Raw genomic sequence first — 60,948 nt, 5'->3', positions numbered from 1 at the left:
CCAGCTTCCAGTTGCTGGAGAATGAGAAATGGCACTTTACCCACTAAATCTTCAATCCCAGGATTGGAGGCTAGGCAGATAAAGAGCCATATGGAGAGATGACCATCCCATGAAACTTGAATTGGGGTAAGGGTGGGGGTGGGGAGGCATTGCTGAGTGAAGCAAAAGATTCTCTCCTACTTTATCAGGCAGCTCCCACCCGTCCTGTGGATCAACTGTATTGGCACCAGATTTCAACAGATGGGTAAACCCAAAGACCTTGCCATCTGTCAAAACTCACTTTCTCCACTAGCCAGAGGCCCAGCCCACTTTAGGGACAGGGATTGATGGTTGTTTTTCCCACTGGGAAGTAATGCTAGACAGGAAGAGAAATGAAGCCAGAGGAATCCACCAATCTTTTTCCTTAACTTGTCCCACATCAAACCTGTAAGGACCACACCATTTCCCAGCCTCTTTACTGAGTCAGAATAGGAGTCAGCAGTTGGGGCAGAAATTTTTCTGCAGGTTGATGGATAGGCCTGCAGCTCAAGCTAATACAAAATAAATCAACCACATGATGTTCATAGCAGGAAGAATAATAATATTTTAACATCCTTCACAGCTTGGGCCCGGGATAGCTAAGGAAGGAACATCTAAGACTTTGCACTGGGTTGCATCCCATTTACATTTTATAGTTAAACACATTGTGACTTGTGAGACAATAACCACACAATTCATTTTCTAAAGCTAAAATATGGAGTTGTGGATGATTGCATAGTCCTAGTAGACAAGCTAGGGAGGGAAAGATATGGTAGGAAATGTGGGACTAGCTATTACAAGGGAAGAGAAACTGGTAATTTGGTACTACTGTCTTCTTCTGGCCCCTTTGTTTCATTCCTGGGTCCAGAAGGCTAGACTGTTGCTGACTTTGACTTCAGATTGGTGCTGGTCAATGCCAGCTTCATCTGCAATGAAATAGGAGGCATCCGTGAGCTTGTGGTAGATGAGCAGCAGACCTTGCATACATTATCAAGACCTGGTTGAATGAGGGTGGGAGCATGACCTCTCAGAGAACTACCCTGCTGGGTTTCTGGTCCTGCATCAATCTCAGCATCAGGGAAAGGGAGGGGAGATGGCAACAATCTCCTGCAACAATCTATTTGTGACAGGAGCCCCACTCTGGAACTGATGGGTGATGAATCTCAATACATTAGGTTGGGCTATAGGGACAGGAAGGGGAACCTGTTCATGTCCTGTCCATATTGCCCTGCAGATCTCTTCTTAAAGTGCTGGACTTGGTTGTGGGACTGGTGCTGGATATTTGCTAGTTATTATTCCTAGGGAACTTCCATTTCCATGTATTGCAAATTTTGGCAGATCTTAGGATTTCATGGCCTCCATGGCAACCATGGGTTTATCTGAAGTAATCTTGGGCCTGATCTACATAGGTGCACAGACACCAGACCTTGTTTTTGTTTCAGAGTGGTTGTTCAGTGATCTGATAATTGAGTTCATGACTGTGAGTCCTTTGTCACAGTCAAATCACTTCCTGGTCTGGACAAAGGTTGTTGTTACCCAGGTCTTTTGTAGGGTGGTAGTGGTGATTGGGAGGGTCTACCCCAGGCATCTGGAACACTTGGGGATTTTCTATGCAATCTGGCAGCCAGTTCTACTTGGCACCTAGTCAAATGCTGGGGGCAAGACAGTGGGTGAAAGATTGCTTCTGAGCAGCCTCTTTCTGTCAGCAAATTCTGAGGTGCTCCCTCATTTACTGAGCTGTTCCAGGAGTTGGACCACCAGTGAAGAAAGACTAAAAGCAAACTTGACCAGTGTGAGGGAGTGAAGTTGGAGTTGCTGCCTATGTTTTGGAAAGATAAGCTGCAGCCAGGCAGAAACACTTCTCACCCCATTTCCGTTTCCCTGACTACTCACAAGCATCCAGGCCAGCTTTCCAGCTGCCTGTGATAATGGGCCACACCCTGGCATTTTCAAGGGCATGCCGACAGAAGCAGACTCAACCCCACCCAGGCTCGTAGCTTAGGAAAGCAAGCATTAAAACAGGGTGGTGGAGGAGGAGGAGGTGTGTGTAAGAGGAAACGTGACAAGCAAACAGCCTACAGATGGGGAAGCAGAGGCGACGACCATTACTCTAGCTATTACAAAGAGGCAAGAGGACTCTTGTTCAACCACCAAGACCACAGGTTGCTCTGAGCAGCTTGTCTTGGAGGGAGTCCTACCTGATGCTTGGAGCTTTGCTGGGAGCTCAGTAACAACTAAGAGAGGAACAAGCACACTGAAGCAACACCTTATCCCAACTAGTGCAGGAACATTTGGAAAAGGCAAAGGTTGTGTGCCACTTTACGGACTTTATATATCTATATAGACTTTATACATTTTATAGAGTTTTGCTTGAACTAAGTATTAAAGGACTGTGTATCACCTTGCAAGTCCTAGATGGGTGAAAAGCAGTAGCCTGTGGCTGGGGGAAGTGGGCTGCAATAAAGCATTTTGTACAGCTTTGCTACGCTGTGGGGTGTCCACTCCCTGGGATACGAAGAACCTCCACACCAAGTACAGACAAAAGCTCGCATTCCAGCCAATACCAGAACAATAAGAGCAGTAAAGCATTTTCACTTCTTCACCCTTTCCAGGTTATTGTCCAGCAGCCCCATTTAAGGTCACCTTTTTCCCTGTTAAAGAGGGGCAAACAGTATCATCTACTGCTAGATCACCATGACATATCTGGACAACATTTTGCTGATAAAGTCACTCAAATGCACCAGAATCTTGACTCTTCATGAGCAGGAACTGAAGTGACGATTGGAGCAAAGTTTTGGGATTCATTCCAGCTGATGGACTCCAATGAAGTGGACAGAATGCTCTGCGGCATTTGCTCTGCTACTTATTTATACTCTGGATCCATGCCTCTTCTGGATCCTTCAGGCAGCCAGGGATGTGTGATAGGTGGGTCTGAAAACTTTTCAGTAGCTCTTTGCTGGAGGTGATGATCCCAGCTGCTTTTAAAGAGTCACTGATGCCTCCCCTTCTGGAGAGTCCTTCCTTAGCTCTAGCTATATTGGATAACAATTTTTAGGCCTCCACCCTTCCCTTTTTAGGAACAATTGTTGAGAAGGTGATGTGATTTCAACTGCAGAGTATTCTAGAGGAAAGGGATTCTCTGGACTCTTTTTAGTTTAGATTCAGGCTCAGGCATAGGACTGGGTTGGCATTGGTTGCTCTGATCTTTGTTGGGGCCTAGATTGGGGAAGTGCACCCCTTTTGGGCCTACTTGACCTCTCAATGGCCTTTAATATTGATAGCTATGGTATTCTTCTGAAGTATCTTTGAATCTGTTTTGCAATGGTTCCAGTCCTTCCTTAATGGGCAATTCAGTCAACTGTAGAGAGGAAGGAGAGGTCAGCTTCTTGGGTACTTCTTTGTGAGGCACCACATGGATCTGTTCTCTCAGCTCTGCTGTTTAAAATCTACAAGAAGCCCCTGAGTTAAGTCATCCATCAATTCAGGGTGAGGTATCACCAATATGCTGCTTAAACCTAGTTATATATCGTCACCTTGTGCCAAACTGGAGATGCTGTCAAGGCTATGAAAATCTGGATGGGAAGAAGCAAGCTGAGATTGAACCCAAACAAGACAGAATTAATGTTTGTCCAGAGATCATCTGGTTTTCTGCCTGCATCAGTGGTCTATGTGAGGTGACACTCCCCCTGAAATGAAAGAGTGAAAGAGTAGGTCCATGATTTGAGTGTCCTCCGTTACTGTGAAATGGGCTGGTGGAATCTATGGTCAGGAGAGGTTTCTCCCAGCTTTGGCTGGTGAGCCACTTGCAGCTGTACCTGGAACAGAATTTGGTGACAGTAATTCATGCCCACCTGTATATATTAACGCACTTTACACGAGGCTACCTTTGAAGACAACTTGGAAACTACAACTGTTGCAGAATGCAGCAGCCCACATGCTGATGGCTGAGAGTTGTCACAGCCAAACGACACCTATACTGCAGGTACTCCATTGGCTGCCAGTAGGCTTCTGAGTAGTTTTTGATACTTCAAGCCATTTATGATTTGTCTACTAGATACTTAGTGGATCACCTTCCGCAAGTAGAACTGACTTGTCCGGTACATTCATCCTAAATGAAAATGCTATGAATTCCCATTCTATAGGAAGTGATGTTGATAGAAACCAGGGAAGGAATTTTTCAGTGATGCCCCCGATTATGAAACCACTCCCTTCCAGAGATCAGCTACTCTGGCTGACTTTCAAAAGGCAATTAAAGTACATCTATTCCAAGGGGCCTCTGGAAGCTGCATTTCCCTTTGTTGATTGGCACTGTGTGATGATTGTAATAATGCTGACATTATTTTGACTTTTATAGTGTTTTGTTTGTTTTTATCTTTATCATTGTAAGGACTCTCTGGATTCAGGGTGTGTGTGTGTGTGTATGATAAATAAATCAATATTTTATATTAAAAGTGATAAAAATGAAATAATAAAATTATATATCCTATATACTTGTTTGAAGCCTGCAGATTTGATAGCTTATGTGGCAAAGTTGCCAAGCACCTTTAGTGTTACTGAAATTAGAAACAAAATAACTAGAAAATAATGAATGAGAACACCTTCCTCCCACATTACAACAGTGAAAGACAATAGGACTTGTGTATCGGTGTGTGAAGGCAGCTTTCATAGGGGATTATTAGGACAAATAGAGGTGGGAAATTGAACATACAAAATCAGCTTCAAACTAAAAGGTCACTGACCCCACCCTCCTTTCAGCCTCTCCCGTCCACATAAATTGCCTCCACCCTCTGAATCAACCCAACCTGTCAGATGTTTGGTTTTTATACACTGGCAGGGACCAGAATGATTTGATTTCCATATGGGTTTTGACTTTTGGCTCCGCTTTAGGACTTTGTTTTTCCCCGAAGGTTTTTAGCTTCTGAGACTTACTTGTTCTTTTATTATTTTAGAATTGTTTGTGCCAGTCTTCAAAATCAAGTTTATAACATAGGCCATCTATTTCTTTTCCTTCTACTTTCATCCTCTCCACTGTTTTGTTACAGGCATTCATCCTTAAGCGTCCAGTTTATTTCAGTCACAGCACTCTGAATCTTAAATTGATTTTATTTGTCATACTTCCTTTAAGAAGTAAGCAAAACCTGTGTGGGCAGGTTTCAGCCAATCAGTCCTATATGAGAATACTCCTTCTCACCCTTATTTTTATGAAGAAGTTAATCTCTGACATTTAATTATTCTCTGGGATTCACAATGTTTCACTTAACCTGATTGTCATCAAACTACACTTTGATTCTTCACACAACCAGTGAAGAAACAAAGACAGATCTTTTTTTTTATCTGCTTGATTTGCAATAAAGGATGGTTTCTAGCTTCTGCATAGCACTTCCTGCAAGTGCTATTTTTCTTAGACACCAATATTACAGTACATTTATTTGTTTGTTATCAAATTTGTATGCCGCCAAATCTTCTAGACTCATGGCAGCTTACAACAGCATACTTAAACACAATACCAAATGACACAATAAATCAAAGGAATACAATGCAGACCACCACAAGAACTTTATAGCTAATAAATAACATAAGAGAAAAGATGGCAAATAGTCATTCCCTGCAGGCCCTTCATGAGAGTTCAATCTTTAAACATTTCTGGAAGGCCACCATAGAGGGACTGGTCGAAACTCTAAGAGGGAGGTTATTCCATAACATAGATACCATGGTGGAGAAACACAGCCTTCTGGTCTTAGCTTCTCTGCTCACTTCATAAAAGTAAAGCAGCTTCTCTAAGAGTCATGCTTTTATGGTTGCCCAAAAATGTAGTAAGGAGAATTTCATCTGGATACATGGGGGTAAGCTGTTCCAAAGGAGAGGACCCATCACCAGGAAGCCGGGAACCCACGGTCCCTGAAGATGGCATTCCCTCGGTGATGGGACCTCCAGCAAGCCCATCGTCCCTATCACTAGTTAGTAACTTTGGCCTGAATCCTGGTGATAGCTAGCAGAACCCATCAAAACTCTTGATTGGATGGGGAAAATACCCAGCGGTTTATGAGTTTAAACAAGAAAGAGAAAGAACGCTTGCTGATGATACATTTAATCCATTGCAAAGAATTCCAGGCAGCAGCCAAGAGGAGCAGTGTGACTGCCACCGCATCTCCAGACATGCTGTGCTGAAAGAGTCTAGAGGTAAGCAATAGGATGGCCACGTTTTATTTTTACAGAAGACAGTCCTCAGTTTAAAGGGTTGCCAGAGGACAGACATCTGTCTGAAGTAATCCAATCCATATCCAACTGAAATTAATGAATCATGAAAGGGGGAAGTAGAAGTCCTGAAGATGCTCATCAATAGGTAGCAGAGAAAGAGGCTCCTGCATCAAAATGAACACGTACACTCTGAGAGGTGGCTTCAGAGCCATTTCCTCCTGCTTCCCTTTCCTTAGTAAGATGGAAGCAGGCCTGTAGCCCCATGGCCAAGTCATAGGCAGTTTCACCGTGGGACTGCCAGCTACAACTTCTCTGCCTGAATTTTGCCATCAATTAATTGCTCAGTGCTACACAAGACACAGCTGAACTATGGATGACCCGCTTTGAAAAAGTGCTGCATTTAAGGTGCCAAATCATGCTCTGTGCTTTGTGATCGTTTGTGCCATCACCATGCCATGAACATATACTGCAAACCAACCTTAAAACTGAAAAGGTGCAATCCAGTTTAAAGGGACTTTTTTTTTTTAAAGTCCTCCTCCTGTTTTTGAAGTCCCTGGCAGGTCCAAAGGATCTGCTTGCAATTTGGAGGTCTAGGAGCGCCATATCTGTTCGACAAGTTTTCACTTATTAAATAAGTCCATTTTTAGCAATATATTTTCTTACTTTGCCAAATATACCCATATGCCTACTTAGAGATACAGCGTACATTGCAGCTAAGCAGATTTTCATCCTGTGAGTTGCCATTCAAAAGGAGTGTATGTAAAATAGTAGGTTAAGTGCCAATTTTTTTTTATTTTTTGGTGCATTACAATCTAGAGATGCCACTTTGGGGGCAACTTGATTTGCTGGAAATTTAACATAAACAATTAGCTGAATTAGACCTAGTGCTGTTAATGGGCTAGAATAGATGGAGTATGAAGATTAATTAGGAGCTTCTCTGCAGTGCAGGTTTCAAGCGTTTTTTCAAGGAGAGGAAATCTTTTGAGAGAAAGCAAACTGTATTATAACATATCTGTAAGGCACTGCTAGTCAACTAGATTGAAGGAGTATAAAGTTGTGGAGACATAAGTCATAAAAAATAACAGATGAGGTCAGCGGGATTAGGTTAGCTTTGCAAAGGACTTATTTTACTAGACCCTCTTTCTGTCCCGGCTCAGAACTAGAAGTGGATTTTATTATTTTTGGGAGGGGAAGACCCGAACATGCTTTGGGGAGAAGAAAGAATGTTTTTTTTTTCGGTGCAAAACTTTCCCCAGAAGCCCGCTGCGAAATCAGGCAATTTGCAGAAGACGAGGGTCCCCCCTCGTCTTCAGCCTTGCTCCTTTTCCTCTCTCTCCCCCCTCTAGGGCAGGGGGAGTCCCCGGGCTGCTCGGCGCTCTGGCTCCTCGCGGGGTCGGGCCAACGGCTCGCAAGAGTTTTGAAGCAACTGGAGGCGGTCAGCGTCTCTTTCCCCAGCTCCGCCAGCGCGCGCGCCCCTAGTCCGGGGGGGCCGCCTGCGCCCCTTGCTTGGGTTTCCCGCTCTCCCTCCTTCCTTCCTCTCGCGTCTCCTAGCTTCCTTCGGCGCCGTCCTTGTCTTCCCTGGCAGCAATTCACTGCTCCCTCCCCGAGGAAGGCGAGGGATAAAAACCCCAGCGTTGGAGCAGCAGCAGCAGCAGCCGCCGCCGCCTGGCAGCAGCGCGGACTTCTCCGCCACCTTCTCTCCCCGCTGTTCCAGCGGTCCAGAAAGACCTCCCCCATTTCCTCGCTTTTGGTCGCCGCCGCTTCTCTCACTCCGATTTGGTCGGACGGAGCACCTGCCAAGCAGAAGGTCTGAGAAGGTCAAAAGTAGCCTCTATTGTGGGCAGGGGGGAAGACCCGGAGCGGGTAAATGGGTAGGAGTCTGGATCGGCGGCGAGAAATTTTCCGAGGCACCTTTCTCCAAACCCTTGCGGGGGGGGGGGGAGATGGAGCAATTGGGCGGGGAGGATAAGCCCCGAGGGCCACGGTGTTTTAGTGCGGGGCTCCTGGTTCCCATTTGGAAATCTCGGGGCTGTGCTTCCTCTGAACTGGAAGACTGAGATTGCACGGGTGTGGCGGGGTCCTGCCCGCGTGCTAATCTGACGTTAATGGAGTTGCGAGCGAGCGCGGGTGCAGCCGATTCAGGATTCGTATCAGGTGCAACTTGAGATGCAAGCACCCCTTGCCTTCCCCGTGGGGCTCCCCAGAAGTGCACCTTGGTGGCAAGGAGGGAGGGAGGGAGGGAGGAAGGGCCAAAGGCACGGGCGACGCTGCCTAAATTCTCTTTCGGGAGCGCCGACGGGGGTAAGGAGCACGTCTGCGGGAACCCTGGGAAAGCGCGGCCTGGAGAAAGGGTGCCCCAATAGCGATAGGCTTCCGCAGCTTCAGACGCAGAGGGCCAATTTGGAAACTTCTCAGCACTTGAACGCGGCCCCACTGTCACGAGTTGGAGGAGTGTCGGGGAAGTTGTCTGCGTGGCCCTCGAGGTTTCTCTCATCCCTCGGAGTTACCCAACGGAGGACCGAAACGGAAAGGGAGGGAAGCGGGTCGTACCGAACTGTCCTTATGATTGGTTGTTATAAGGAAACCGCCTCCTGCTTTCAGCTTAGTAGAGAGGAATAGAGTTCCTAGTCCCTGTGGTTTTCCCAAGTGGTGCTTGATTCCTGCCCTACTTACCCTAAAAACATTCTTATATTTGTCTTTACTGTGTTGTTTCCTGAGCAGACCAGAGTCATAAGGATTGGGCCAGGCTACAAATGTTGTTAATAAATACATAAATAATCTTGCCATGTGATGCAACAAGTGGCTGGCAGGCTGGTGGTGGTGGTGGAGAAATTGGGCTAGAAGCTCCTGTGCAGCCTTAAAGTCTGGAGAGGTAGTATGGTGGGTGCTGATCATTAACTTTAGCACCCTGAGAAATGCAGCAGTACCCCACACTCCAGGGGGGAGATGATTTTACAAAGTGGTTGGTGCAAGGCTGCTTCCAAAGAAAAGCAGATCAGTTGCATCCTTTAATGGCTCAGATTGGGGTCTTCTAGGTGGCCAAGGCGTCAAAGAGAACAATCAGGATTTGAGCCATAAAAAAACTCTTCTACAGGGTAGCATCTCAGCAGGAGATGGCAGAGAAGTCACCATTTTAGGCTCTTACCCCCTAAGTTTTTGTGGAAGAACTTCCACATGAGATGCATGGGACAGAGTTTTGGGGAAAGTGTATTATAATTGCACACAGCTAATGATGGGGTGGTACTGGCTCCAATTTAACAATTTGATGCTAGTTCGATCATCCGGCTCCTGTATCCTTTGCCCATGGACCATTATTCAAAGCGATCATTTAAAAATGATTCCATGGGTACCACAAATTACACTAGATTTAACTTTATATAGTAGGATTTGGGCTTCCACGGGACTAGGGAATTACCTCTTGACATGTGTTTGTTACAGCGCACAGGATATACTTTTATCCCAGATTTGTACATTTCTGAAGATACATTGAAAAATAGTTCAGGCTATAAGTCTTCCAAGAGATGTAAAAATGAAAATCTTCAGTATGTGGACAGTTTAGAAGAGTGTACCGTATTTCAGAAATAATTACGTTTGTATAAAACAGATTTGGGGCCATCGCCAATTAGCTGATTTTTTTGAATAATAATTTGAAGTTCATGTTGTGTTGGAATAAAAAGTTTGCCAGAGTATTCATTAACACAATAGGAGGATGATAGGGATATGATTGCAGAGATATCCTATATACATTTACTGGAAATTAAGCTGCATTATGTTCACTGGAGCTTACTTCTAGGAAAATGTGCCCAGGTTGCATATTTAAAAACTCAGAATTAAGCACAGAGGGATATTTCTCCCACAGTAATTGAAAAGTGTGTAATCTGGTGTGAGTTATGGTTATGCTCTATATTTGCAGTTCATTGTGTGGTTCATTATGGTCGCAAACTTAGGCATGTTTCTCCCCGCTGTCCATTGAATCCTGTGCAATTTAGGTCCAAATACCTATGCAAGTTTCAGCATGCGGCAGCAGCCAGCTTGGAAGCTAAGCAAGATTGAATCTGGTTAGGTATTTGAATGGGAAATCACCAGAGAATCCATGGGCTAAACTGGGAGATCTGAGGTCACCAGGGATCAACCTTGATTTGAGGGCATCTTTACCTTAAATAAATACATTTGTCTGTGTACTCCCTTTGGCCAAGAAGTTTAAGATATCAGTTGCTTTGTTAGATCTTAGCTGAGAACAGGATGTGTTATCTGAAGCCAGGAAATAATTGCTATTTCTTATCTGTAGTCTGACAGATTGGTTAAAAAAAAGTTGGGTTTTTTTCTACAAGATTCTTTCAGATACGGCAATAAAAATATTGGCGAGGGGGAGGTGAGACCAGATGGCAATACACACTAGGCAACACTTTGACATGCTCAAAATAGTCTGTGTTCACACAAGGCCAGGTGATCCTGCTTCTTTTGTCCCCATCCTGAGTGGGGAAATGGTCTAATGCAGTGTTGTCCAAACTTGGCCACTTTAAGATGAGTGGACTTCAACTCCATGGCTGGCTAGGGAATTCTGGGAGTTGAAGTCCACTCATCTTAAAGTGGCCAAGTTTGGACAACACTGGTCTAATGGAAAGGTTTATGATGCTGAACAACTCTCCTGCGCTGCCGGGCTGTCCTTTTGGTTAAAGTTGCAGCTTCCTGCAACAGTTTTACATGAAGGACAAAAGTGTTGGAAGCCAACAGTGCCTGCCAAGTAATGTCCAGTGTAGCCCAAAGGACAGAGAGAATGTGTGTGATGATGGAAATACCTTGAGTAAGGCTGGCCAGCTGGCAGAATATCTGCTAGCTCTTCCCAGTTCCCACAGGTTGCCCTATTCTTATTACTTTCTTTTATATAGAGATGTTTATAGTCCTGAGTTGGGTCTTCTGAGCTGCTGCAGACTAGTAACACTTACAGTAACTAATTCTTCACATCTGCATACAATTGGATTTCTTCACCTCTGTACGTAGTAACATTTCAAATTTAGTAAAACTCTGAATGTTCGGCTTCTGCAGTCCAAAATGTAACCTTTAATAGGCATACAAATATATATTTGCTAAGCTGATTCCTGGGACTGCTGCAGAAGGACATTTCCTGTACAAGATTCAGAACGCTAAGCATGCTTGAACATGGTCAGGATTTGGATGGGAAACACCAAGAGATTGTTTGGAGTGGTCCAGAGTCAGCTGTTCCCATGTTCTGTTTGCAGAAGTGCTCTGATCAGTACGAATCAGTGGTACTGTACAGTAACTTCAGTGCCATGCCTGTTTCCAAAGCTATTTTCCATTTGTTCTAAAACTGATCCCAGTTTTTTTAAAAAGATGCAGTAATTCAAGATATGCACATTCAGATGGTTGGTTTCATGTTAACAGTATTCAAAATATACTGAACCTAGATTATAGCATTGAGCTGACCTTTGCTGATCTTAAAAAGCTGACTAGGTGAGATCTGATTAATACCATAAGAAAATCCCAGGATTGTAGGCTGGAGAACAGAGTCAAAAAGCAATCTGGAAAAAGACAATAGCAATTCACTTCCAAATTGCTGTTCCCCCAAATCTCCTGTGTGGATGTGTCCATGAAATCACCAGAAACTGAGCATGAGTCAGAGACTTTACAAGAGACTTTACATTATTCCAAACTTTTATTCGCCTACTTCCTTTCTGAAAGGAATACAATCCAGGGTGATCTCTAACACAATGAACCCTAAAAAAGACTTATTAAAAAATCAGCTTACAACAGTTTTGAAAGTAAGAGTGCTTGGCCTTGAAATTGCATCTTATCCGAAAGATTTTACTCAAACCTTCAGTGCTTGAACAAATTATTTACTCTGCATTATTAGATATAGTGAGCTGTTAAGTTGCAGCCTTGAAGGTCTGGGGTCTTCTAACTTCATTTTATTGAAACTTTATCTGTACCACATTAAAAATGATCTCATCAAAAATATACTGTATGTATCTCTATAGAAGACTTAAAGGCCTTTCAAGAAAAGATGTCTTGGAAAGTGAAGGGAAGGTTTTAGTAAGTGAAGAAAAGAGGAACAGAAAAGACAAGTGGAAAGGATGGAAGAAAGATTAGCAGGATGCAAGCTTTAATGGCAATGAATAGCAAGGTAGTCAAATGACAGCCAATACAGGTAGTTTTTGTTTAGCGACTGCCTCATTTAGTGACCATCCACAGTTACAACAGTGTTGAAAAAGTAACTTTATGACCAATCCTTGCATTTATGACCTTCACAGGTCTGTAAAGTGGAAGAAAGCTGAAGTAAGTTCACAGGCACAGTTGCAGTTTTACTTAGTGACCGCTTTGCTTAATGACCGAGTTGTCCCAATTGTGGTTGCTAAACAAGGACTACCCGTAGTCACTTTCACTTTTCTTTCCTTCAGATTGCTATAGAAATTATGCGCAATCATTGATTTAAATGGCTAACTTATAGGCAGATCTCTTTATGCCTAGCATGGTACAGTAACCACCATATACATCTGTACAGGAAAGCAATGGCTGCTTGGTGATGGCTGGTGAGTGACTACAAATGGCCTGGAAAGATGGTTGAGAACTATCTGCCAGGTTCTTGGCTGACTTTTCTTGGCTCCCTTTGCTTCTGTTATAGCAGCGCAGCTTCAGAAGAATCTCAGCCAAACATCCCTTTTGGATATCTCTCATGGAAGTTCCAACACAATTGGATCAGTCTGGGATAACCCCTCTCATAAGAGCAGTGAATTGATTGTTTTTTGCTTTTTTATTTATTTTATTTACATATTTAGAAAAATTATATAGCTGTCCATCTTACATACCTTATTCAGGGCAGCAAACAATCCATACAAAACTATTAAAAACAACAACAACCCATATCCAAGGCAAGAAAAAAATAACCAAGGCACTACATAACAGTACCATTTAAAAACAATGACAAGTATATTGGGCTCCCCTGGCCGTAATGCTTGGGGAAAAGCCAGGTTTTAGCAGCCAAAAGGGTCTTGCTTTCCTTCCCAGTGATTGCATTCATCATACTTCACTCTCAAGAGTTCTAATTTGCCAAATGAAAGAGAGCTTATTTGGACATCCATTTGCCTCCTTGTCTTGGGAAGTGGGGCACTGCAGTAGAAGAAGTTGTATTTGCCATGTTAAGAGACTTCTTCTGGCACTTGGGTTCCCCTCCTTCAGAGAAATATGAGAGATGTCATGAAGTCTATCGCAGGCCACATGCCCATTTGATCTGTAACAGATTCCATATTTTGCTGTTTCCCTTCATTTGTAATGATATGCATTCACACTCTTTTGCAAGTGTACCCATATTTTTCTGGGGAGTTCTTCGTGCCCTCTGAACTTTGTTGTTTGCTTGCAGATGTTTCATTACCCAACTAGGTAATATCAGTGCAAGTCGTATTGATGATGTTACCTAGTTGGGTAATGAAACGTCCACAAGCAAACAACCTCAGAGAGTAGCAAGAACTCCACTGTTCAACCCTGAGTTACTGATATTCTCTTCTATTGGAACATATTTTTCTTCTCTATCAGATATACGCATCTGCAAATGCTAGGGAAGTAAGAGTTGGAGCCATCTAAACCAGCATGCTGGCTGAGGAATTTGGTGACTTGAAATCCACACATTTTAAAGTTGCCAAGTTTTAAAAACAGTGATCTAAACCTATATTCGCTATTTGGGAAGTTGGAACCAGTGAAGCTCATTATGTGAAATAGTTTAAAGCCTGTATTATTGTCATAATCTACAGCAGTGTTTCTCAACTTGACAGCTTGAAGATGTGTGGACTTTCCCAAAGTTCCCCAGCCAGCCATGCTGGCTAGGGAAATCTGGGAGTTGAAGTCTACACATCTTCAAGTTGACAAGGTTGAGAAACACTGATCTACAGAAAGAACAGGATGAGTTGGAAAAGTCCCAAAGAAGTAGAAGGGATTGTTGAAGATGGAGATGCCATTTTTTTCCCCATGAAAAAAGGGGGACATCAGGGCCACCCTAATCCCCCTATCTCCATTTTCTCATCCAAACCAGTACCACCCATTCCATCTTTTAGGATTTTATAATCTCATATGTGGTGTGTATGTTACGCACATATACACTTTTTTTTAAACATACAATATTGTATTGAGTCTTAAAGGTACTGCAGTTAAATTCCTGAAAAAAATAACATCACATATGAATGATGTAACAATAAGTATATATGAAGAGTATAACAATTGTATACTAACCTGCGTAGGAAAAAAAACTATGCTAAAAAAGAAAGAAAGAAATGTAAGCTCACTAAAATAAAAAAGGGACTAATACGAATGCGCATACAGATTCTGGGAAATGTGTGAATGGCTCAAATAGTACAGATAAAAGGACTCAACAATTCTGCCCCTTGACCCCAAAGGGGGTCCTTGTTGCCAACCCACTCAAGCTGTTCTTCAACACATCATCGGAAGTACATTGGGTTCAGCAAAAGCTCTTGCCAGCTTGACCAAGCCTTGCTTCCTTATGAAGTGTTTGAGCACCTCCAGAATCAACTCTTGCTGGGAAGTATTTTTCTCTATCAGAGTTTGTGGCAGTTGTAGGACTTGAGTAGAGAACCTTTCAACAGGAAGGACCCTCCTCTTTGTGACTTTAGATGTTGTAGAGGCAGAGCTAATATTTTCACCATCTTGCAGGATCATTAAGAAATTGGTATTGTTCTAAAAAAGCTTCCCCCCCACAGTGCCTATATTTTCTTTCTTTCTCATTGGAATTCACAAAACAGCACATGGTTTGGGCTAATTTTAGCAATTTCTTTGTAGGTGGGAATACTTCACTGCCGCATCATGGCTTAAATTATGCACAAACTGACACAGAGTTGCTGACTACCATCGCAGCAACAAGGTTGGTGATGAAGAAATCATTGATTGCCCCAACGCCTCCATTATGTCTAAAATTTTGTTCTGTTTTTAGATAAAGGGGCTTGTATAACCCTAGTTTAAATCAGAACAGCTAAAGAAACTTCTTTCTTTAGGAAGAGTCATGCCAAAAAAAAAGAACTAAACCATAGGATTGTAAAACTGTTCATGACCAAGAAGATCCATGTTGTGACTCCAATTACTTTGGATATAATTCCTTTTCTCTTTTCCTTACAGACAAATTTTATCCTGAAATTGCTAAGGCAGTGTTCTCTGTACACAGGTATTGTCTTATGGTCAATTGTCCTTGAACAAAATGACATCCTTAAGTAAAACAACAGGCAGTTTTGGGGGGTTTTTGAAGGCTGACAAATTCATGATGCCATAGACTTCTTTTTTTCTATAGTAATTTTATTAAAGATTATAATTATAATAATAAAAACTAAACAAATTAAAAAAAATAAAAATAGAAAGAAGGTGCAGAAAAGAAAAGGAAAAAATAGGAAGAGATGCAGAAAAAAAGAGTAAGAATATCGTAAAGAAAAAGAAAAATATATAAAGAAGTGAGTTCCAACCTTCATCACAAGTATAAACAATTTTAGTAACTTATCACCTCCTCTTAAAATACTACAAATGATCTCTCTTTCCCATATCCCATCTCTTGTCTATAAGTAAATCCATAAAGCATCATCATTTCAGTCCTGGTGTCAGCAAAGGTCCATTAAGGGTTACCAGAGATAACATATCTATGGTAACGATCAAATAAACCAACCTTATATTCCTTCCTTTTACTTCTAACTCTTAATCTTTTGTCCATTCAAATAATGTCCTAGAACTTGATTTCTTTTCATTTTTTCTTTGTCCCTTCTCACAAGATTCTTCAAAACTTTAACAAGCCTCTTTTGTAAATCCAATATAGGAAAATTATCCAGGTCACTTTCTTGGTTTATTGTTTGTATATCCCTTTTAAGTATTAAAACATCAATCAGTTTCTTTTGTGTGTCCAGTGTAACATCTTTTTCCACATCATTCTTGCAGCCGTCATTTGTAAGTCCACTTTCAACTCAGTCTCAGTCTTGTCAGGTAAAACTTGTTCCTCTTCCATAACACTTTTTAGACACAGTCTCTCTGTAGAGGCAGATGTCTGTATTGACACTATTAATATTAACTTCTGAGTCCATTTTTCAAAAATATCCTTCAATATGTCCAAAGTTACAATATTTTGCTCCATTCTGTAATTGTAAGTCAACTTTATGTGTTCTTTTCCTTTAATTGTAATCTTTAGTTCCTTCTAGTTCCCTCTAGTGTCCAGCCTTCAAAGTCCCATCCTATCATTTTTCTTTAAGAATTCAAAACAAAAGCATTGTCCCATGGGAAGGATTCTTATAATTAATTCCAAAATCTTAATTCACATTTATCTGGACCCTTAATTTGTTTGTAACTTTCTAAAATTAAAGTTTTAATCACCCTTTTGCTGTTTATTAAAAAAAATTTTTTTTTTAAGTTCTTAAACTTGTAGGTAAAACTTTTTTTCACTAATGATTCAAGGGAAACTCACCCGGTGCTATGAAACTTGTTGATACAAAGGTTTCTAACAGCTGAAAAGCAGTTAATAAGCAAGTTCCGAAAATGATTAGGAAAGGAAGTATGTGAACTTTGTGTCATTTCAGAGGTGCCGACCACGGTTTGAGCAAGATGGCTATTCCCTTGTCTCCCAGAGTTCTAAACCCATCAGAGACTGCTATCTTGTGATCTCCTCTCAAGGAGCAGCTGTCTGGAGCACTTGTGGGTGATCTCAAGTCCTCTCCTTGTCTGGAGAGGAATTACAAAGAGCTGGTCTACTCGCCAGCTCTTTGTTCTTCACTGTGATTGTCACCACCACTTTTTGTGGAGTCATCTTCAGTCCACCATTTCTTCCTCCAGAAGCCATGATGCCATAGACTTCTATGGACCACAGCTAACTTCATTAGATGTATGGAGTACTATCCTGAGTGAGAAACTTAATCTATACCATGACTGGTGGGCAAGAACAAGTCCAGAAGGTGCTGAAATGCAGAAGGTACAGAAGAGATGTTTACAAAATTGACTGTGGTCATTCACAAAACAATTGTTGGTTGTCCCACACGTGTAGCTTTTGTCTCTGTTTAGTCTTTTAATAATAACATTACATTTCTTGATTAATTCTAGCTCAGCTATTTTTGGTTTATAATTCTTTATAATTCAGTGTCAGAGGAGTTTAGAAAAGAGAAGTGTTCCATTCATAGGGGTTTGGATATTGCCATTTCTAATACATATTTATTATTTGAACAGGGACTGGCCCATGTGAGTAACATACAGAACTCTGGTCACTGCTGACCAACAGTGGCCTACATCACATTGGAAGAAGAGTGGTCATATAAATCCAGATCTTGGGGGTGACATTCTTATAGTGTTGCTAGAATGAATATCGAGGCAGAATTGGTATTTGGCCAGGGAAAGCTCATGATGCAGTTCTGTTTGTGGTTTGAGACTCTGTTTCAAATACTGCAGTAGATAACTGCATCATAGTCCTCTGTGCACGGGTGCAAGAGCTCATCCAGCCTCTATTCTAGGCCAGACAGTGGAGGAAGAGATGAGTTGCCCAATTCTTTCCCATATAGGAGACTGGGGCAACTAGCACATCTCTTTCGGCACTTCAGCATTAATCTGCTACACAAAATAGTGCCGTACTGTCACTGAATGCTTGGTGAGCATGAATCTACTAATCCAAACCAGCTATCATCTCTCTCTCATGAAGAAGATGTTCTGAAGACTTTATTCTTCATTTCTGAGCACTGATAAACCCGTATCTGCAAAACAAATGTCAACCAGAGCTATTCCCCATCTTTGCAGGAATAGTCCCTGGAGCTATCAGCTGAAATGACAAAGTGGTGATTTTTCTAACTCTGTGCAGGAGCTCTGTGTGCAGCAAATGTTCCAGCTGCTATGGTACTTAACGGTGAGGATGGATAGCATCTGGTAGCTTGGCTTGGAATACTTATGACAAATGGCCCTTTTGCCAAACAGCAGACCCAGCCCAGGAAATCTGCCAGGATCAGCGGGTGTTTCTTTAACAGAGGTGGCTTATGAACAAAGCCAGCGTTCCCAGAAATACTGCAACAGTTAAACAGTGTCATAAGGGATGGACACAAACCACTCTGTTAGCATGCTGCCTTCTAGAGTGGTGATCTCTGTAAGCAGTAATCATAGTTCTGCCTTTCTCCACACATCTACCCCTACTTGCTTTAGTGTAATTTATCCTTTTGAAAGAGAGTCATTCTTTGATAGCCCTGCTGTTCTCCACTTTCTCTTCTCCTTCAGATAAAACTGATGCAGGAGCAGAGCTGCATCACAAACCAGCCAACCACATCTTAACCTAGCAGGTGGTGCAAACCCAGTCGGGTTACCAAATTGTGGTTCAGTGGACAAATTGAGTAAATGGTGGTTCAGTTGTACAAACCCAGCCAAATAGTTCCAGGAGTATCTCAAAAAGTCCAGTTTCCCTTTACTCTGTTTTACACTTAATATTCATTTAACGAAAAGGGAACTTGGATACCACTAGAAAATCACTTCTCATAATATAATCAATAATATATTGATTCCAGAAGATGGAGAAGCTATCTTTGAACCATTTCTTCTACCACATGTATAAAAAGAGGTTAATTCAGTAATCCTGTATGAATTGAACAGAAGAGAAGTGAGTGGGTTTTCACTCCACTCCAGATAAGAAGAATTGCCATCTAAATGCAGCCTTCTTCGTCAGAGACAGTGATGTGCCAAAGTTCTTGCTTATATTTAAAACTGAAGAGTTTAAAAGGTCACACCTTTGAAAGGTCAGAATTTAGAGATGTAATACAATCTTTGCTTGCAAAACATCCAAGTCCCAGGCGCTTGCAGGTAGGGGTACAAAAGGCTGAATAGTTGCTGCTGCTAATTGGAGTAGAAAATCATCCTACGTTATCTTAAACAATAATCTGACACAGCTCACGATGAGTCCTTTTGTATCAATAGGGAGGTGTTGTTTTTAAGTTTCAATGGCTTCCTGGACAAAGATAATCAAAATACAGAGGTACACCTCTTTGGGGTACGGGTTACACGCGTCCCATGGGTGGTATGCTGGGAGCTTATTCCGAAAAGTAGGTAAGGCAGGAATGAAGTTATATTTCATCTGGGTTAAAATTAATTTTTAATTCAATTTAATCAAGCAAATATGATTGAAACACAATTAGATGGCAGCATCTAGCTCACCATGGTTTAAAATTTAAAGTGTCAGAACCAGTTTAAAATTCCCAGTATTTTTAGAGGTGTTTTCTTTCCTTCTGTGATGGTTATTTAGCTTTCAGTCTCTGTTCTTGAAGAGAGAATAGAGGAAAAATATTTTAGCATGGCATACAATAACAACAACAAAGGTGGAGGGAAAGAAAAGGAAAAAAAAACATCACCCAAAAATAAACTCTTATAATTGGGATATATTTTTGTTATATTGGTATTTTGGCTATAATTAAATTTTAAAGAATGAAAGCAAAAGGCATTTCTTAAAGAAATCCTTCCAGGACAAGAAAGAGTATTATACTCCCTTACCATACCGGAAGTCTCATTTGAATTAATGCGGGCTGACTTCTGCAGTGGCAGTAAATGCAGTGTGGCAGTTCTGATGGGCAAAGAAATATTTAACAACAGAATGGGCAGTAAACATTAAAAAATGTTTACTTTTTTTAAACATTAAAAAAATAGGGAAGAGAGCAAATTCAGCTACAGGTGACATGAGGAACAGTTGATCCTAAAGCATTGAAACGGAAGAATGTATTGCACAGCAAAAGAAAAAAATGCAGGAAAATTACGGAAAGGAGCATGAGACTCTATAGATAATAATAATTTCATCTGTCAATAAACTGGCTTTAGGATGAGAGCTAATTTCAAAAGGCCCTTCTTAGACAAGTTGTATTCCTCTCCTCTTTTCTTCCCCTTAACGCTAGCTCTTTGCTTTTAGCCTTTAGATTTCTCCCCATCTCTGATACACCCTTACTGCAAAATCCTACGTAGGAATCCTCTGATGGACATCACCTTGACTGAAACAGGATTTACTCCCAGAAGGGTGTTTATGGGGTTGCAACCTACAGGCTTCTGTTTCAAGCTAATGTGTGGGTGATGGATCTTTGGACTGTGACCATTTAGACTGAAGGAAAAAACTGTCCTGACCGTATGAAATACAATCTCAAATAAGGGTCAGCGGACATGTTCCATCATTGGTAGCTGAAGGACTGCAAATGATAGCTTGATTCCCCCAAGAAGATACGTTCAATCCATCTGAGTTCATTTGCAAGGCACTGGAAGGCTTGTTCCAATTGAAGTTGATGTGGGTTCTGGGTATACAAACACTATAACTAATCCCATTTCGTTTGTAGAGGAAATGACATTCCTTTAGAGAATGATTGCTCTGGCAACAATTATTTCTTTTTTTATTTGCAAATCCTCCTTCCCGGAGCTCTTCTATGCAGTTTCTGGGTGCCTCCTCCCTTGTCTGCTTCTCCCCAGCTGCCCCTATGTAATATTGATGTCCTCAGCTTATGGCTGGCAGCATCTACGGAGCAACATCATAGACAGTGCCAGTCATAAGCTGTGGACATCAATATTACATAGGGGCAGCTGGGGAGAGGTGCGAATAGTATGGAGCTTTTAAGAAGGAGCCTGCAAAGAAGAAGCTGATGCCAGTTGTCAGGATAGGCAACTAAAATGAGGAGGTTTTTCACCAAGAAATTAGGGAAAGGGATTGATTTATTTCACAGCAACTACTGGATGTACCCTGTGAGACTCTAGGGAGGAGCTAGTCTCATCCTCTTCATCTTCCCATGGTCCCATTGCGGGCTGAGAAAGCGCTTGCTCTAGAATGTCCCCCCTCCCTCACGATAACCTTGATCCTCCATGCCAGTAACCTCCTCACACATGCCTTCCATTACATTGACTGAACTTGCAAAAGGTGATGACCTGAGAATAGGCATCCATAGGGAGCTTGGGGTGATACTCATGTAACATTTGAAACATCACTGGGAGCATGTTAAATTTAATCTGAAAAGCACCTGGTCATCAGGGTGATAATATGTGCCTTTAGGCACCACTCACCACATTTTGGGCCAGCTGCAGTTTTTGTATCATCTTCAGGGACTGCCACATAAAGAAGAACACATGGCAATAAGTTAACCTTGGTGTGTGAGTGAAACCAGGTCTTTCTCCTGATGATTTATCAGCTGAAGCTATTAAAACCCCCCTTTTATCCTAAAACAGATGCACATCCAGGAAGGTAGGAGCCAAGTCATTCCAAAGTGGACTTCCCAATCCCTGTCTTTTCCCCCAAGTGCTCCAACAAGTAACCATGGTCAATGGTATCTGTCACTCAGACATTAAAACTCTAGTTCATAGCCACCCCACCTTGCTGTTAAACCTAGACTACAGTCTACCCCCCACAGATATAGAGGGCTCTCTATAGTTGGACTCTCATGCACACCTTGTTCCTCTTATCAAGAGGAGTGATTCCAGGTAGAAAATAAACATGATGTTCTTGTTTTCTTCTGAAGGGTGTTTTTAAAATTCAACTCACAGAGTCAGCCTGTTGTCAGCATCAGGACAAAGCAGCCCATTATTTTCAAAAGCAGTCTTCCCAACCTGCTACTTTCCACATGTAGTAGATGTAATTTCCCAGAATGCTGAGAGAGCATTTCTTATTGTTTATTATTATCTCAGCACTTGACTGAGTTTGTCTGAACTTGAAAACTAAGAAAAGCTAGCCAGTACTTGGATGGGAGACGATTCGCAAATTCCAGAATTGTGGGCTAGACAGGGAAGTTGAAAAAGAAGGCAGCAGCAAGCCAGATCAACAAGACTTCCAAGAAAACTGTACAACTGAATTCATGTTGCCCGTAGGAGGGTGTCTATCTTTTTAATGGACACACACAGTAAGGTGTTAATAGTTAATAGTCAAGGTGTTAATACGGTTCTGTTTTGTAACTTGTTTTGATGCAATCCTTTGGCTCCTGGAAGGATATCCAAAGAGTGCAGAACATTCTGAAGGAGACCAATAGAGATCCACAACCAAAGAAGATTGTCTTCTTTGGTGATGTTGTTGTAGCAGGGGTTTAATCCTATCTCCCATTAGTGTTCAGACAATAGTGGGAGGAAGATGGATATCCAGGAGTAAATAAAATGATTTTGGACACTCAAGACTCAAAGTTGTCCCATTTCCCAGCTATTGTCTTGATGGAAAGAAAATATGAGCACCCGGGAGTTATCTTTTCTGCTCACTCAGCCAACATAAGCCCAGCAAGATTTTGGAAACGTCAGTTGTTTTTCTACCACTCATTCCAACCCCACCTCCAAAGACAGCTGTATGGTAAGATTTAAAATGAACATTTAAAAAAGAAAATAACTACTGAAAATCCACTCTAAAACATCTGAAGTCACCTCCTATGCAAAATAACAAGCACATCTTTTGTGATGCAGTGGAGTTTGAACTGAACAGCCTTGGCATTAGGCAAGATATTCTGTGCTTTATTTAGCACATTGTACAGTACGTGTGTATCATGTCCTCAGTGTGCCAGGACTCAGAACTGAATTTAATGGAAGCTGCTTGGAGTAAAATCCACAAATCATTGAAAGCTAATTTACTGGCATTTAACCAACTGATGGCTCAGTCCTCTGGATAAAGTATTCTTTGGTTTTCCTCCAGTACACTTTAGCAAGGATGAAGAACCAGGACTAATCATGTGGGAGGCTGAAGCTGTAGTGCATCAACATCTAAAGGGTTGCCATTTCTGATGTATTAGATAGTTTTGAGATTACCAATAGAAGAGAATAGATTTATTTCAGGGTTGAACTGTGGAGTCCTTGGTGCTCTCTGAGCTTGGTTGTTTGATTGCAGATGTTTCATTACCCGGCTAGGTAACATCATCAGTGCTACTACACTAATGATGTTACCTAGCCAGGTAATGAAACATCTGCAACCAAACCACCAAGCTCAGAGAGCACCAAGGACTCCACCTCTCAAGATTGCCTAAACATGAGCATAGATGGCCTTGCCTTGCAGCATGCATAGGAATTAACGGTTTAATTATGAAACCAAAGTTTTCACTGCAAACAGATCCAATAATGTTAAATATCTGTATTTAACACATTGGCTTTGAAATTGTTTCTGATAAATGCCCTCAAGAATAAGTCCTGTTCAATTTTGCTGGATTGGCGTTGGGAGGACAGGAGTTGATGTGGGATTCTAAGCATCCTCTGCTTACAATCAATAGCAAACCATCACCCAGTCAGCGGCTGCAGTTACAATTGGCTTATTTGCAAGTGCTGATGGTGAGACTGCCCTTTTGATCAGAGTCAGCTTTACCAGGCTGGTACACTGGGATGTTAAGTAAACATGTTTAAGACTCTCCAGTGAGTGCTGAAAGGTCAGGAAGTAGCATGACAGTGAATGGTGTGTATGGTCCATAGCCTTCCGGTCTGGTATACTATTTCATGACCGTGCAGCCCTACAAAGTGGCGTATTAATACTTTAAGGAAATAAACCTTGTTGGAAAAAATATACTGCTATGATTTATGTGGGCATTTTGGTAACTGAGGACTCTCGGAACTCTGCCCCCCTAGAACAGTGTTGCCCAAACTTGGCCACTTTAAGATGAGTGGACTTCAACTCCCAGAATTCCCCAGCCAGCATTCTGGGAGTTGAAGTCCACTCATCTTAAAGTGGCCAAGTTTGGACAACACTGCCCTAGAAGATGAAGGATTGATTTGGTGCCATCATAATTCATCAGTTTCATACATGAGAGTGTTTGGCAGCATTCAATGACACCTCCTCTGTGTTCTCAAAATAAATCACATCTCTAGTTAGGCGTGACCCCATGTTTTATCAGTTGGCAGATACTTCTTTGTTCTGTACAGTTATTGTTCCGTCCTGTTTACATAACAGCATATCAGGGTATCAACCTTTTGAAAGCTAGAAAGGTGGCTAAACAAGGCCTAGAAGTGCTCCAATTCCTGTTCTCCTTTCCAGTCACACTGGAAACAGTCCAGAATTGCTGTAGCTACTGGGCTAATCAAATAACATTTCCCTGTGGATCTGCTGGCACTAAGGGTCATGGTCTTTGGGTTACATTCCAGAAAGATATCACAAACTGCATTGTTATAGCCTGTTGTAGCATTAAGTTGATGTTATAACCATTTGATACATCCATTCATTCTTAAGGAGACTGTGTTTCTAATGACTGTATTGACACTTCACTTCAGGTGTCAACTTTAATTTGAGTTGTGAATGAGTGATGAAATTAAGTTTTTGACCTACTTTGTCATCTGTGCATATGGAATTAATTTTGACTTGTGGAACAGCTCTTGGCTATTGTAAAGTGTCAAGAAACCTTCATTGCCTCTCTGAGTATGTGTGTGGTGGTGTTGTTTTTTAATTTGGTGTTTTAATTTATTTCCTTTTGATTTTCAATAGTATTATATTTTCCATTGTTTACATTCTACAACTGTCTTCTCAAGGTTTATATCCCTTTATATAAAAATGACCTAGTTTGAGTTAATCCCTGCCCTATCTGCTATTGCAAAGGTTAATTTATGCCTGAAATTGTAGTTTATTCTGACCAGGAGTAGACTGCACTTGAACAACCGCCACCCCACCTCCCACCCCTACTGTTTTGTGGCTTTTGGAACCATGCAGGTTTGATGAAAATTGGCAGATTTTCCCCCAGTGTTTTAGTGTGATTCTGTTGTGCTTGTTCTCGACATCTGTACACGTTTAACACTTTGGAAGCGATCAGTTTCAAATTATTTGGGGCTCAAGGGATTATTATCTAGACACTCCCCACTCCCATTTTTATTGACTTCATTCACTTTTTAGCCATGGCCTCATCACCTTTTCAGTGTAGCCCCCATCATGCCACAGAACAGCACTTAGCTGGAAAAAAAGTTATCCACCCCCATCTAGAGTGGGGATCTTCAAATATCCTTTTTCCAGGGAAATCTTTCCATATTGATTGAAGTATGTTGAAACAATGCCTAGGTTGGTGGGACAAGTCCCAGATTCAGGTGGGACATTCAGCAGCTCTCCCAGCAGTGGTGGCCAGAGTGTATGCCATTGGCCTCCCAGGTGAGGCTCCCTTGATCTACTCCCAAAGATTCCACTGTTCCTAGGAATACAGTTAAAAATGACTTAGCAGGGATGCCCCATCAGTCAAGCATACTTTTCAAATATTTCTGTGTCGCATCTGGCTTAACTGACCTGCTGTTGATGTAATGGCACAATAGGAATGATTCCTCTCAATGTCAGCCTGTTGTTTTTCATACACGGCTGCTGCTAGCCTTCTCTCAGATGCACTAGACTCAAAGTGGGTTGCCACCAGCAGACCAGAAACAACTGGATGAGCCAAAAGGAAGGGTTAGGATGGAGAGATAAAGGCGCATTCCAAGTAACATTCAGCTGACAGCAAGTTGCCACGCTTATTGGTGATTTATCACATTGTACAACTCTTTATCACTCCCAAGTTATACTCCCAGCTTTGGGGGTTTATGTCTTGAGAGATATTTTGTCCATATGAAGGTATGTGGTTTTAAAAACCTTGAGCCCTGACTAGGACTTTTTGATTTGATATGAGTTCTGTATTATATCTGCCCTCATTTTAATATTTATTTATTTAATTAATTGTATTTCTATCCTGGAGCAATCAAGTCAAACATTTTTGATGGGAAACACTTCTGGCCCTTTGTGGTCTAAACTGTAGAAAATACATAATAATTAAGTAAAACTGCAATATCACATCCAATTATTTGTTCTGTAGCAGTACATGGCCAGTTCCTCTTTGGGATATTTAAATCTGTTGGCAGAAGGAAAAGGAAACATTTCACAGATTGCACGTTGCACGTGGCTGAGCGGCCACTCTCACTGTGCTGGTCCCTGAATTGAACCAGTGCCAAAAGAGACTTAATTGACTGGAAGTTAAATAACAGGCCTAGGACTCAGTGTGTTCTCAAGGACTCGAGGAATGTCTTCCACGTCCAAGTCTGAAGGACTATGACCATGGCGTGCAATGTGGATTTTCAGCTTCTTATGTGCCAACTCTATCTGGGCTAAAAAGATCCAAATTACCACTAGATGACAGGAAAGAAGTATGAAAAAAACCCCTACATCTTTGCTTCCATCTTGTGATTGTAGCCCTAGCTTATTAGAGCATGATGTATCTGCTCAATGTGTGTACAAGAGAGAAGGTGAGTACATGCGGTTTTGTTCCACAGAGAAGAAGCGTTTGTAGTTACTGATGACAGATGTCTTTGTCCGTGCAGGAATTCTCTGGTGCCCCATCCTACCCTGATGCTTTGGGGAATGAGCACCTGTGGCAGGAAGGCGCTGACTTTGCTCAGCAGTGTGTTTGCCGTGAGCGGACTGGGGCTTCTGGGGATTGCGGTGAGCACTGACTACTGGCTGTATCTGGAGGAAGGGATCATCCTGCCCCAAAACCAAAGTACTGAAATCAAGATGTCTCTGCATTCTGGCCTCTGGAGGGTTTGCTTTTTGGCAGGTATAGTGCTTTGGGCAAAAGTAAATCCGTCTTTCCTCATGCCTCTTCTCCTCACGCCTTATTGAAAGTATTAGGAAATCCCGTTAATGTTCCCTTATGATTTAATTTATATGAATGGTTATGAAATAGTTATGTTGTTTAATGCATGTGCACATTACCTCACTGTTTTTATTTTCAGTGCTTTTAGGGGGGAAAAAGCTTATTTTAAAGATGGGGAACCCTTTCCATTAAAAGGTTTGGAATGAATTAAATCTGACACCCAATGTATGTATACATAGATGGAGATAGAATCATGGCATGAACACCCATCTATCTACTAGAAAGCCCATCCAGAAAGGTCTAGTTATGAGAAAGAATGTACTTAAGAGGAGGGAACAGCTCCTAATAAGAACACCAGGACCAGAACTCTGGAAAGTGTAATAAGCCCTGAATCTTCTCTAGACCTTTGCTATCTTAAGAATTCCGGTTCTACAATGAATGGTAGGAATAGTCCAGACTAAATGAGTTACCCAGGTAGGTGACTGACATTCCAGATCCTTTCAATAGCTAATTTCCCACAGTCAAACCAGAAACCCAAGAACAATGAAGTGATACCGTGTCCTTACCTTACATTTATTATATGTAATTAGAAAGATCAAACAACAATAATGTCACAGTCACAGAACTTACATGAATCTGAACCGTGTCTGTACAAATCTTGTTCTTCTGCTTATGATGCTTTACGAGGCCTGTGTTTAAGTGGCAGGTTTTTGGAGACCCAATCTGTGCAGTTAGCATTTGTGTGAATGTGTGAATTACTTTTTAAAAGTAAGTAGCAGATGTAGGGGACTTATTTGGATTAGAACTCTTATGGAGAGGAGAGAGTTTAATTATTTTGCTTCCTCCGGGGTGTGGACAGGAAGCTCACGCCTGCAATTTGCTCTCTAAGCAAAGCTCTTGTTGAGACCAATGGAGGATTTTCTTTCAGTGCAAGTTTACATATGTATGTGTTCGTGGGAAATAAATCATAGTTTAGGACCATGATGGGACAGAGAAACAATTCAAGGCCTCCTATCCTTGCACTCAATGCATACTAGATCCTCTGTATTGGCTATTTACTCATGCCATTTTTACAATTGTTCACATGGACTGGCCTTAAATCTTTGGAAGTTTAGGAACTCAGTTGATCAATACTGGGAAGGAGAACAATTGATTTAAAACCTTTAAAGCTATTGGTTTTGAATAAAGTTTCTGGGTGTGAAATGAAAGCAATTCATGTCTCTAAGATTTCTCCTCTTGCAGGTGAAGAACATGGGAGGTGTTTCACAATAGAGTATGTCATGCCCATGAATGTCCAGCTGACCTCTGAATCAACTATCAATGTTTTAAGTAGGTGCTTCCTGTTGTGTGGGGCTGGGAAGAATTATGTTTATGTGTCCTTATCTAGGGAAGAGATAAGAACCTTAATTTGGGCTATCAGATCTGGGCTGCAGAATACACATAGCCACTAGATGGTGCCAAAGAGATGAAGGAAACCCTAACATTTTGGTGCCATCAAGTCATTGTCCAGATTTTTGCAACCCAGCCTGGTAGTGCTACTTGAACAAACAGCTGCGTCAGTAGCTGTGGGGAGAATGGAGGAACGCCTGGCTGTTGCTTTGTTTTCAATTGATTGTTTTCTTTGAAGGTAGCTCTGGGGTATGTAAGTGCTTGTTGAGAGAGAAAAGGAGAGAGCTGTTCCAGCTATCTCATTCCACTGGGCCACTGCTTATACCAATGTAATGCTGCTGTAATCTGATATTGCTCAAGCAGTAAACCAATAGCAAAAGGTTACTATTTCAAATAAGAGATAACACAGTAAGATTCTCTTAGTGTCCATGGCAACCTTGCCATCATTCATCAAGTATGGTAGTGATCACCAGTGACAGCCTGGGAGGAGGACCCAGGCAATGGATGACGTGGACAGAACATACAATGTTACCTTAGTCAACTTTCATGCAAGTAACAAGAAGGGAGTAGGCAACCTCATGACTTGTAGATGTTTTGGACTGCAAACCCCACCATCCCTGACCACTGGAGGAGTTGACATCCAAAACACCTGGAGGAGATCAGGTTGCCTCTACAGAAATGATACCATAGACAACCCAGAGCCCTGATAGCTGCTTCTTGCAGACAGTTTTTCAAATCCTTCTCTACCCCACAAAAGAAAAATAAAGGCAAAGTAGAAAGGAAGGAAACTTCCCTATCACAAATGTGGTTAGGTAAATTTGGGAGGAAATCTGTGAATGGAACCAAAATGTATTGTGGGAGAAGGGCCCACCTACATGGATGGAAAGGTCAATAAAGCTGTCATTGAGGCTTAATATAAGTAGTAATCCATGAAGGTATCATTTGCCCCATTCAATATGGCATTACCCCATCACAAATTGAAGTCCTGTTCTCCTTGGAGTAAGGTCCTAAGGCCTCTCTTTCTGAGAGTTAGGACAGTATGGTTCTAAATCCTGCACCTTCACCGCTACTCTCAAGCATTGCCTCTTTTTCAGCTCCCAGCAGCTGCAATGGAGGTGAGCCTGGATTGACAAGCCTTCTGGTAGTAGACCTTGTTCTCTACTGATGCACATTGTCGAAAGAGTAGTTCAGTGGTCCAAAAGGTTACACATACATCACCTCCACAGGGCTAATCCTGCGGCTCTTGAGATCTCCTTGCTATTCCCAGGGCCAGAGCATTGCAGCCTTAGCTTTTCAAGTGGACTTACATTAAAAGAACCATAAACCAAAAAAAAACTTGTAAAAGAAATGGTGTAAAATTCATTGAAAGCAGAGATATTCTTTCTACAAAGAGGCGTTCTGTGCATGTCTCTGTATATTTTTGTAGCGATGTGGGGGACCCCTTCCCCTGACATTTGTCTCACCCATTTCACTTGTTTCAAAAAGACCAGATAAGAATATACTTACATATTTGAGGTGATCCTGAAGTTTTAAGGGTTGCTACAAACTGCATAGAATAGACAACGCTAAAATAATACTGGAAAATTAATGAATTATAAGTGCAAAGAATATTCTTTCTACTTGTGATTTTATTTTGATCCAAGGAGGCTGAGATTCTTTCTCACTTATGACTTTTATAGAAATGATTCGTTCTGCCACACCATTTCCGCTGGTCAGTCTCTTTTTCATGTTCATTGGGTTCATCTTGAGCAACATTGGGCATATCCGGCCACACAGAACCATCTTGGCCTTCGTGTCTGGAATCTTCTTTATTTTGTCTGGTGAGTTTTAAGACAGCAGTGTATTTTTTTTCAAAACATTTGTCAGAAGGCACATTTGAACTCAAGCCCCTTGGGCATGCATCTGAGAAGCAAGATAAAATGGGCAATAATTTGGAATATCAACATGTGTGGAATTTAGCTTTTCCTTGTTCTGTGACAGTCTGCCTCTCTTCACTGGAACAGGATGCCATAGTTGTGCAATAGCTTAGTTACCAGTATTTAAGCAACAGAGGGCCAGTGAGATATAATGGCAGAGGGGCAAGACTACGATTGAGGAGACCCAAGTTTAAATCCACCATATTGTTAAGAAACTCACACTGCCTTTGCCTGAGAGATTCAACCAGAAGTTAGCCAAATACTTTTTAGCCTTGCAGGCTGCACAAACTCAGGCCATTAGGATTGAGGATAATACAGCTCAGCTGACCTGGAATAAACATGTCATGAGAACATAGCCACTGGTTGGGATACAAGGGCCTGCTTGATAACTTCCAATCTGGTGACTTACCCAGACAATTTTATTGTATGTACAATTACTTTTATCAGAACAGTAGGATTTTCTTTGTTTGAATATGGTTAGCTTTTGTTATACTATCTGTAAAACTAGACATGCCCTGGTCGCCTCAATGACCTAGCTACAGTTTTATGTTGCCTTATTTTATTTGAATTAGAAACTGTTTAATTACTGTAATTCATTGTTTTCTTCTAGAATTCTGGCCAGTGACTGTAGTATATTTTTTAAAAAAATGGCATTGGGTGATTTTGAGTTAGAGGCTATTTCTCACCTTAGGCTGCCACAGAAGGTTGAAACAGAGACAGAAAGGATTATTCTCATCACTCTGAGTTGCTTGGAGGAAAAGCAGAAAAGAAACAGAATCAATCAATCAATTCCATTCAACCCCAAATTAAAAAAAAAAAAAACTACAGGGATTTATGGTTAATTATAAGAATGCCCAAGAAACATAAGAGGATGGGTATATGCTCATTATATGAGGCAGCTAATGCCCAAACACTCCGTGATAGCAACATGATGAAAACTCGCCTATTTATTTAAGCTTGCTTCTCTGAAAGTGCTTTAAATTTTGCATGTAAACCAACCAGATAATTTTTGTCCTGAGTGATATATCAATCATATAGTCAGTAAATGAAACTCTTTTTCATAGTGTCAAAGCCCATTACAAAGATACATCACAGTGGATATCAAGTAGAATTTCAAAATATAATATGCCCATAAATATAGTAAATAAAACCAAAACCAGATGAAAGAAACTGTGTAGCTAAAATTTTCATTAAACTGGATGTTACCATGACAGTTTAGAGCTACTCTGTCACACTTTTGTTTTATTCTTGCAACAGCCAATACATAATGAGACATTCTGTACGTCATTACAATGGCTGTTTTTTAAAAAAATAATAAATAACATATTATTTCTGATAAAATCATTTCTGAGTGTAATTCAATTGAAATATTTGGAATAAAGATCTACTGTAAATACATGAGGCAAAATAAAATACAATATGGAAGCTCCTTTAGCTTAGCAAGATTAGGGAGATAGGATATTTTAATATTATAAATAAATATAATGAGACATTTTATTTATGAACTTATAGGGCAGGATATAAAAGGACGTTCTTAAAGCAAAATCTGCAATGAAAGCCCATATTTTGCTCACAATTGCAATCTTGGTTAAATTTCAATTCCATGTAGCTCTAGACAAACTTTCTTTAATCTGTGACACAATGGTGAATGGAATTAATGTAGGGGGCTTGAACTAAAAAGATTGCTGGAAGCATGTCTCCATTTGAGAGGAAAAGCCCATATTTTATTGATAGCATCAAGAGAGTATGAAACAAGTAATTGTGGCTGGAGAGCTTAAAAGCTTTTATTGACGTTGGATTACTTGTAGTTCAGAAGATCAGTATCTAAGAATTTAAATCTGTCACTTAATTCAGCACTAGGTCCTCATCTCAGTGAGTAATCACAGATGCAACTTTGGCATAATGGCTCTCCCCTATCCAGACTTCTGTTGCAAAGCCTCTTACAACAAACTGGGAAATCTATGGTCTTCTAGATGTTCTTGGACTTTAATTCCCTTTCACCTCCAGGAGTAGAGATGAGGACAGTTGCAGTCCTTTAACACCTTTCTCCAATTCTGTGCCCATCAGAAGTGTGGACTTTACATCTCTCAACCCCCAGTCCCAGGATGGTCATCTGGGAGGTAATCTCCAATAATTCTACAGTGTTTCCCAATCTTGGCAATTTCTAGATATGTGGACTTCAGATCCCAGAGTTCCACAGCCAGCATGGCCCTTGAGAATTCTGGGACTTGAAGTCGACACACCTGGACATTGTTGTGGTGGGGAAATGCTATTCTAGAAGGAACCAGAGTGGGGAAGTTTCTCCTACAGCAATTGGAGAGGTCATGGGTTTCCTGTGCTTCTCCTAGAGCAAGTTGAATTGTTGCTTTGATTCTCTGCAATAGGCTGTTTTTCCTTCTTGTATATTTTGACCAAAAGCTTTTGCTTCCCAGGTTTATCTCTGGTGGTGGGCCTCGTATTGTACATCTCCAGCATCAATGATGAAATGCTCAATAGAACCAAGGATTCGGAGACATACTTCACTTACAAATATGGCTGGTCATTTGCTTTTTCTGCCATTTCTTTCCTTCTAACTGAGGTAAGACTGCTAGGATGAACTCATTGGACACACTATGGGAAATGCATACTGTTGTCATCTGATCATAAACTTGACAACATAAGTCTGCTATCTTTTCAGTATATTGATTTGGAGGCAAAGAGGGCAAGTAGCCAGTGGCCGAGAGGACTGGCAGTGCCCCTGTATTCCATAACAATCACATTGTGCCACTCTTTGATGGCTCTTTATTTAAACCAATAACAAAATAATTCCATTACAGCAGTCTTCCCCCATCTGAGCACCTTCTTGATGTCCATGTTGGATCAACAACTCCCATAATTTTCAGCAACAGCCATGCTAGCTGGGGAATTCGAGGAGTTGGAGGTTACATGTGAGAGGTCTGCCATTTGTAATAGATAAAATAGTTAAATCCTGATTCTAACATTTAGTATATCTTGGGTCAGTTTAGACCCTGGACTTAATAGCTGTGAAAACAATTTTGATAGTAATAGGTATTATCTTGCTCTAAAATAAGGTAAATTACCTTTACTGCTGAATTTCTCTTACCTTCCACCCAGTCTGCCACATGCCCTATCATTATGACCTTACTAACATCAGAGTCAAAATTGTGAAGTTCATACATGTGCCACACTGTGAAGTATTTTTAGAAATTCATTTTGAACTCTAACGAATATTCAGTCCAATTAGGTATATCACAGCCCTGTCTTAAATATTTGTTCAGTTATCTGCTTATAACAGTTCATTAGTACCTCTTCGATATTGTTTTGTGATACAATACATTAGCGCATTTTCAGTACTCGTGTGATCCATACTGGAAAAAGATTTGCAAATGATACTGGAGAAAAAGCATTTTCCCCAAGTGAAGACTTGTAGAACAAAAGGGATCAGGCAGTAGACAAATTAGTAAATTGAGCTAAAGTAACAAATGTTGCTTTATCATTAGTGCCAGGAACTAATTGTGTTGTGCCTAGTTTCCTGTATTTATCTGTTCAGTTGATATAAACTCTATTCCATCTGAGCAATTTATCCTAGTTTTCCTGAACACCGTGGTTTCAGGTTCTGATTACTTCAACTTGATTCCTCTGTTAGAACAAGTGAGATTTTGTTCCCTTATGATTATCTTTTGAAGGAGAGGCAAGCTGCTAATGTATTGGGTCTCCCTCTTATATGGAGAAGAATTGTTTGGGGAATCTTCTTCTGAAGGTGCAGCTCATAATCCCACCATGCCTAGAATGGGTTGAGACAAATTAAGGAGTGATTATTGAAGCTGAATGCAAGCAGGAAAGGACAGTTTGGGAGAATATTACTCATAAGAGAAAAAAGAGGAACAGATCAATTATTTTGTCTTCTTGAAAGCAGACTCCTCTTACAGTATTTTCCCTCTTACCTATCCAGTGGGGTTGCCTTGATTCTCACCTACCCGCAAAGGCCTTGAATTGGAAGCCCAAGGAAAAGCTTTGTCTCTGTATGCATCCCTTAGCCCTGCTAGGCCATCATGGGTTTCAGAACTGCTTATTGATTAGAACACCTGCAAAGGAATATCTTTGTCAGACCAAAGCATGGACCGGCATGATAGTGATTGATGGCTTTTCTGCCAATTGCAAATAAAGTGGTAGTTGATATTATACTTCAATTGCAAAGTAGTTCTACCAGCAAGTTTGCCACAGATCTGCTCCTTTCAGTGGGAAGAGCTGTAATCATGCCAGATTGTGAGAAATGGCACTCCTGGTACAGAAAGCTGCTTGTGTACGTTTCATTTCATGGCTGCCTTGTCTGTTTGGACTGGTAGTGCATTGCACCCTATCTTCCCACCAGAAGGGCCAGCCAAGTGACACAGGCGTTGCTTCGGTTTTCTCTCTCTTCCAGAGTGCGGGTGTCATGTCTGTTTACCTGTTCATGAAAAGATACACTGCTGAAGAGATGTACAGGCCACACTCCGGCTTCTACCGACCCCGTCTTAGCAACTGCTCCGATTACTCAGGCCAGTTCCTTCACCCAGAGGCATGGGTCCGGGGACGCAGCCCTTCTGACATCTCCAGCGATGCCTCTCTCCCGATGAACAGTAATTACCCAGCTCTGCTTAAATGTCCCGATTATGACCAGCTGTCCTCCTCTCCATGCTGAAGGACAAATGCCTCTCTTGCTTTTTAGGAACGAAGTGACAGCGGAGGCCATGGGTCCTGAATCTGTACTTTTCTTTTTCCAGTGAATGATATTATTGTTACTTAGAGATGGAGAAGGTTCCCCTGCCCCATCACAGCAATGTGTGTAGAAATAGCCAATAAACTTTAGTGGAGGCTTTGATCCTGCAGCTGGTCCTTATGCCCAGATCCCTTGGAGCCAGAGATACACAGGGCAAAGAAACCCTGCCCACTGGGAAAAGCAACCCTACCCCGTGAAAGCTGGATATTGGAAAGATGTTAACTGGGCAAGGGGAGCATCGTATCATATGTAATGAAGGCTCTAGGTCAGGAGACTTTTAGTGGGAAATGGGTTGCCAGCATATGGAGCAGATGTAAATTCCGGGTGAATTTAGAAATTCACATCATTATTTAGCTTTTTTGGTAAAATTGGCATCTAGTTACAGGTAATTCTTGCCAAGTCTAAGCTAAGTATGTATTTAGTTAAAAGTACCTCCTCTTTGCATATCATAATCCAATAGGATCGGAGTTTTCACTGGGAAACAGACAATTAACTCTTGTCCAGAATCACGTTCTAATCTGGCAGCTTCTCAACTAGATCAAATCTTTTTAAGCAACATCTTAATAATAAAATGCTTGATGCTATGTGAGTATAAACAAACTTCTCATTTTCAAATCACTTTAGGCTTTATACACTAATAATGAGTTTATGACAGATCAACAGAATTGCCTCATCCAGTGGTAAAACTGACTGAAAAGGTTATCTGATAATTGACACCTCCTGGACCTGATGCCCAAGATGTAATTTATTTATTTTTTTCAATGTGGCTTTTGTTAATTGTGCGATTTCCTTTCTTTTGGGTTCCCTTGCAAGGGAATCCAGAGGACTGTTAGACTATGCCAGCATTCAGATCAGATCCTACGTGAAGAAAGTATGCAGAAAGGGGGGGATTGTATTTATATACTGCACTGCATTATACACTGTGCATACTCTTTGTGTACACAGTGCGTTACACACAGTGCGTATATATACACTGTGAATATAGTTACACTAGCTTTTGTAACAATTACTACACTGCTCAGAGGATTACTTCAGACATCCAAATTCCAGTCTGCTGATTTTTCACTGCTCTGAAAAATTCCGATGTACAACTTTCTAGATACATTCTAAATTTTGATTCGTGTTATCTTGAATTGTAATCAAAAGCAGATGGAAACCCCAAACTTCTCTGTTTCAAAAATACTTGCAATGATTGACCACTTATTTTATTTTTTACAATATTAAAGAGTTTGAAAATAACTGGATCTGGAAGCAAGGTTATCTGTGCTCATCAACTACACAGGACCATTTGGCAAATGTACATACATGCATTCTCATTTACTGTGTTTATCAATGGCTTCTGTGCACTGAATGTGTGTACAATAATGAAATATATCTTTCCGCTGTACCTAATGTCCAAGATTTTAGTTTTCCAAGTCCAGTAATGGAACCAAAAATGGGAAATTATAATTTATCATGAGAAAGCTATAGTACTATGTACACTCTAATCTGAGCATGTGCTATCATGAGCACTAAGGAGAGTAGCTTACTTATAGCACTACCTTCTGTTAAGTTGATCTCTCTCTTCTCTCTCCATGTAACAGCAGTATATCAGTATTCATCTGACAGCTTATCTTGCAGGACATCCACTTGCAGTTCCTGATAAGGCAAAGTGACACACATGTTTCAGCTGCTATTTTCTTTTCATCCAGGAGAGCAGGGGAGGGAGACAAAGAGACTCACTCCAGTCTAGGCTGAATAAACCAGCTTTCTTCGTTTGTTTGCTTGTTTGTTTGCAAGTGTTTTTATGCCACTTCAGTCAAAGTGATTCTGCGTGCTCTAAAAAGTGCTGTACACATGACAACAGTTCCACAGCTGGTTTTGTTTTAAATTCATAGTATTTTTGTACCTGTTAACATGAGTAAATATTCTGTTTCTCTCAAAGCTGTTTTGTATTCTCTTCTTACTTCCCCCCCCCCCCATTTTCAAGTCACAGTTGTACATTCTGTGTGACATGTCTGTGTTTTAGCTCTTTGGTAGATTTTTAAGAATGGGTATGGAGTAAATAGAAAAAACCTAAATTAAGGCGCCGTTTAAAATGAAAGCACTGTCTCAACCAGAAACCATTTTCATCAAGTCTGGAAAAAGGATGTTTCCCTTTTTCTCTCTCTTTCTCAGTTCTCAATCCTAGACAGATAACACATTTTAGACTAGCTCACTAAGGCTTAGCCACATAATCAGAACTTATCTTGGCATTGAACTCACACATGTGAACGTATCATTTTTAAAAAGTACAGCTTAGAATATTGCACAGTTATTTTATTTATTAAATTTCTATCACATGGTTCTTCTTCCTCTCCTTTTTAAACAAAAATGTTCACTCTGTGAGGTAGGCTAGGCTGAGAAAAAATAACTGGCACAAGGTCATCTACTGAACTTCATCAACAAGTAAGGATTTGGATCTACGTGCCCCATTCAAAGTACAGCAACTGTCGTAATATTAGAGGAGGGGTCATCAGAGTTCTCTGTCCAAGAGAGTAGCCTTGGATTGTCCACAAACAGTATTTTTCCATAAATTCATCTAGGCATAAAGATTCAGTGATTTGGATATGGGGGCTAAATCCAAAACATATTTTGTTGATATTTAAGTAATTTGATTTCATTCATTCCTTGCTTCTAAAAATGTGAAGGAAATAGAGGTCAGAAAATGTCACCCAATAAATATACTCATACTTCAATCGTGTGACTCACTTGGACTTTTCCTAGCTAAAGCAAGGAAAGAAGAGACTGTTTTTTTCCTAAGATTTCTGTTGCTCTTTGATGTTCTTAAATGTTGCATTAGGCTGAATACTTGCCTGCCACCAACTTTAGGCAGTTACAGACAAATTAATTCTAATAATTTGGATATGTGGAATTCATGACAGTAAAAGTCTATTTTGGAATATAGCAGTGGATGACAAAGTAGCTTACAAGTACAGTGGTACCTCGGGTTACAAACGCCTCTGTTAACGAACTTTTCGGGTTATGACCAGCTCTGGCCGCAAAAATTTACCTCGGTTTGCGCACTCCTCCTCGGGTTACAAACCGGATCCACGGCCATTTTCCCTCCCATGACACGTGCTCCGCGGCCATTTTTCTGCCCGACACGTGGTCCGCAGCCATTTTTCCACCCCTGACACGTGCTCCGCGGCCATTTTTCCGCCCCTGACATGTGGTCCGCAGCCATTTTTCCGCCCCTGACACGTGGTCCGCAGTCATTTTTCCGCCCGACACGTGGTCGTAGGGAGGGGGACTCTCCCTCCAAGCAATAGCCGCCTCCCTGTCCTCCATGCCAGAATGGATTAACGGTAATTACATTGAACCTTATGGGGAAATTTGCTTCAGGTTGCGACCAATTCAGGGTGCGACCAGAGTCACAGAACGAATTAAGTTTGTAAACCGAGGTTCCACTGTATGCTGTCCATTGAAAAGAAGCTGAGATGACTGGTAATGAAAGGGCATTTAATGATCCAGTTCAGAGATTAATTTTACACTGCAACAGCTATATGTCTCTACTCTGATTTTCTTTCAGCAGACTTCAGCAGACTTTTCTTTCAGCAGACTTCAAGAGTAACGGACAATGGAATACAATGTCCTCTTTTTTCTCATGCATCCCACTGCAGGTAAATGGTTTTTGTAAAAAGAAAAGAAAATCCTGCTTATCCCCATCCTTTTTAAATTCATTATTGCACAGTAATCAAGCTCTAGTCTTTATTATTATGGGAACAGGAATAAGGAAGTTTACTTCAATACCCAGTTTGTTAACTAGTTGGTAAAAAATAAAACAAATGTATCACCAAAGAAGATTACAATAAAGAACACAGATTTTTAATTAGCATAGCCTAATTTATATTGAGGCAAGCAGTGCCTATAATTTAAATAGAAATATAAACTATCTAACCACAGAGCAAATGTGTCTGCTCAGTCTGTTCTCTGGGTTCTGTTGATGAAAACGTCAAGGCATTGCCTCGCTCCAACTGAGTTAACTTCAACTAAAAAGACTGGGAAACGGTGGTCTGCCAACTATTGCTAAACTATAACTCCCAGTAGTCTCAGCCAGTATAACTAATGGTGAGGATTGCTGGGATGGTAGTTCAATAACACTTGAATAGCACATACATGGCAGGGAATAGTTTTCCTCTGTTCTTCCAATTAGTAAATGTTTTTGACAAAACAAGGAAGACTATGTTTGCCTAGGACAATAGCATGAAATATGATTCTTATTCTAAATAAAGTCATGTTTAAGCAGGGCAAAACTAGTATTATTTTGAAATTAATTTACATCTTGATATTATGTAAATTATACTCTCCATAACTGAATATTCTGCTTGGCTGTACTGAAAAGACAGAACCTCCACCAGTAAATATTCCATGAAAATGCAAAATGTAGTCCCAGTGCAAATTAAAAATAAAGCTTTCTGTGATAGTCCCCAAGTTCTTTCATAAGAAGCAAAGAACCTGAAACAACTGGAGGGATGAAAAGTAGCAAATATAAATGGTTTTATATATTCACTGTGATCCTGAGTAAAGGGTGAATTTAGGATTTCTAATAGCGGTTTCATCTGCAAGTATATAAGAACAATTTAGTGCTAGCAAATATATTCCTATAAGTAAGCAGACTTACTACTGCCCTGCAGTACATTTTCAGAATAAAAGTCCACACACCTTGCTTGCATCAAATTTAGCCCCTTCAATTCAAACTAAGCCTTTAAAGTTTTTGGCTTCTGTACATCATTCCCAAAAGCTTCCTTTCAGCTGAAGAAGTGCCAACATCCAGAGGTTTTTGGTAAGAGTCTTATGTCTTTACTGTTTGTGTTGATGCACAAATTTAGATTGCATGAAGGGAAATACCTGGAGAAATTCCCTCATCAACACAACATTGTAACTTCTACCCTTCAATAGGAAATCTCCACAATTTGTGGGTTAAAAGCCAGAGCTTGTGTGATCTCTTGGACCCACATACATCCTATCCATCTATGCACAAGTGCTCTGTCTGAGGGGAAATTAGGTCATTTGATAAATGTGTTTCTTCCTTGTAAACACATTTATTGCAATTAAAAATGCAATGGTATCACATTTGTTTTAGCATGGGTATGAGGCTATTTCACTGAGCTATATTCAGCCTTATTGGTTGGGGGCTCCCAAAGAGTTTATTTCTATGGAAACAAACCACAGGACTGCATCGCACAGATGCAAACTTAGTCTGCTCAGAAGTAAACCCCACCGAACACACTGGGAGTTAGTTTTCTTAAGCATATTCAATTAATGCCTCTTCCTCTGTCAAGAGTGTGAGTGTATTAGAACACCTGTGTCATCACACATTACAGTACACCAAAATCACATTAGTTTATTTTTGGCTTTGCAAGCTTTAAATTTAAATCAGAATTTTAACTTATCACATATGAATTGTGGCTTGTTCAACCAAGCATGGCTGAGTACTTTTTTTTCTTTTCTTATTTGCCTAATGTTTATATTCTCCAAATCAATCAACTCTGGATGGTGAACAATAAAGCATAGAACAGACAATCCACAATACAACACAGCGTTCCCAACTCAGTGCAACTTAACTAAAAATGGCTCCCAGGTCCCATCTACACAGATTGAATGCCTGCTTAAAAAGAAGAGTTATCAAAGCTTTCTGCAGCGCCAAGAGCAAGGGGGTCAGCTTTCTCTCTGGGAGCAGCATGGCGATTGTGAACAGCCACTATCTTTCCAGTTTAAATATTTCAAAATATTCCATTTTGTGATAATTCCCCAAGAAAGAAAGAAAAAAGAAAAGTGGTGCCGGTGTCCCTTTTCACCAGCAGCCCCAACCAATCCCCTTCTTTGCCTTCTCCTTCTCCTCTGTTGACTTGCATGAATCAGGGAGAATCATAATTATTAGCTGCATCTGCTGTGTCTGGCAGATAAGACCTGGGGACCCTCCAAATGATGAGGTGGTGGACATTCCAAAGCGTCGCCAGCCCTGAGTAAGAAGCTGACATGTCTCCCCACGCACCACGCGTGCTGCCTTTGGTGGCAAAGGTTTCAGCTAAAATATTCATGATCTCCATAGTTGCAAAGCCCCAGCCTTTCTTCAAAAGGCCGTTCTATTGCTAAGAGGCAACATTTATGAATCAGGGGTCCTAGGAAGTCTTTGGCATAACAAGGAATAGAAATCTTCGGGAGCAGGTGAGCAGTTAAAGACTTAATGATTAATATATATAAAAACAAACTCAGGAAATATTGTTGTTGTTTAGTCGTTAAGTCGTGTCCGACTCTCCGTGACCCCATGAACCATACTGCGCCAGGCCTTCCGGTCCTTCACTGCCTCCCTGAGTTTGCTCAGTTTCATGCTTATTGCTTCAGTGATGCTATCTAACCATCTCATCCTCTGCCGTCCTCTTCTCCTTTTGCCTTCAATCTTTCCCAGCATCAGGGTCTTTTCCAAAGAGTCCTCTCTTCGCATTAGGTGACCAAAGTATCTGAGCTTGAGCTTCATTATCGATCCTTCCAATGAGCAATCAGGGTTGATTTCCTTTAAGATTGACTGGTTTGACCTCCTAGCAGTCCAGGGGACTCTCAAGAGTCTTCTCCAGCACCACAGTTCAAAGGCATCAATTCTTCGGCGCTCCGCCTTCTTTATGGTCCAGCTCTCACAGCCATACATTACTACTGGAAAAACCATAGCTTTGACTATGCGGATCTTTGTCGGCAAGGTGACGTCTCTGCTTTTTAATATGCTATCTAGGCTTGCCATAGCTTTCCTCCCAAGGAGCAAGCGTCTTTTAATTTCATGGCTGCAGTCTCCATCTGCGGTGATCTTGGAGCCCAAATAAATGAAGTCTGTTACTGCTTCCATTTCTACCCCTTCTATTTGCCAGGAATTGATGGGTCCAGATGCCATGATCTTAGTTTTTTTAATGTTGAGTTTCAAACCAGCTTTCGCACTCTCCTCTTTCACCCTCATCAAGAGGCTCTTTAGTTCTTCTTCACTTTCTGCCATTAGGGTGGTATCGTCTGCATATCTGAGGTTGTTGATGATTCTCCCTGCAATCTTAATTCCGGCTTGTGATTCTTCCAGCCTGGCATTTCTCATGATGTACTCTGCATATAGGTTAAATAAGCAGGGTGACAGTATACAGCCTTGTCGTACACCTTTCCCTATTTTGAACCAATCGGTTGTTCCGTGACTGGTTCTAACTGTTGCTTCTTGGCCTGCATACAGATTTCTCAGGAGACAGGTAAGGTGGTCTGGTACTCCCATCTCTTTAAGAATTTGCCACAGTTTGTTGTGATCCACACAATCAAAGGCTTTTGCATAGTCAATGAAGCAGAAGTAGATATTTTTCTGGAACTCTCGTGCTTTCTCCATGATCCAGCGAATGTTGGCGATTTGATCTCTAGTTCCTCTGCCTCTTCGAAACCCAGCTTGTACATCCGGTAGTTCTCGGTTCATGTATTGCTGAAGCCTAGCTTGTAGGATTTTGAGCATAACCTTGCTAGCATGTGAAATGAGTGCAATTGTGCGATAGTTTGAGCATTCTTTGGCATTGCCCTTCTTTGGAATTGGAACATAAACTGACCTTTTCCAATCCCGTGGCCACTGTTGCGTTTTCCAAACTTGCTGGCATATTGAGTGCAGCACTTTAACACCATCGTCTTTTAGTATTTTAAATAACTCAGCTGGAATACTGTCATCTCCACTAGCTTTGTTGTTAGCAATGCTTCCTAAGGCCCACTTGACTTCACTCTCTAGGATGTCTGGCTCAAGGTCAGCGATCACACCAGCGTGGACATCAGGGACATTAAGATCTTTCTTGTATAGTTCTTCTGTGTATTCTTGCCACCTCTTCTTAATCTCTTCTGCTTCTGTTAGCTCCCTGCCTTTTTTGTCCTTTATCATGCCCATCTTTGCACTAAACGTTCCTTTCATATCTCCAATTTTCTTGAAGAGATCTCTAGTCTTCCCCATTCTATTGTTTTCCTCAATTTCTTTGCATTGTTCATTTAAGAAGGCCTTCTTATCTCTCCTTGCTATTCTCTGGAAATCTGCATTCAGTTGCTTATATCTTTCCCTTTCACCCTTGCTTTTCGCATTCCTTCTTTCCACAGCTATTTGTAAAGCCTCATCAGACAGCCATTTTGCTTTCTTGCATTTCTTTTTCTTTGGGATGGTTTTAGTTGCTGCCTCCTGTACAATGTTACGGACCTCCGTCCATAGTTCTTCAGGCACTCTGTCTACCAAATCTAATCCTCTAAATCTATTCATCACCTTCACTGTGTACTCACAAGGAATATGATCTAAGTCATACCTGAGTGGTCTAGTGGTTTTCCCTACATTCTTCAATTTAAGCCTAAATTTTGCAGTAAGAAGCTCATGATCTGAGCCACAGTCAGCTCCTGGTCTTGTTTTTGCTGTCTGTATAGAGCTTCTCCATCTTTGGCTGCAAAGTATGTAATCAATCTGGTTTCGGTATTGACCATCTGGTGATGTCCATGTGTAGAGTCGTCTCTTGTGTTGTTGGAAAAGAGTGTTTGCTATGACTAGCTTCTTTGGGAGCAGGTGAAAAGGTTATGGCACTCCAAATGTTATATTGTAGAAGGATGTCATAATTGAGACTCCTTCCACCATATTGTAGACTTCTGCTATGAAGAGATTACCGTTGGGTGAATCTCACTCCTCCGTGATTTTGGTTTGGTTTATCTGTCCAGCATTGATCAGATTGCAACCAGGATAGGTTTTAAGAATGTAATGCTGCAGTCTTCCTCAATTTGGTGCCCCACAGAGCTGTGGAAGTAATGGGAACTATACTTCAGCAAACCCAGGAACCCTAGGGTGGTGCCTTGTCCCTTGCTCTGTGACTAATGATGCTTTATTTCTTTGTGCATTTAGTTAGTTATTCAGCATTTATACAAGAAGAGTAGATGTGGCTGCCTGAAGGAGGTTAACCTTTTAAGAACAGGGTGTAGAATGGCAGATGTTTAAGGATAAGGATGAGAGGACTAAGGACAACACTGAAGAGTCTGTGAAGAGCAGAGAAAGCAAAAAGAAGTAAAGTTGGGAATATCATCAGGATGTTACCAAAGGGAGATAGAGAATAGGGTCACATACATATTCAGTCACTGTATATTTGTTTGTTTATTATTAAATTTATAACCCACTTTTCTGTTTGTGTAACTCAACTTTCAATTACAACATATAAAATTAATAACATCAAAATAAAGACTCAGACGATCATTAAAAAGCTTTGCTGATTTTTAACTATATTAAAGAAATTTAATGATATTTTAAACACATTAAAATGATTAGTGATACAGGAGAGTCTTGCAATGTGTTTGATTACTGGCATTTATTGATAGCGTTCCAGTATCAAACCTCCTGTGTACCTAAGTAGGGTGGTTGAAAAGGTGGTTGCACAACAGCTTCAGAGGGCCTTGGATGAAGCAGATTATTTGGATCCTTTTCAGTCTGGATTCAGACCTGGGTATGGGACAGAAACAGCATTGGTCACACTTCTGGATGATCTCTGGCGTGGGTGGGATGGAGGTTGTGCATCCATTCTAGCCTACTTCTCGGCGGCTTTCGATACCATTGACCATGGTATCCTGCATTGGCTCAGGGGACTAGGGGAGGGTGGCATGGTGCTGTGCTGGTTTGCCTCCTTTCTCCAGGATCAATTCCAGTCAGTGATGACTGGGGAGAAGTAGCCCCACCCTCAGCCCCTACTATGTGTGGTACCACATGGTTCGGTGCTCTTCCCTCTCCTATTTAATATCTACATGAGGCTGCTGGGTGAGCTCATCCATCACCATGGGGTGAGGTACCATCAGTATGCTGATGATACCCAACTATACATCTCTGCCTCTGGCAAATTAAGTGATGCTATGGGTGCCTTATTCTGGTGTCTGGATGGGGAACAACAGGCTTCAACTGAATCCTGGCAAGACTGAGTGGCTTTTGGGTTCAGGGTCCTGCCGGTTCTGGCACTATACCATCTTTGGTGCTGGATGGGGTGGCACTGCCCCAGACAGATCTGGTATGCAATTTGGGGGGCCCCCTGGACTTGCAACTCCTGCTCAAAGAGCAGGTGGCAGTCGTGGCTAGGAGGGCCTTCACAGAACTCGGGGTTGTGCGCCAATTGTGCCCTTTCCTAGATCAGGAGGCTCTGCTCACAGTTACTCATGCCCTACTCACCTCCAGATTGAGCTACTATAATGTGCTCTACATGGAGCTACCCTTGAAGAGTATCCAGAAGCTTCAACTGGTGCAGAATGTGGCAGCACGAGCAGTTATGTGTGTTCCTAGAACAGCACGTATTACACCTCTGCTTCGTGAGCTGCCAGTTTGCTTCTGGGTCCAATTCAAGGTGCTGGTTTTGACCTTTAAAGCTCTTCATGACAGGGGGCCGGGTTATCTGAGGGACCACCTCTCCCCGATCACATCAGCCCATCCCATTATATCCAGCAGGGAAGTCATGCTACGCCTTCCATTAGCCAGGGACTTGCATTTGGTGGGTCCCAGGAGGCGGGCCTTCTCTGCCATGGCTCCCTCCTTGTAGAACATTCTCCCCCCCAAAGTTAGGCTTGCCCCTTTTCTGCTGTCATTTAGGAAGTCCCTCAAGACCTGGTTGTGTCATCAGGCCTGGGGGTCTTTGGGAACTGGAGACATTCTTAGATGGCTCCACTGTAGTTGATATTCTACTCTCTCTATGGGGTTTATATATTTTAAAACCTAATTTTTTAAAAATTTGTGATAATGGTTGGTTTTATTTTAATAATAACTTTTTATCTTTTTATATGCCTGTTTTTATTCACTTGTTATTTTATTAATTGTTGTATGCTGCCCAGAGTCGCTTTGTGTGAGATGGGTGGTTATATAAATGTGATAAATACATACATATATACATACATACATACATACATACATACATACATAAAAATAGAGTTCCTCATAAAGCACACTCACACACCCCTGATGAATCTTGCTTTTACAGGTACCACCTGACATGGCAGCTTATCACTTCCTTGCTAATTTCTGGTGGGGGGGGGGTGTGTGGACTTCTCCAGAAATCACTTGCCATATAAAAATGGTAGTGGTGGGTTCTATTTTAAAACTGTGAGGATTGAAATGCAGCAGAGACAAAAGAGCTTCAAAGGTAAGCTCTTGCCTCCTTCTCCAATAGAGCTGTCCCAATGTGGGGTGGCAACATCCTGGTAGAACTCACCTCCATCTGAATTGGGACTCCACAGCTGCAAATGGACTATAATGTTGTCTAGCCAAGGAGGTGGAGAGTGCAGAACTGCCATCCATTTGCAAGGGCAAGGTAGAAGTTCTAGCCTCTGAAGGTCAAGCTCCTTCCATGAAGGGCTGGAAGAAACAACCAGAAAGGTATTAGAAGCAAGGGGTAGGTTGATTAAGAGGATGTGCTTTCTTACTTCTTTTGGTCTTCCTTTATGTTGAAAACATGTTGACTGGGTTTGCACATTGCACTAAGGTAAAATGTGATTTGTTTTTTCCATAGTATGTTAGGCAAAGCTTTCTAATTATGGTTAAGCAAATCACATACTCTGTGCCTTGTTATCTGTGGCATGCAGTATTATCCCAAAGGCAGGTGGTCCTCCCCACCCATTTGTGAAGGAAGTAGGGAAAATTAGGGGTGTAGGTCTACTTTTCCATTGTTTTCCTGGCAAGTACTCATAGCCCCCTCAAGCTTCCCCGGGCAGGGGGCATACATAGAATCTTAGATTTTTTTGGAAGGCAGGAGATGAGAAAAACTGTCTATTCATTTTTTTTTTTTTTTATTAATCTGCGCTCAGTCGTTACCGACTCTGCAGTGACTGCTTGGACGAGTCCTTGCAGTTTTCAAGGCAATTGTTTTTCGGAAGTGGTTTGCCAGAGCCTCCTTCCTAGAGCAGAGCCCAGCTGGTGAGCGCAGGAGGTGGGGTTTCCGTTGCTTCGCGCCCTTTTCGGGCATGCACGGTTTTTCGCGCTTACTGGCAACTGCTCCCAACTCCCGTGCAAGCGCCCCCAGCATTTTTCCTCCCACCAGAGTGAGAGTCCCCATTTATCTACTCACGTGAGTTTTCGACCTGTTGGGTTGACAGGAACTGGGGAGGAAACAGGAGCTCACCCTGCTAACGCGAAGGCTGGGCTCGAACCGCCGAAGCGTCAGCCATTTCTGGCCGGCAACTTTCAGCGTCATTAAGCCACTGCGCCATGAATAAATATAACTCACTGGCAGCACTCAGACTATATCCTTGCCCTGTATTCCCTGTTTCAGTGTATAGCATGATCTCCACAGCTGCTGATCATATAGCATCTGCAGCATGTGGACATGTGTGTAGTGACAAATGTATGTTGGGATGTCACGCTGAAAACTCCACCCTTTATGCATTTGCATGCAGTGTCATGATGCAAGTAAGAAAGGGGAGAACTTGCATCACGATGTCACAATGCATGTTTTATTATTCTGACATCATTGTGGTTAGAAATGGAAACTATGACTGATCATATGTTGTTTAGCTCACTTACTGGGTTTGCACATCATGTAAGCCTGTTTAATGTGGTATGCAATCCTGGTCTTGCCATGATTCTTCTGTTGTGGGCAAATGTAGCTGGGCAATATAATGAAAACAATACTGGAGTATAGTTAATTCTGTACATCATTCTGAGGCAATTCATGATCCTACATTGAACAAGGGAGGCCAATGACTACATCAGTTCTGGGTTTTTGTCTAAGCAGACTCAAAGAATCAGTGTATTTTGCTGTTCTCACAAATATAGCAATAATTGGTAGGACAAGAAAAATGCAAAATGGGTCCTTTAATATATATATGTTATACTTGTAATCAAGAATAAAGGCTTGTTTGTTTGTTTTTTAAAGGAACACTATACCTTTTATAATCACATCTTATAAGCATGGGTGTTTTCTGGATGAGTGAAACTGGGCAACCTTTTGGTCTCCTTGCTCAGCATCCACCTGGATGGCTAGAAAGATGCTTTTCCATACCACATCTGACCCGGGGGCTGCTCTCCAAGACCCCCACCACTGATCTTTAAAATATAAGGTCTCTCCTTGCCGGATTCCTCGGCACCGTTGGGAGCACTTATTTTACTCTTTCTTATTGCAGTTCAGAGGCGTTTTAATCTTGATCCCTCCTACACCTACAGAATCCCAATGAAATTGCCTCTTGTCCCCAGATGAAGTTTTAGAAATCCTCAGAAGAGGTGGGAAAACCACGCCATTAACATATCATTAGGTCTCTTGATTTTTATAGATGGCTAAAGTATCTATAAAAGGCAACCGGGAGCAAACTGTGATGCCCAGTGAGGGAAAGAAATATTATTAAAAAGAATTATTTTCTCTGAGAGTTTTTTCCTTATGTCTTGCCATTTTAAATGTTTTTTTTTTCCTGTTTTCCCTGTCACGAGTCTTCTGACAGTCACTGTTCTAGCAGTTGTTGTACAGCACCCCCGTCTGTGTCAGATAAGAAACAGCACGCTCAAGGCTTCATTTCCTTTCCTTTTGCTGCACTCTACATATATGGGCCTACTTCCACAGCTGTACTGCTCCAAAGCTTTGTAAGAACAAAAAAAAAAGAGAATTTCAAAACCTGTGACAATGTTTTTTAAATGTTAAAAACTTCACCTCAAATGAAAGGACTTCATTTCCACCATCACTCCTCCAGCTTCCCTTATCTCTGGTCCTAGACTCTACTAGGACTACTCACATACATAAACACCCCACAGACTCTGGGTGAAGAGAGACCCCACCCCCACCCCAATCACAGCTGCCAATATGAATATATATGCACTACCAATATACAGGGTCTTTTATTGGCCAAATGACCAACAATCAATATACCTCCCAGTGCCTCTTTCACCTCCGTTTGCCCTGGGGCACTTCAGCAACAGAGAGAAGAATCTCTACCCCATCAGTGAGGTTAGGAGATTCTCTTCCCTCCTTCGGAAGTTCACCACCTTTTTTAAGGGGTGGGCAGTTCCCTCAGGCCCCACCGATGGAGGGGACTCCATCCAACGTGTAGCTCAGAATTTGAAACAATCAGATGACCTGACGCTTGGAATGTAGAAAACCGAGAGAACTATCAGGCTGAAGGAAAGCACAGAAACATTTTTTTTTTAATCCGCACTCAGTCGTTACTGACTCTGCGGTGACTGCCTGGACAAGTCCCTGCAGTTTTCAAGGCAAGGTGTTTCGGAAGTGGTTTGCCATGGCCTCCTTCCTAGAGCGGAGCCCAGCTGGCGAGCGCAGGAGGCGGGGTTTCCATTGCTTCGCGCCTTTTTCTGGTGTGCGCGGCTTCCACACTACTGGCAACTGCTCCCGACTCCTTTTGCAAGGCGCCGCCAGCATTTTTTCCTCCCACCGGAGTGAGAGTACCCATTTATCTACTCACATAAGTTTTCAATCTGCTGGGTTGACAGGAGCTGGGGAGGAAGCAGGAGCTCGCTCTGCTGCGCGAAGCTGGGCTCGAACCACTGAAGTGTCGACCATTTCTGGCCGGCAACTTTCAGCAACATTAAGCTGCTGCGCCACCGCGTCATCGCACAGAAACATACATACTTTAAATAGAAACAATCTGTGATCTGACAGACTTCATTTCTAAGGCATACAGGGCCATGCTATTTATCTGACCATCAGAAAACAACATCCTTCTCCTACATTAACGTCCCTACACCCATGTAGTTTAGAACACTGTTCTTGATGTCTTGTAACTTTCTGGTTAATTCACCCTTTGTTTGAAATGAACCTAAGGGCAATTCCACACTGCAGCTTAAGCTGCTTCTCTCCTGTGCTACTCCCGTCTGCTCTTTAAGCCAACTTCAGAACTTCCTGTCCAGATTGCAATGAGTTGGCAGCAGGGCTGGGCGGGTCCCCAGGCTGGACTGAGACCAGTGCAAGACCTGATAAGTTGCCCCCCTGCTGCCAGCTCTTCCTATCTGTGCAGGAGAGACACCTTCTTTGACTGCCTCCTGTAATGGTATGTGGGAATGACCTTGGGAGACGGGGCCCAGAGATGCTGCCTAGGGAATGGTCAGATAAGAGACAGCATAGCCCGCAGCTGGATAGTGGGTGGGACAAGAGGCTCAGAAGAGACCCTCCCTAGTTTCTTGGGCTATAAAGGAGATGGGGGTGGGGGAGAATTCTACTTTCAGACTTGCAAGTTTCTGTTAATGTAGCCTTACAATAAAGTAGAATTAGCTCATCTGGTCGTGTTTCCTGTCTGGTCTACCTGGTAAGGCTGACATCTCCTGCGTGGACCAATGTACCAGTGCCTCCCTTTTCCTTTTAGGGATTGTTCACTTCTCACTAGTCCCTGTGCCCTTTATTTCCCAGATATTTATACACATATTTATGCCTTCATCCTTCTTTCCCACATTATCACCTTTGACACTAACACACACACACACACACACACTTCATTTTTTTTCTTTTTTCCTTTATAGTTCCATTGTTGCTCTGATGCCACACTAATCAAAGCAACAGGGAAAGCAATAGGTTATTCTTTCATTCCTACATTCCTCTGCAGGTCCATGGAAAACTTGCAGCAAGGAAGAACTTATTCATAGCAACAAAATAGCATCATTCCTACGTTGTAACTTACATATGTTTTAAAAAAGGGGCGGGGGGGAGCAAAAGGAAAGCTTTGCAGCACTAGGGGCAGGGAATGGGAAAACAAGAGGAGCATGCTTCACCCAACCAAGGCAAAAGCCCAAAGGGTGCCTTTTAGGAAATGTAAGGTTTGAAAGGAACATGAGCTTCTATGGTTGAGTGTAGTTCATTGAGTTAACAGGACAGCAATGGATCAATTGCAAGACTATAAAAAGAAGAGTGGTCAGCTGCTGGAAGGGAAGGGGTGTACTGGCCACTGTAACCAATCAGAGCTGCTACTAGAACTAGAATGAAGCATGGAAGTCATCTGGTCTCATAGGCTTAATATGGCTTAGGCTGGAAAAGAGCAGTTTTGAATCAAAGCTGGAAAACATGGGCCTGGAGTACATTTGCACTGGGCTGGGAGTGGGAGGAGGACAATGTCATCCATTCCTGCACTCAGGAAGTAGTGAGTGTCCTGTACTGGTGATGGGCCAAGCAGAAAGTGTGGGTCTGCCCTAGGTCCATATGGTTTGGATCAGGACATGGCATATACAGTATCTGAAGTGCAGAGAAGACTTCTGTTACCATTGGTTCAGCAGGATATCAAAGTAGCAAACAGTACTGAAAAGGAGGCAACCTTTCCCAAAAGGCAAGATTTCACTTCCAGCATAAGAAAGAAACTGAAGACACGCAGACACTCCAAAATATAAAAGGATAGCAAAAACATGACACAAGGAGGTCACTGTGGGCTGATCAAAGAAGTATGTCTCAAGATACTTTTGGTTAAAAATCAAGCACGGTACCAAACACAACACTAGAGATTCAAGAAAATACTTTTCTTCCAAATGAAACATTGCATTCAGACTGTGTTATGATTAAAATCAAACTGTTGCTTCCTATTCATCACACAAATTCTTCAATAGGCAGGTGAGGTACAGAGCCTCAAAGTGGCAATGTTTCTTTCTCTTGTGTGAGGCAAATCCTCCACAATTAAATACTCCTAGCTGTAATAATAGCAGCATTTTAACTACCAAAAAAAAAAAAAAACAACCCAAGGTAATTTTGTCTTATTGTCTGTATGATGAAAACAAATCTCTTTCATCCTTTACCTTTGGCAAACACAGACATGTATTAATTACTATGTTTGTTCCTCACTTCTTCGTGTCAGTTTTCTAACATGGGAAGTAATGTGTAAATCTCACATTTAACTCAATGTTACTCAAATTGTATCAAAACTAAGCTGGCCATCCCATCAAGGCAGTCTGAAATAAAAATAAATGAATTAATAATTACATTATTTTTCATGAGTTTTGCAAGCAAAAGAAAACTTTCCTTCAAAGGGAATTCTATAGCATCTGAGCTGTAGCCACAAAGGGCTATTTATATCCTATTTATATATGTGTGTTAATATTCAGGGGAACATCCATCCATTCACGTCTCTGTTTTTCAAAGATGATGTACACAAATGTGCATATGTACATATGCATGAGACCGACAAAGAGGGAAAACATTTCTGAAATATCAGAACTCATAACCATCTTCTTCTTATCATTCCTTTTTGCTTTACAAGCTTTGCTGGAGGAATCATGCTCCAGATCTATCAGTGATTGTTTACCTGCTGCACTACTGAAACTGTTTATGACCACCATGTTCTTCCCCATGTATTGGTGTGACTGCATTGGGATGAAGCGAATGTGGATAAAGCTTTTCTTTCTACCCAGTGGAACAAAGACTATGACTAATGAATTTGGTTAGGAGCAAGAGAATCTCTTAGTCAGAAGATTACAGGCATCTATAATCTTCTATTGCTGCAATGGACATTCTACGGCTTTTACCTTTCTTTGTTGGCAGATCACAATCTGATGATTCTTAGCACATTCATGCCTTGCTTGTGCAGGAGATCACATACCACTCAAATCACATCATCTGCCTGATCCAATAAGGAAGCTTTGTTTGGATTTGGGCCTCACTGGCTTGCAGCTAGAAGTGAAGCTGGAAATTAGATCGAATCTTCCACTCTTGTTTCAAAGTATCCACCTTTCATGAAAGGTACTCATTGTAGGGCCTGTCCTACCACAAGGCAGAGAGAGGAAGCTGCCTGAGGCAACCATATGGAAAGGCAGAGGCCCCTTGTCCGTTTTTCTCTGTTGCAGAACCAAGTTGGGGTGCCATATAACTTCATCCAGCCCCTTTAAAATAGCCTACTATTCTCAGTGGTGGTAGAACATGCTACCCCATTGATTACCAGCTGTAGCTAGGATGCTATGGAGCCATCTAGTCCTTTGCCTTGGCCTGCCAAATATTTCGGATTAGCCTTGAGCAGGAGAAGGAGAGAGACTGAGAGGACATTATCTGGAAGACAGTTCCTTTCCCTGTCCATGAGGTGGCAGAAGAGTTCAACTTGAAAGAGTCCACTATAAGAAAGACAGGTCTAGGAGATTAAAATGGATTTTCTTCCCCCTAAACGCACACCGTCTCTGGACCAAGGCTCAGTGTTTCTTCTGCCTCCAAACAGAAACATCATATAGTAGATGCACTTCTCTGTTTTGTAAAACATTCCCTTTTTTCTCTTGTAGCTGGTGACATAATGGGATTAAACTGCTGTGCTGGCATTAATTTGCAAATATTTATGCTACAGCAGTATTCAGTGGTGGAATTCCTTACACCTGCTTACAATTTAAGTATAAAGCAACATAGCGGGGGGGGGGGAGGGATGTCACATCAGGGCATACTTTGCTACAGTATTCTTCAGAAAGACACGTATTTGTCTAGTTCATTATGTCTATATCCTGGGTGAGTGACTTGTAAGATATTAAATATGCCATCATGCTAGGTAGACATGCTGAAAGCTTCTTCTCTCACTCGCTCTCAAAGCAAGGGAGTGTTCTGTGTCAGTAACACTGACCAGTTCTTTCAAGATGTATTTCAAAAGAAAAAAAATGTCACAACGTGCTCTTAAAATGTGGTGCTTATTTAGTAGTTTGGACTTGAATGTCACCAAAAGTGGATTTTTGAATCTTAAAGACTCTTGTTTGAGAATCCTTCGCCCCCTAAACACAAAACATGGACATGCAAAACATCACACGTCAGCAAAGTAATATCCTGCAGATTTAATCCCATAGGTTTTATGATCGTGAGCTGGATGAAAGTGAGATCAGTCCAGATTGCTGCAAACCATAATCAGAACTAGGGCTACCAGCTCTGAACTGCAAAAATCCAAAGAATCACTAGCTGGAAGCAGAGTTACAAATATCAGCCCAGGTCCAGTAGTCTTAAATAAAACCTTTTGTCTGAACAAATTTACCCAGGACAGCTGTGTAAAACAGTGTTTCTCAACCTCAGCAACTTTAAGAAGTGTGGACTTCAACTCCCAGAATTCCCCCAGCCAGCATGCTGGGAGTTGAAGTCCACACTTCTTAAAGTTGCTGAGGTTGAGAAACCCTGCTGTAAAAGAACTCAAAAGGGTGAGCTGATTTGTTCTTACACTCCCCAAACTGCCCCCCCCACACACACACACCAACTCTGGCTAAGTCATGAATAAATTAAAAGACCCAAGAACAACCTTTCCAACCATCCTCTCAGCCTTCCCATTTGCAGGGGGGATCGTTGAATTCTAATGGGAGAATTAGCAGAAGTATACATATATTAGATGTCTGACAAATATCCACATTCTTTGACTCTTCTCTGACAACTCTTTGTTCAGAGGAAAAGCCGTTAACCAAACCAGACACTAAACTCTATAAAGTATATTCCCACATCTTTTGCATGGTGACCTTTTCAACTGTTTTTCTTTATTATCATTGCTCAGTTTCATGTTAGAATGTCTTTGTAAATACAGCCTTTCTCTGTCCTTCCAATATTCCTTTAATGTTCCTCATCTGATGTCTTTAGATTTATTCTACCTTTCAAAATCAGGAGGAATCTGGTAACACCTTTTCAGACTAACAGATTTAAGCTTTTGTGAACTACAGCTCACGTCATCAGATGCATCAGCTGAAGTGAGCTGTGGCTCACAAAAGCTTATGCCTTTTAATAAAAGTTGTTGGTCTGAAAAGGTGTTACTAAACTATCCTAATTTTTGGCTTCCTTTCCACAATGTCTACCTTTAAAAATCCTCCTTCTCATCCTCCCTTAACAGCAACAAACTTAAAAAATGAGGAATGTAGGCAGTATTAGAACCTATCAGATTTCACCCAGATAGAAACAGCTTTTGTTCTTTCTTGGTGAAATATGCTGCAGCTCAACTTTCCCTATTGCAATTTACCCCACTGTGGTAACATTTGGCCATAAAAGTGACTATAGGATAAGATGGTAAAAGGGTGGTCCACTGGATCAACAACAAAATGAATTGCCAGAAAGCTAGCCTATAATAGAAAAGAGAGGTTCCATTCCAGCTTCTCTTTCCAAAAACACTGGATATGTCTGGCAAAAGATTGAAGTTATAACATTCACATATCATAACATGTGCTAAATGGGGCCTTTTAAACACCTAGTTCTGCTTAACTTAGGAACAAAGAAAGAAGCTATTTGATAAGAAAAGGTATAAAGGGTTTTGCTTGTTAATTTGGGGGGGGGACAAGACTGAGTAAGAGAGAGAATGAGAATTTCCTTTGAAGCACTGGGCTACTTTTACTGGTTTGGTGTGATGGAAGATGGTTTAGCTTTTGGGGGGATAAAGTGAAAGAGAAGGTGGGGGGAGAGAAGGAATAGTTGGCCTATTGAGCAGGGATTCCTGTTCTTCTCTTCTGTTATTAGTGTTGGAGCATCCTTTTTATACTTTCCTTGGGGAATTCAGAAAATTAAAAGAAACTAAAATCAAATGACTTGAGGATTTAGGAAATTAATAGGCTTCTTTTATCTCCTCATTCCTAGGCTAAGGGAAAGAGGGAAAGAGGAAAATGATGGGTAATAGATATTGTCAACGATAACTCTAAGCAAAGGGCCTTGCTGAAGTGATCTACTTGGATACTGGCAGTATTAATGTTCCAATGCCTCAAGATTCAGTCTGTTTCATTCACATTCAACATCACAACGTTCTAAGAGTTGCCTCAGTTGCCTTATATATATGAGCATTAAGAAAGATAATGGGGCCTGGGAAGGCTCATAGAAGTTCATGTATGGTTGTCTGAGTATTAATAACACCTAAAAGCATTCACAGAATCTGATGGTCTTGTCATGCTACATCATGACACATGTACGAAACAGGTGGAGCTGGTATCCCAAGGCTTCTTTTGATATTGGCAGCTCTTTTGCTCCCCAGCCCCCACCCCATGGCAGCAATATCCAGGGGGAGAAGCCAGAAAAGGCAAACTGGAGAAGCGGTGTCATGATGCAAGCCCCACTCTTTTCCTATGTGAGTCTGACGTTGCACAAATGAAAGGGATAGAACTTGCATTGCAGTGCCATCTTCACCATCTTCACTTTCTTTACCCTCCGCAGATGCCACTGTTTCTCTGCTACAACAAGAAGCCTTAAAATCTTTCTCCTTCTTTGCTATATCAAAAAAAAAATGTTAATGTTACATCTTTATTTTTCTGTGTTCCCCTTCTATAGCTGAGCCCTGCATGTGCTCCATTAAAGTGAACCACTTCTCAAAATCCCTTGCTTCCTCATCCTTCTTTGAACTGTCAGTTTCTCCCTAATTGAATTGAATATATTACATTCTCCATAGATGTATTGCTTCAAAATATTCTTTGAGCTAAATTCCCAATAAATAGTCAGTGACTTATTTGATTGCCTTGTATACCATTAGTCACAAATATTACTTAATAAATAGCATTGATTGGTTATTAATTAGAACCAGTGTAAGGCCCTGAAATGTTTCACTGGGGGAGACGTATCTATAGGCTCAGCAAATGGTCTGGAACTGTCTGGGTTGGTACTTTTTCAGAGCTAACAAATGTGAATCTGAACAATACCTGGATAGGCTGCCTATTAGGAATTTTAGGGTAGAACTTTGGTTCTTTTTGAAGTAGGCAAAATCCATTCCTTTGAGGTGAACTGTGAAAGTCAGCAGAAATCCTATAGCTACTTGATATGTCCTTCAATCATTATAGAAAATAGGTTCACCTATTTATTTAGGATTTTAATACGCTGCTCTTTACACACGAAGTTTTCCAGAGCAGTTTAAACTAGAATATTTTTAAAACAAATCCAGAGGAATAATTTTACTGTTTCACGCAATAAAAACAACTAAAGGCCTTGTTGCATTTTAAAGATTAACCAATTTATTATTGCATAAGCTTTCATGGATCCAAGTCCATTTCATGAGATGCATGAGGTATACTCCTGAGAAAGAGGTCTTAAATATAGGCACTGTGGATGGGGGTAGGGAATAGGGATGGAAATGAGGGGGTGGAATTGATAAAGCGAGATGTCAGTCAAAATTGCCTATAGTGGCCATTAACACAACAATCATTGGGTGTTAAAACAGTTGTGTGTATATGCATTTTGTCTTTCTGAAGATTGTTCCTTGCATCTGATGAATTGGACTGTGATCTGCAAAGCTTATTACTTTTTTTTTTTTGTAATAGTAAGTTAACAAAACAGGGCAAATTATTTGTTCAGTTAAAGAACACTTCTGATGTGAATGAAGTTGAAGGGCATTGTTTTGATACACAATTTTACACTCTCTCATAATGTGTGGGCATGCATGTGATAGTGCACTCTATCTTATTTACAAAGGATTAACTTGCTTTGTAAAGAGCACAGCGTTTCTTTCCCCCACCTTATCTCTTTGTTGAATGCCTGATTGCCTTCTAAGAGAGCACAGCACCCCCACCCCATTTCCTTAAAAGCAATTAGCCAGATGCCTGAAGCCATAAATTAGATCAGTACCAGGCAAAGAAGTTGCAACGAGAGAGGCCCTAAATTCCAAAGAAGTTAGGTATTTCCTTGATAACCAGAAGAAAAAAGTTAAACTTAGATTCACCTCTTTAGGCCCACCTTTACTTTTCCCTGGGTCATCCCAAAATTCCCTTGTATGGATATGAGGGGATGTACTATCTGAAATATCTGAATATGCCTATAAAATCTTTGTTGCTTGCTTTGCAAGGTGTGGTTCTGGGCAACACTCCTTGAGCCATCCAGAAGGTTTCCTTGGCCAATAAAACCTTTGTTAATTAAAAGCCTCATCTCAAGTCTTCTTATTTGGCTTTACTGAAACTTGGGAAATAAAAGGTGCCATACAAAGTAAAGAGGTGAATTTTGGGGAAGAGCACAGTCTAGAGTAGCCTTCCCCTTGAGTGTCCTTCAGTTGTGTGGACTTCAGTTCCTGGAGTCAAAGTGCTAAAATCAAACCACCCATCATTTCTCACAATGGTGGGATCCAGGAAAAAACCCTCTGAAGACGTTAATTATTCTCAAGTAGATTCAAGGAGAACAAAGGTGTCCACAGAGGAGGTCAAAAAAGTCAAGATGGTAACCACAACCATATGATTAAAGTCCCACCCCTTTTTTTACATGTATTGCAATGCATGTAAAAAACGGGCAGGGCTTAGATGCCATTGTTGTGGCTACCATCTTGACTTTTTGATATCCTCTGTGGACACTCCTGCAGGAGATGATCTTTTAACTACCTCTGTATTGGGCCATGTAGGGCTTTAATAGCTGAAACCTGACAGTTTAAATTATGCTTGGAAATAGACCAATCCATTTCACCTGATTCAACATGGCTCTGGTGTGTGCCATGTGCCGAGTTCCATTTTATCTGCTGTTTTTGATTGGCTGAATCAAAACATTCTTAGGAGGTAGCTCCATGAATCAGAAGGAAGAGGAGGAGGAGGGGAAGGGGAAGGGGAAGTCCAAGGAGTTTAGTACTTGGAAGAGAGACTACCAGGACTGTAGGCTAGGTTGGAAAGTCAAAAACCCAAAGCAGGCAATGACAACCCACTGTTGTACTGTTGCCAAGAAAACTGCATGTGAAGTCATCAAGAGTTGAAAGACCCTGGCTAGATGGTCGTGTGGTGTAGTCTTGAAATATAGTGCTCCTCATCTGGTGTGGAACAGGTTTTTTCCCCCAATTTAATTCAACTGCTTGAACAGCCTTGGAGGGCTACAGTATTTATTCTCTGAGCCTTCTGATAGATGTCAGATTTTTTGGAAACTGCTTCAAGTGATTCTTCTCCTAGCGAGATTATCATAGAGTTCTCTTCAGCAAGATTTGCTGTGATGAAAGGAATGGGGTTATGAGAATTTCAGCCGAACTGTTTCCATTTTGAACCAGTAGAGTCTCATGGCCATTAGGTTGGAGACTTTTTGATTTTCTTCCTAACAGCCTTCCTGTCATCTGGGGAGGAGTCAGGTCTCTTTGCTCATATTGGAAAAGTTTGATGCTGCCTCTTTACATGACAGTCTCCTGAATTTTTATCAGTCTGGGAACCAACCCTTTCATCAGATATGGCACAGGCTGTTCTTGGTCTGACATGATTTCCTACTGATTTTTCAGTGATTTTAGACTACAAACCTATTCATACTTACCTCAGAAGAAGTCCCCTTGAGCCTAGGTGGCTCTTTCATTTAAATAGATACAAGTGGCACCATGGTCTAAGCTGCATTTGATAGTTTACCAAAAAAGCAACCAAAATGTATTTGAAACTTGAAATGAACAAAACTCACTCGCTTTGGGCAGGTTTTACTCAGCAGATCAAATCCTCCAATTTCTTCTACAAATTATCCCACTTCTAAAAAGGCAAAGATGGAAAAGTATAGGCAATACAAGGAAAGTTCTAACCTCCCTTTTTTAGCACTTGCTACCTTTTATGAAAAGTAAATGACAGCCTCACCGCCACCCCCATCCCACACAAATACGGTCTGGTTTTACTTCAGAGAAAAGGTTTTCTTCCCTCACCTCTCTGATGCTTGTGGGAAACCAATTGATAGGTATTTATATCTGGAAATTGCAGCCTCTGGACTCTCAGCACTGTGGAAGCAAAATTCTGCCAGGTTTCATTACAGTCCTTCAGAGTTTGAAAGATGTTACCCCACAAAAGAAACAGAAAAGGCAGTCAGCGCAGGGTTTCAAAAGACCTTCCTCTTCTATAATGATATATGCATTTTAAGTCCTTCCTTCCTTCCCTCCTTCCCTCCATCCTTCCTTCCTTTCTTCCTGGGTACACTATTAGAAAAAGCATTACAGTTTTTTTCTTCTTTCATATATTTGGGTGTCTGGATGTGATTGTCTTTTCTTTATACAAATAGGCATTTTCTCCCTTTAAGAGTAAGGAGAGCAGCAGTAGCTAAACCAGATGGCAGCATTATTCTGCAATCTAGTCCTTCAAGGGACAGAACAGTATGTTGGCATAAACTGTGCTGCCCCCATTGTTGATTCCTACTGTGTCTGCGGAATGAGGTGGGTGACTAGTACTCTCCTTACTGGTTTGACGTGGGATAACTTCAGGAACATGATTGGTGCATTTTCCCAGCTTCTTTCCCCTCCCACTATGTGCCCCTGGTGGCTGGTGGTGGGAAGACAAGCACAAATAATTCTTCCCAAGGCAGGACTGGGTGTGGCTGGGTGAATGTGAGTGAATGCTTGGAATGGTCATTTAGACCCTTCTCAGACTGCCGGACTGAAAGATTGCAGGTGTGAAAGTGCTCTGTGCCACACTGATGAGTTTGGAGAAACTAGTTAGAGATGGTTTCAACAAGATGTAGATCGACATGCTTTACAAGAAAACAGATTAGCTCCATCCTAACTCCCTGGGGTATAAGAAGGTGGGAAAGGAAAAAGCAATCCAGCTTTCAAGGTTCTGGTACTGTTGTTGTTCAGTCGTTAAGCTGTGTCCGACTCTTCATGACCCCATGAACCATATCGCGCCAAGCCTTCCTGTCCTTCACTGCCTCCCTGAGTTTGCTCAGTTTCATGCTCATTGCTTCAGTGATGCTGTCTAACCAACTCATCCTCTGCCGTCCTCTTCTCCTTTTGCCTTCAATCTTTCCCAGCATCAGGGTCTCTTCCAAAGAGTCCTCTCTTCGCATTAGGTGACCAAAGTATCTGAGCTTGAGCTTCATCATCAATCCTTCCAATGAGCAATCAGGGTTGATTTCCTTTAAGATTGACTGGTTTGACCTCCTAGCAGTCCAGGGGACTCTTAAGAGTCTTCTCCAGCACCACAGTTCAAAGGCATAAATTCTTCGGCGCTCAGCCTTCTTTACGGTCCAGCTCTCACAGCCATACATTAGCTTTGTATGCGGATCTTTGTTGGCAAGGTGTCTGGTACTGTAGCTCATATGAATAAAATATCATTCCAGTCCAACTTGTGGAGTCAGTTTCCTGGTCTGGCCTACCTCGAAAGACTGACTTCTGTCAGTTGGACTATTTCTGAAGAGAGATCTAACTTATTTATTTATTTATTTGTCTAATTTATGTAGCCGGCCATCCCACAAAGCCAGTGACTCTCTAAAGAGTGTTCAATCTGTGCCCAAAAATAGACCAGCTGGCAGGTCCCAGGTAAAGAGGAGAAGCTGGAGGATGCTCTCCTGACACTCTCCTGATGGTGCTGCTCAAGACAACCCCTCTTGTGACATGTCAGTCA

At 41.5% G+C, this 60,948-nt stretch overlaps 1 protein-coding gene across 7 annotated transcripts; it reads left to right on the top strand.

Annotated features, from left to right (window-relative positions):
• The first annotated feature begins 7,641 nt into the window (after positions 1-7,641).
• On the top strand, positions 7,642-36,826 carry CACNG5 (calcium voltage-gated channel auxiliary subunit gamma 5). Of its 7 annotated transcripts, none has more exons than XM_088138288.1 (9): positions 7,642-8,023; positions 15,019-15,100; positions 15,352-15,397; positions 17,038-17,173; positions 26,461-26,696; positions 27,978-28,064; positions 29,804-29,944; positions 32,473-32,618; positions 34,464-36,821. In XM_088138288.1, the coding sequence occupies exons 4-9, from the start codon at positions 17,127-17,129 to the stop codon at positions 34,719-34,721; spliced, it is 915 nt and encodes a 304-aa protein (XP_087994414.1). In that variant the 5' UTR covers positions 7,642-8,023; positions 15,019-15,100; positions 15,352-15,397; positions 17,038-17,126; the 3' UTR covers positions 34,722-36,821. The 7 variants fall into 7 exon arrangements, with proteins under 7 accessions (XP_087994414.1, XP_087994413.1, XP_087994419.1 ...); XM_088138287.1 differs by having other exon boundaries at positions 16,785-17,173; XM_088138293.1 differs by lacking the exons at positions 15,019-15,100; positions 15,352-15,397; positions 17,038-17,173 and having other exon boundaries at positions 7,656-8,023; positions 34,464-36,819.
• Positions 36,827-60,948: the final 24,122 nt, after the last annotated feature.

This window comes from Python bivittatus, unplaced genomic scaffold (genome assembly GCF_059951505.1).
Source record: "Python bivittatus isolate LINGU-HERP-01145 unplaced genomic scaffold, Pbiv_v1 ctg000220_np1212, whole genome shotgun sequence".
NCBI classification, from domain to species: domain Eukaryota; kingdom Metazoa; phylum Chordata; class Lepidosauria; order Squamata; family Pythonidae; genus Python; species Python bivittatus.
This window is presented reverse-complemented; position numbering and strand designations above follow the sequence as displayed.

Coding starts and splice junctions, on each gene's coding strand:
- CACNG5 (XM_088138288.1), top strand. CDS start 17,127: ATGACTGGTGGGCAAGAACAAGTCCAGAAGGTGCTGAAATGCAGAAG. Junction 17,174..26,460: donor AAGGTGCTGAAATGCAGAAG/GTACAGAAGAGA, acceptor TTGTCCGTGCAG/GAATTCTCTGGTGCCCCATC. Junction 26,697..27,977: donor GAGGGTTTGCTTTTTGGCAG/GTATAGTGCTTT, acceptor CTCCTCTTGCAG/GTGAAGAACATGGGAGGTGT.